This window comes from Thunnus maccoyii, chromosome 16 (assembly GCF_910596095.1).
Source record: "Thunnus maccoyii chromosome 16, fThuMac1.1, whole genome shotgun sequence".
Taxonomy (NCBI): domain Eukaryota; kingdom Metazoa; phylum Chordata; class Actinopteri; order Scombriformes; family Scombridae; genus Thunnus; species Thunnus maccoyii.
In genome coordinates, this window is record NC_056548.1 from 3850421 (window position 1) to 3921752 (window position 71332).

General features: G+C 39.5%; 7 protein-coding genes across 9 annotated transcripts; all 7 read right to left on the reverse strand.

Moving 5' to 3' along the window:
* Positions 1-2728: 2728 nt before the first annotated feature.
* On the reverse strand, positions 2729-6139 carry LOC121881236 (E3 ubiquitin-protein ligase TRIM21-like). The gene is made up of 3 exons (XM_042388930.1): positions 6110-6139; positions 5963-6014; positions 2729-5737 (listed from the first exon to the last, which is right to left on the reverse strand). Exon 3 carries the CDS (start codon positions 5726-5728, stop codon positions 4100-4102), a length of 1629 nt encoding a protein of 542 aa, XP_042244864.1. The 5' UTR covers positions 5729-5737; positions 5963-6014; positions 6110-6139; the 3' UTR covers positions 2729-4099.
* Positions 6140-12216: 6077 nt separating this feature from the next.
* On the reverse strand, positions 12217-13851 carry LOC121881048 (nuclear factor 7, brain-like). The gene is made up of 2 exons (XM_042388695.1): positions 13109-13851; positions 12217-12928 (listed from the first exon to the last, which is right to left on the reverse strand). The coding sequence occupies exons 1-2, from the start codon at positions 13849-13851 to the stop codon at positions 12217-12219; spliced, it is 1455 nt and encodes a 484-aa protein (XP_042244629.1).
* Positions 13852-19084: 5233 nt separating this feature from the next.
* Positions 19085-20716, reverse strand: LOC121881049 (zinc-binding protein A33-like). The gene is made up of 2 exons (XM_042388696.1): positions 19974-20716; positions 19085-19793 (listed from the first exon to the last, which is right to left on the reverse strand). Exons 1-2 carry the CDS (start codon positions 20714-20716, stop codon positions 19085-19087), a joined length of 1452 nt encoding a protein of 483 aa, XP_042244630.1.
* A 4168-nt stretch (positions 20717-24884) lies between these two features.
* On the reverse strand, positions 24885-26965 carry LOC121881050 (E3 ubiquitin-protein ligase TRIM21-like). Its single transcript, XM_042388697.1, has 3 exons — positions 26901-26965; positions 26754-26805; positions 24885-26525 (listed from the first exon to the last, which is right to left on the reverse strand). Exon 3 carries the CDS (start codon positions 26514-26516, stop codon positions 24885-24887), a length of 1632 nt encoding a protein of 543 aa, XP_042244631.1. The 5' UTR covers positions 26517-26525; positions 26754-26805; positions 26901-26965.
* Positions 26966-29822: 2857 nt separating this feature from the next.
* On the reverse strand, positions 29823-34872 carry LOC121881237 (E3 ubiquitin-protein ligase TRIM21-like). 3 transcript variants are annotated; one of them, XR_006091725.1, is made up of 3 exons: positions 34147-34872; positions 31158-33918; positions 29823-30929 (listed from the first exon to the last, which is right to left on the reverse strand). XR_006091725.1 is itself a non-coding variant. In XM_042388932.1 (2 exons), the coding sequence occupies exon 2, from the start codon at positions 33907-33909 to the stop codon at positions 32296-32298; it is 1614 nt and encodes a 537-aa protein (XP_042244866.1). In that variant the 5' UTR covers positions 33910-33911; positions 34147-34872; the 3' UTR covers positions 31008-32295. The 3 variants fall into 3 exon arrangements, 2 of the variants coding, with proteins under 2 accessions (XP_042244866.1, XP_042244865.1); XM_042388932.1 differs by lacking the exon at positions 29823-30929 and having other exon boundaries at positions 31008-33911; XM_042388931.1 differs by lacking the exon at positions 29823-30929 and having other exon boundaries at positions 31008-33918.
* Positions 34873-35651: 779 nt separating this feature from the next.
* LOC121881234 (E3 ubiquitin-protein ligase TRIM21-like) lies at positions 35652-38696 on the reverse strand. The gene is made up of 2 exons (XM_042388928.1): positions 38385-38696; positions 35652-38182 (listed from the first exon to the last, which is right to left on the reverse strand). The coding sequence occupies exon 2, from the start codon at positions 38178-38180 to the stop codon at positions 36546-36548; it is 1635 nt and encodes a 544-aa protein (XP_042244862.1). The 5' UTR covers positions 38181-38182; positions 38385-38696; the 3' UTR covers positions 35652-36545.
* A 1109-nt stretch (positions 38697-39805) lies between these two features.
* Positions 39806-44016, reverse strand: LOC121881235 (E3 ubiquitin-protein ligase TRIM21-like). The gene is made up of 2 exons (XM_042388929.1): positions 43999-44016; positions 39806-43804 (listed from the first exon to the last, which is right to left on the reverse strand). Exon 2 carries the CDS (start codon positions 43800-43802, stop codon positions 42171-42173), a length of 1632 nt encoding a protein of 543 aa, XP_042244863.1. The 5' UTR covers positions 43803-43804; positions 43999-44016; the 3' UTR covers positions 39806-42170.
* Between the last annotated feature and the right edge of the window lie 27316 nt (positions 44017-71332).

The following is a 71332-nucleotide window of genomic DNA, read 5'->3' on the forward strand; positions in this document are numbered from 1 at the left end:
TAACATTTCTTTTCTTATAATTTGTACCAAATTGCACCACCCTTTCTGTAAAATGTCCTAAACATTTACCACTACATACATGCAATTTACTCAGAAAATTTGCAGGAAATTAGCATAGAATTACCTGTAAAAAAGCGTTATCCTGCATGTTTCCTTTAACTTTTGCAATTCGTTTACTGTTGTACAAATGAAAACTTTTCCCAAACTGCCCAAACCCACAAGAAAGACAGAAAGACAAGGCTTTGACATGCTGTATTTTCTTGACTTCAGTTTTGACTGATGTGTTTCCTTGATGACCATTTTTCAAAAAACATTTTCAAAACTGAAACTTTATAGTTGTGTCAGAATAAAAACACATTCCCATTTTCACCCCACAATTTGAGAATAATAAAGCAATTCATGGCCTTCCTTATTTGTTCCAAATCAAGCAACAATAAACTGTATCAATTCTGTTTGAATAAAATCCTAACAATACTTTTGTAAGTGATGTCAGATTAAAAATAACCCGTCTAACTCCCGTGCAGCTACAGATTGTTAAACTTTATTTAAAATTCTAAGATATGAGAGATAAGAGATGTGAGCCTGCAGCAGCACAGAGACAAGTAAGTTCAGATAAATAAGAGACAAATGAATGAATAAAAATTATAAAAGTAAAATATGGAAATGAGAATAAAAAATAAAAACTATACAGGAGGTAAAATTCTAGTGTCCAACAATACCAAATATATCAGGCTGAATTTGGAGGAAAATTTTGTATAAAATTATGTTCAAGAAATCTACAATAACTTAATTTGATGGAATATTGCAGCTAAAAAAACATGAAGTTTTGGGGCTTGAATGTTTCACTCAGTGTAAATATCATATAAGATAATATGTTTGATACTGTCTATTTAAAAGAAAGGACACCTACAGTACAGAAAAAAATGGAAAACGGAGTTAAAATCACATATTAATCAAACTTTAAACTGTTTGAGTGTAAAAACAGATCTGTGCAGGAGAAAGAGAGCGAAACCACTTCCTGGATTAGGAAAGGTGAAATACGAAACGACAGATCACTGAATCGACCTGCTCATCCTGACATGAAATCTCTGATGCGCACTCGGCCTCAATATCATGAAACACTTTCTGACAGCTGTAAAACTGCACCAGAGCCCCGTCTCTCAAGCCGTCATGTGAGTCTGATCTTCATCCTCTCCTCATCTGATTCCAGGAAACGTCTTCTCCCCCCCTTCTTCAGCTCCTGACTCGCTTCAAAGACTCCCGTCATCTCTCTTATTTCCTGTCTTGTCACAGAAGCGCTCCTTCAGCCTAATGTTTAAGGCAGGTATTGGTAATGCATTAGCAGACAGCAGACAGGGTGGCAGACACTTGAATGATCTAATTACCAGTCAAATTGGATTAGTCTGACTCAGAAGGGGAGAAGAGATGAGTGAAGAAGACTCCGTCAGGGCCCCTCGACATCCTCTTGAGAGTCTTTGGGGGGGGATATTCAAGATTAACCGACCGCTGCCTGTGTTTTCTCAGAGAAATGAGGCGAGTGAAGAAGGGGAAAGTGCAGCTTAAGCAGTGTTATCGCTCCATCAGGGAAACACTTACTCTTACTGTATTTGTGAGATGATATAGTTTGTGAATCGTTGTGAATATATAAATCTTCCCTAAAGAAAGAGAAGATATATAAAATCATAAAAATAAATTATGCTAAGTAGTGGGGGTTGTAGCCAAAACTGGATTATCATCAGGACAAAGTGGGCAACAGTCCCAGACACTCGGAGGCCTCAGAGACCAAAGATTGTCTGTGTTGTAATCACTTTGTGTTCATTTGAATAGTTTGCACCACTAAATTAATTATTATTAGTAAGTTTTCTGTTAACACAGTGAGAAAATCTTCAGTGGCAACATATTCCATGTTTTTTCCCTGCCAAAATCTTGCATTACAATATGTTCTGATAGTAACAACAGCATAAACTTTGTTATGGTTGTGTTCAGGCACTGGCGGCACTTTGTTACACACTCAAGAATGTGTGTTTTTCTTCTGGTTCCTTCAGTTGGATGTTTGAGCTTCACTTTGCAGAATGATGTATGTGCAGAGTTTGTTTTTATATTCATCTGCTGAAAGTAGAAAGTTTCTCTGTGTTCACCAAAAGTCTGAGTTTAAGGTGTGTTCCTATGAGCATGATTTGTGACATCACAACTAGTTTGGAGCTGAAACTTTCCTTCAACAGGATTTTGATAAAGTTCAACATACAGTGGAAAAGCCAGGTCAACCGGGAAAAGGTGTTGAATCAAATGATGGCACTCGCTGAAGGAAATCTGGAGAGCTTGGCCTGGCTGAGAACGATAGAGATGGAAATCCTCAAGAGTCGCAAACAAAACAGAAAGTTCAGGGGGATCGTCTCAGGTGTGAGTGGTCAATAAAGGAGGAGAGCTGGCAGAGAACAGAGGAGCTGCAGACACAGATGGAGGAAAAGTGGCTCGATGAGGAAGAGAAGAGGCTCAATAAGGCGAGCAAGATGGAGGAGCTGATGACACTACTGGTCCAGGAAAACATTAAGCTTCAAACACTTTACGCCTCCTCTGCTGATAATTTTGATTTGAATATTAACTAGTTGGATTCTAACAACTTGTTTCAGGGAAAATACTGAAGTATATACAGTTTCTCTTTTAAGGAACTTGCCTTAAAAACAGACAGAAAAGGCAAAAAGGAAAAACAAAGAAAAAGAGAAAGGAAGGAGACAGAAAAGAGGCTAAAGAAGGAGAGGAAAGGAGAGAGAGAGAGAGAGATATGAGAAGAAGGAGTAACATTTTTCCTCCCTAATCCCTCTCACCCCTTCTGCCTCTCACAATATGAAGTGATTCTACAGTGAAGGACTTTAATGTAGCTAACTTTCATAAAGCAGGGAAACACCGCCCTCCAGTGGTTAAACTTTAGTACTGCATCAAAGTGTTTACACAGACTTAGGAGTAGTTTCACTTTTCAATTAGAGGACATATGCTCACAGAAGTGTGTATTTGTATATTAGAGACATATTTAATTCAATTTTCAATTCAATTTTATTCCATTCATTACCACTTAGTACACATGAACATGAACGATGCAAATATGTGTATTTGTACTTCAAAAAAACACCCAAAAACTAACAGCATAGCGACGCCTCCATCATGGCAACACAATCTTCTAAATTTTGTTATTTAAATGATTAATAATATTTTACAAAATGTTTATTTTGCATTAAAATATATGGATTGTGTAAAAGGCAGTTATGATGATTGGATGATGGCGGCAATGATTTGTATACACCTTGTGTCAAATAAACTGCAGCTACAAGAACATGCAAATAATTATAGGAAAACAGTATTGCATATCTTTTTTCTGAGTAAAAAAACAAACAGATGTTGGTTTGTAGTGCTTATAAAAAATCAGCAGTCTAACAAAACCTTCACAAATTGAATCACACAAATGATACATCATAAAAAAAAAAAAGTCACAAAATAAAAAAGTATAAGATATAAAGCACAATCACACAATCACAGGACAGTTTTAACATTAATATATGATACGTCAGAAAGAATAAGATAAATAGTGAGGCAGAGTGAAAAGTTTCACTCACTTCAGTTTAAAAAAGGATGAAACTTCAAGGAGCAGAACCAGAAATATCATCCTGTTTATTCAATTATGTTGTATGCTGCGGTCTGTAATTTTAAATGTTACCAAAAATACCAAAGCAAGGCCTTTTACTATTGGACTCCAGCACTTACTGTATGATGTGAGAAATGCAAACTATAAAATAAAATGTTCTTCAGTAATTCTACCAAAATATGTCCATCCATCCATTTTTAAAACCCACTTACTGCTATACAGTTTGTTTTTAATTTCCCATCTACACATGCAAGAACATTTCCACATGATGATTTTTATTTACATTACTTTGTGATGTTTCTCACATTTGAGGACAAGCATAACACTCATTAGAAGAGGGCAACATCTACAACAACTAGAATCTGTAGACAACAAGTACAAACTGTACATTACCACTAAACATGGAGATTTCTCACCTTAAAAAACTAAATCTTTTTCAAGGAAATTAAATGGTTTCTCTACTCAGTGTGGTGGACGGGAGATGATCAGAGGGGTGGAGTTTTTACCATACTGATTAGAACAGGGACAGAAGAATGGGAGGAGTTTCTCATTGAAGGAGCAGCCGGTATAGGAGTAGATAAGAGCTGAAACATCGACATCATAAAAGGAGACCAGACCCTCCTCATAATCCACAAACACCCCAACCTTCTCAAGCTTTGACTTCAGAGAGAGACGAACTGGAGTCTCAGCAAGAGCAAAGTACAGATTTTCATTCCCCAAATGTAGAGTCCAGTAACCAATCTCACAGCCAACTATGATTGGCTCCTTCCTGTTGATTGACTCTCTGGCAACTCCTAAAATCAAATCAGACTTTCCTTTAACCTGAACCTCAAAGTACATTTTTCCAGAGGAAACAGTTTGCTTCCCTAAGACACAGGCACCAATAGAAAATCTCTCTGGGTTGTCTGGGAGATTCTTCTTTGCAACAACATGATGGACTTGTTTCCCATCGTCAGACAGGATGAGATTGGGATTTGCTGTATCAGGATCAAGTGTCACATCCACTGCATACTGCTGGACCCACATCAGCAAACCGTATGTGAACATTTTCTTCAGTTTCTTCACCAGTTGAGCCACAACTGTCTTCACAGTCCCATCATATGATGGCAGACAGACTTTGACATCTGTCCAGTCTTTGGTGGGTGGAGCAGCGTTCAGGGACGGGAAGCTTTGGAGGAGGTTGAAGTGGTCTTCAGAGTGTGTGAGCTTCTCCAGCTCAGAACTCCTCTTCTTCAGCTCAGAGATTTCCTGCTCCAGCTCTTTGATGAATCCTTCAGCCTGTTTCTCTGTCCTTTTCTGCTTCTCTTCAATCATTGTGATGACTCTGGCCTGGTATTTCTCAACTGACTCCTTCAGTTTGGTAAAGGCCTGAACATCTTCTGCTATCTCTTTGTCTGCATTTTCCTTGCTGAGCTTGATGGATTGTTTGATCTCTTGAATCTTCAGTCGTCTCTTCTGGATCATCTGCTGAATCTCAGCCTCTGTCTTCTCCAGCTCGGCCTTCTTTTCTTCATATTCCTCTTTTAGAGGAACAACTTCATGTGCTTTGTGGTCTAAAATAGTGCAGAGCATACAGACACATGTCTGATCATCCTTGCAGAACAACTCCAGCAGTTTATCGTGGTTCACACACATTCTTCCCTCCAGGTTCTCCACAGGATCAATCAGCTCATGTCTTTTCAGTCCTGATGCTGTCAGATGAGGCTCCAGGTGAATCTCACAGTAGGACACCAGACACACCAGACAGGACTTCACAGCCTTCAGTTTGGTTCCAGTGCAGATGTCACAGGGTACTTCTCCTGGTTTGGCAGCTTGTTGCTCTGATCTGCTGCTGCTGGCTCTCTGTTGAGCTGACTGTCTGAACCGATCAACCATCTCAGAGATGAAAATGTTGACCTGCAGCTCAGGTTTTGTGTAGAAAAGCGTTTTACAGACGGGACACTGGCATTGGACAGCAATATTCCAGTGTTCACAGATGCAGTTTTTGCAGAAGTTGTGTCCACATGGTGCACTGACTGGATCAGTGAACACATCCAGACAGATGGGGCACAGAAACTGATCTTCAGACAGCAGACTAGTGGCAGCAGCCATATCTACACACTAAGAACAAAAAGTCAAAGTAATTACAGATTTTTCAATTGTTTTAAATATCAAACAATGATTACTGAATAATTAGGTCATTTTGTATAACTACATTGCACTTAAGTGAAATTTTTATTTGACAGCTGTCAGTATTAAATGAAAAGAGAAGCATTTCTTGCTTGATTAGAGCTCAAGTATGTGTTAATGCTGGTTGTTTAAATAGACATTATCTGCTGTACTCACCAGTGTTTCTGCTGTAGATGAGAAAGACCTGATGAACTTAGTTTAAATTTGTCTGTGGAGAGAAACACAGAGTTCTCTCAACTGCAGTTCTCCTGTTGCTTTGACAGACTTTAAGTTTCATTTCAGGAATGTGACGTTGAAGTTCACCTGTTTTTCCACTATTGCTCCGCCTCTCACTGCAGCTCTGTTAGTGATGTATTGTTTCCTCCTTCAGGGTGATTATTGTGGGATATTTTTGGCACAGGATTCATTTCATGGGGAGGTGCATGTGGGCATCCTCTAGTGACAGGAGGCTTGATCATTTCTTTCATATATTCTTTGCTACAGCAGCCATTAGAATATATATTTACAAAAAGACAACCACTGAGCTCAGTTATTTTTAACTGAGCTCAGTGGTTGTCTTTTAAAATAAAAATAGTAAGACCATTTTCACAGTTTTCACATTGTTCAAATAAGGAATTTTCAAGTAGTATATTGCATCTAAAAAAAAGTCAAGTGAAGAGAGAGCATTGGTTGAAAACTCCCTCTGCTCTAAAAATCTAAAGATGTGGAATACACACTGCTTCTTACTAAGAAGTTCTTATCACCCTTCTTGTTTCATACAGTCTAGTGTTTCCAACAGACACAAGGGACCAAAAGCAGCCAAAAGTCTGTTTAGTGATAAAGTGCTGCAGAAAAATAAAGTCAAAACTAAAATTTGTAGCTCTGTACTGCAGTTTTTCCTTTATTAGGGCCCAAGCACCTAGCGGTTCGCTCACACTCTCCATTCAAATATATGAGTATTTTTCTGTGTCCAGCTGCAGTTACTTATTGTCTCTACACATCTGACAGCAGTGTTCAATGCTTACTTTTTTGTCAAGGAGTACATGTGTTCCTAAATGTAAAAAATTAGGAGCACACAGAAATTTTGGAGCACACTGAAAAATGTTCAAGTAAATGTTTATTAAAGACAACAATTTATCATATACATATTTAAATGCTTTGTGTGTGTGTGTGTATGTAAATCAAAATTTATGTTCTCTTTAGGGATGCTTGATTATGGCAAAAAGCATAATCACAATTATTTTTGCTCAATATTGACATCACAGTTTTTTAACATGATTACTTTTTGACTATCATTTTTGGCAATTGCTGATATATGCACATATTATTTCCCACTTTGCTGAGAAAACTATTACACATGCAAGCATAGATTGTACTAAGTATGATCAAAAAAGACAATGACATATGATGGAAGAACTCAGGAAGACTAGCGTTCCGGAGCTAGGCATTAAAACTTTAATGAACCTGTCAAGTGGGTGGAGTAGCAGTTTTGGGTGTTTTTTGAGTTTATTAGACAGACAGGATTGATGTGTATGATTTAACATTTGGTCTACAGTCCAAAGCCGGAGGGTGGCGGTAATGTGCCTAATATGCTATAATTTAGCTATCGTTGAAGTGTGTGGCCGTGGCGTGGCGTTGAGTGTTTTGAGTGGCAAAACAGTGGACAAAGGAAGTGATGTTTATCTCCTTCTTGCACTGTCTGAAAACAGCCCAGGTCCGAAGACATCTACATGCCCATGATAGAAGCCCTTCAACTGCGCGGTGGCCTGACATGTGCAAGGTCGCGAAGGCCCGTTCAACGCTGCTTGCAGCTTTAATTACCCTACTGTATTTCGTGTATTTGTTTCTTTCTTCTTCTTCTTCTTCTTCTTTCTTTATTATTACGCCACTTCAACCCTTAATTTGACCCCCTAAACATGCTCAAAAACTCACCAAATTTGGCACACACATCAGGTCTGGTGAAAAATTTGATAAAATGTAAAAATTATCCCCCAAAATGCCAAAATGCGCCACCTATGTATCTAATATGGCTGCCACAGCCCGTAGGAATGTCGTAGAGAGATTGAACCAAAACTCAATTATTCGTGTCATCAAGACCTACAAATAATACGCTGACACCCCTGACCTAAATCCAACAGGAAGTCCGCAATATGCCCATCAAAGTACGACTTTGCGCCAATTTTGGACCCCCAAGAAACACTATCTCCTCCTAGGGCGTTGATGGTATTGGCTTCAAACTTGAATACATGACTTATGACACTGTGCTGAACAAAAGTTGTTAAAAACTTTGTAATAACTTGAACGGTTTAGATATTGTAAGCCCTGAAAGTTGTAGTGCCACATCACACCTTACAATGTAAACCAATGGGGAGGCAATCTCTAGGCATGGACTTTGTGTCAAACAAATGGTTCTGATGTCTAAACTATAAGTCTGACCACTTTGAAACCTGTATCAATGGATTCGCCTCAAAATTTCCTACAAAAATGTGATTTTTAATGTAGGATTTGGCCAAAGTCATGGGATTTATGAGGATATTTCACAAGAAGACTATTAAAATCCTTCTCTCCAACTGAGAGAGAGAAGGAGGGAAGAAAGGCGGGGAATGGGTAAAGTCAGACCTGTCAGCCCAGGTCTGACAACATCTACATGCTTGTGACAGAAGCCCTTGGACTATGCCACGCCTCGAACAGTAAAGGATAGAAAACACATGTAAATTCAAGATTTGTAGGTCAAACTCTCGTGACTCATTTAAAGTTCAAATGACGTTTGTATCTAAAACTATGTGGAAGCAGTAAATGTTCAAAAAAGTGTGGGTTGGCTCACGCTCTGCATTCAAATATGTGAGTATTTTTCTGTGTCCAGCTGCAGTTACTTATTGTCTCCATACACCTGACAGTACACATTTCAATCAAACTTTGACCAGGTCATGTGGGTTAAAAGTCTTTACTTTTCTAAAAATAAACTTGATGAAAATTAGGAAATTAATTTTTAAAATTTTAATTTTTTACACACAAACTCATCAAGAGTTGTGTTTACTACTTGAAATTCAAGTGAATGGACCCAAAACTTGCGTAATTTTGATGCCACAGGTGTGAGCAAGACAGACATGTCTCACCCTGCAGAAAATTCTCATCCTCACACCGTTGAGATTTGATGCTTTGCCTGGACAGAGGAAGTTGCTATAACTTTATTGTACATGCTCCAGTCTGCACCAAACTTTGCATGTTTGATAAGAGTCCTGGCCTGAACACGTCTACATGACAATATTCCATCAATGATGCAAACTGGCTGAATAGCGCCCCCTACGAAATTTCAGCGAAGCAGCCCCAGCAGCAGGCAAAACATTGGACAAAGGAAGTGATGTTTATCTCCTTGCATTGTCTGAAAACAGCCCGGGTCCGAAGACATCTACATGCCCGTGACAGAAGACCTTCGATTGCGTTGTGGCCCAACGTGCATGGAGACGCGAGGGCATGTTCATCGCTGCTTGCAGCTTTAATTTGACTCTATAATCACTATGAGGTCACATTTAAAAGGAAAACACAAGGTAAGTTACATACCTGGTGTTTGCAAAAAAAAAAGTATGCAAAGAGAGTATTAATAGAGGCAGTGATAAAGAGGTTTGCATATGAACGGTGGGAAAATCTGTGGAGAGGCAACAGTAGTTTAACTGTGTTACAGTGTCATATTGGACACATGTGGTTCCATCGGATTGTAATAGTTAAAGAATCTCTGATTTCATCCAAAAAATATTGATGTAGGAAACGTATGTACTAACTTTATCTTTTATTGTTTAATGTTGTTACACTGCACAACATAAACTAAACTAATGTAAAGTAATTTTTTAAAACATATCCAAAATACAATAAAATACTTTTCACAGACTATACATTTAAAATCAACAAACTAAATAAACCTTCACAATATGAATAACACAAACTATACCTCAAATCCAGGGAGAGATGATTATCTTACCCCTGACCTTTGACCCCAGACCACAGTTCAGCAATCTAGAGACAACCAAACTGAGTTGTTTGTTCTTTGATTATGAACTTTATCAGGACCTCACTGGTTTAAAAATAAAAGTAATAATATGAAAAAGTGTAACATAAGATGTAAATCACAATCACAGAGCTGTTTTAACATTAATATATAATATATCAGAAAAAATAGATAAATAGTGAGGCAGAGTAAAGAGAAAAGTTTTGCTCACTTCAGTTGGACTTAATTTAGTCAGATAACATTCAGTCCCATTAAAAGAGTATTCCGCCAATTTAGCGTTGCACTCCCATAACATTTTTTAAAGGATCTAAATTAGTTCAACAGAAGCAGAGATATTGTATTATTTAGTTTATGCTATTATGCTGTAGTCTTTAATCTAAAGTGTTATCAAAAACACTCAAACTAGGCCCTGTAACTGTTGGACTATAACAGCCATTTTCTAAACCCACACATGCAAAACCTTTTCTGTTTACATTGTTGTGATGTTTGAGTTTTGAACACAGGTATTACACTTATTAGAACAGATTAAACAATATTACATAAAATCAAACTATCAAATTATTCATGGTGAAATTACTGTGTTGCAGTGGTAAGTAGAAATGGGATATATAATAAAGAGGGCAAACATCTACAACTACTAGAATCTGAAGAAAACAAGTACAAACTGTACATTACCACTAACCATGGAGATTTCCTACATTAAGTAACAGTGAAATCAAATCAAGGAAATCAAATGGTTTCTCTACACAGTGTGGTGGACAGGGGAGATGATCAGAGGGGTGGAGTTTTTACCGTCCTGATTATGACCAGGACAGAAGAATGGAAGGAGTTTCTCATTGAAGATGCAGCCGGTATAGGAGTAGATAAGAGCTGAAGCATCAACATCATAAAAGGAGACCAAACCCTCATCATAATCTACAAACACACCAACCTTCTCAAGCTTTGACTTCAGAGAGAGACAGACTGGAGTATCAGCAAGAGCAAAGTACCAATTTTCATTCCTCAAGCATACAGTCCAGTAACCATTCTTACAGCTAATTGCAGATAGCCCCTTCCTGTTGATTGACTCTCTGGAAACTCGTGAAACCCAATCAGGCTTTCCTTTAACCTGAACCTCAAAGTAAAATCTTCCAGACGAAACAATCTGCTTCCCTAAGACAAAGGGACAATTAGAAAATCTCTCTGGGTTGTCTGGGAGATTCTTCTTTGCATCAACATGATGGACTTGTTTCACAACACAAGGTAAGTTACATATCTGGTGTTTGCAAAAAAAAAAGGTATTCAAAGAGAGTATTGATAGAGGCAGTGATGAAGAGGTTTGCATATGAAGGGGAAATCTGTGGAGGGGCAACAGTAGTTTAACTATGTTACAGTGTCATATTGGACACATGTGGTTCCATCAGACTGCAGCAGTTAGAGTCTCTAATGTCATCCAAAAATATCAATGTAGGAAACGTTTGTACTCGCTTTATGTTTTATTGTTTATTGTTTTTACACTGAACAACATAAACTAAACTAATGTAAAGTAATTTTCTTAAAACATATCCAAAATACAATAAAATGCCTTTACATGGTGTATATTTTAAAATCAACAAACTAAATAAACCTTAACAATATGAGTCACACAAATGATACCTCATTTCTAGGGAGAGATGATTATCTTACCCCTGACCTTTGACCCCAGACCACAGTTCAGCAATCTAGAAACAACCAAACTGAGTTGTTTGTTTTTCAGTTATGAAATTTATCAGGACCTCACTGGTTTAAAAATAAAAGTAATAATATGAAAAAGTATAACATAAGATGTAAATCACAATCACAGAGCTGTTTTAACATTAATATATCATATATCAGAAAAAATAGGTAAATAGTGAGGCAGAGTAAAGAGAAAAGTTTTGCTCAATTCAGTTGGACTTAATTTAGTCAGATAACATTCAGTCCCATTAAAAGAGTATTCCACCAATTTAACTTTGCACTCCAATAATATTTTTTAAAGGATCTAAATTAGTTCAGCAGAAGCAGAGATATTGTCTTATTTAGTTTATGCTATCATGCTGTAGTCTGTAATCTAAAGTGTTATCAAAAACACCCAAACTAGGCCCTGTAACTATTGGACTATAACAGCCATTTTCTAAACCCACACATGCAAAACCTTTTCTGTTTACATTGTTGTGATGTTTGACATTTGAAGACAGGTATTAAACTTATTAGAACAGAATAAACAACATTACATAAAATCAAACAAATTATTCATGGTGGAATTACTGTGTTGCGGTAGTAAGTAGAAATGGGATATATAATAAAGAGTGCAAACATCTACAACAACTAGAATCTGAAGAAAACAATAACACACTGTACATTACCACTAAACATGAAGATTTCTCAAAATAAAAAAGTGAGTCTTTTTCAAGGAAATCAAATGGTTTCTCTACTCAGTGTGGTGGACAGAGGAGATGATCAGAGGGGTGGAGTTGTTACCGCCCTGATTAAGATAGGGACAGAAGAATGGGAGGAGTTTCTCATTGAAGGAGCAGCCGGTATAGGAGTAGATAAGAGCTGAAGCATCTACATCATAAAAGGAGACCAGACCCTCATCATAATCTACAAACACACCAACCTTCTGAGGCTTTGACTTCAGAGAGAGACGAACTGGAGTATCAGCAAAAGCAAAGTACAGATTTTCATTCCTTAAACTCACAGTCCAGAAACCATTCTCACAGCTGATTCTGAATAGCCTCTTTCTGTTGATCGATTCTCTGGCAACTCCTAAATCCCAACGCATCTTCTCTTTGACCTGAACCTCAAAGTAAAATCTTCCAAAAGAAAGAGTTTGCTTCCCGAAGACACAGAGACCAATAGAAAATCTCTCTGGGTTGTCTGGGAGATTCTTCTCTGCATCATCATGATGGACTTGTTTACCATCATCAGACAGGATGAGTTTGGGATGTGCTGTATCAGGATCAAGCGTCACATCCACTGCATACTGCTGGACCCACATCAGCTCACCGTATGTGAACATTTTCTTCAGTCTCTCCACCATTTGATCCACAACTGTCTTCACAGTCCCATCATATGACGGCAGACAGACTTTGACATCTGTCCAGTCTTTGGTGGGTGGAGCAGCCTTCAGGGACGGGAAGCTTTGGAGGAGGTGGAGGTGGTCTTCAGAGTGTGAAAGCTTCTCCAGCTCAGAACTCCTCTTCTTCAGCTCAGAGATTTCCTGCTCCAGCTCTTTGATGAATCCTTCAGCCTGTTTCTCTGTCCTTTTCTGCTTCTCTTCAATCACTGTGATGACTCTGGCCTGGTATTTCTCAACTGACTCCTTCAGTTTGGTAAAGGCCTGAACATCTTCTGCTATCTCTTTGTCTGCATTTTCCTTGCTGAGCTTGACGGATTGTTTGATCTCTTGAATCTTCAGTCGTCTCTTCTGGATCATCTGCTGAATCTCAGCCTCTGTCTTCACCAGCTCGGCCTTCTTTTCTTCATATTCCTCTTTTAGAGGAACAACTTCATGTGCTTTGTGGTATAAAATAGTGCAGACCATACAGACACATGTCTGATCATCCTTGCAGAACAACTCCAGCAGTTTATTGTGGTTCACACACATTCTTCCTTCCAGGTTCTCTACAGGATCAATCAGCTGATGTCTTTTCAGTCCTGACGCTGTCAGATGAGGCTCCAGGTGAGTCTCACAGTAGGACACCAGACACACCAGACAGGACTTCACAGCCTTCAGTTTGGTTCCAGTGCAGACGTCACAGGGAACTTCTCCTGGTTTGGCAGCTTGTTGCTCTGATCTGCCGCTGCTGGCTCTCTGTTGAGCTGACTGTCTGAACCGATCAACCATCTCAGAGATGAAAACGTTGACCTGCAGCTCAGGTTTTGTGTAGAAAAGCTTTTTACAGATGGGACACTGGCATTGGACAGCAATATTCCAGTGTTCACAGATGCAGTTTTTGCAGAAGTTGTGTCCACATGGTGTGCTGACTGGATCAGTGAACACATCCAGACAGATGGAGCACAGAAACTGATCTTCAGACAGCAGACTAGTGGCAGCAGCCATATCTACACACCAAGGACAAAATGTCAAAGTAATTACAGATTTTTCAATTGTTTTAAATATCAAACAATAATTACTGAATAATTATGTCATTTTGTATAACTACATTGCACTTAAGTGAAAGTTTTATTTGACAGCTGTCAGTATTAAATGAAAAGAGAAGCATTTCCTGCTTGATTAGAGCTCAAGTATGTGTTAATGCTGGTTGTTTAAATAATAGATATTATCTGCTGTACTCACCAGTGTTTCTGCTGTAGATGAGGAAGACCTGATGAACTTAGTTTAAATTGTCTGTGGAGAGAAACACAGAGTTGTCTCAACTGCAGTTCTCCTGTTGCTTTGACAGACTTTAAGTTTCATTTTAGGAATGTGACGTTTAAGTTCACCTGTTTTTCCACTATTGCGCCGCCTCTCACTGCAGCTCTGTTAGTGACGTATTGTTTCCTCCTTCAGGGTGATTATTGTGGGATATTTTTGGCACAGGATTCATTTCATAGGGAGGTGCATGTGGGCACCCTCTAGTGACAGGAGGCTTGATAATTTCTTTCATATATTCTTTGCTACAGCAGCCATTAGAATATATATTTACAAAAAGACAACCACTGAGCTCAGTTAAATATAACTGAGCTCAAATAACAATAGTAAGACCATTTTCACAGTTTTCATATTGTTCAAATAAGGAATTTTCAAGTAGTATATTGCATCTAAAAAAAGTCAAGTGAAGAGAAAGCATTCTCCCTCTGCTCTAAAAATCTAAAGATGTGGAATACACACTGCTTCTTACTAAGAAGTTCTTATCACCCTTTAGTTTAGTGATAAAGTGCTGCAGAAAAATAAAATCAAAACTAAAATTTGTAGCTCTGTACTGCAGTTTTTCCTTTATTAGGGCCCAAGGACCTAGCGGTTCGCTCACACTCTCCATTCAAATATATGAGTATATCTCTGTGTCCAGCTGCAGTTACTTATTGTTTCTACACATCTGACAGCAGTGTTCAATGCTTACTCATTTGTCAAGGAGTACATGTGTTCCTAAATGTAAAAAATTAGGAGCACACAGAAATTTTGGAGCACACTGAAAAATGTTCAAGCAAATGTTTATTAAAGACAACAATTTATCATATACATATTTAAATGCTTTGTGTGTGTGTGTATGTAACTCAAAATTTATATTCTCTTTAGGGGTGCTTGATTATGGCAATAATCACAATTATTTTTGCTCAATATTGACATCACGGTTTTTTAACACGATTACTTTTTGACTTTCATTTTTGGCGATTGCTGATATATGCACATATTTTTTTACCACTTTGCTGAGAAAACTATTACACATGCAAGCATAGATTGTACTAAGTATGATCAAAAAAGACAACATATGATGGAAGAACTCAGGAAGACTAGAGTTCTGGAGCTAGGCATTAAAACTTTAATGAACCTGTCAAGTGGGTGGAGTAGCAGTTTTGGGTGTTTTTTGAGTTTATTAGACAGACAGGATTGATGTGTATGATTTAATATTTGGTCTACAGACCAAAGTTGGAGGGTGGCGGTAATGTTCCTAATATGCTATAATTTAGTTATCGTTGAAGCGTGTGGCCGTGGCGTGGCATTGAGTGTTTTGAGTGGCAAAACAGTGGACAAAGGAAGTGATGTTTATCTCCTTTTTGCACTGTTTGAAAACAGCCCGGGTCTGAAGACATCTACATGCCCATGATAGAAGCCCTTCGACTGCGCGGCGGCCCGACGTGTGCAAGGGTGCGAAGGCCCGTTCAACGCTGCTTGCAGCTTTAATAAGGGCCTGAGCCCCAAAGGGGCGAAGACCCTATTGTATTTCGTGTGTTTGTTTCTTTCTTCTTCTTCTTCCTCTTCTTCTCATTCTTTCTTTATTATTACGGCACTTCAACCCTTAATTTGACCCCCTAAACATGCTCAAAAAGTCACCAAATTTGGCACACACATCAGGTCTGGGGAAATATTTGATAAAATGTAAAAAGTATCCTCCAAAATGCCAAAATGTGCTCTATAGCGCCACCTATGTATCTAATATGGCTGCCACGGCCCGTAGGAATGTCGTAGAGAGATCGAACCAAAACTCAATTATTCGTCTAATCAAGACCTACAAATTATATGCTGACACCCCTGACCTAAATCCAACAGGAAGTCTGCAATATGCCCATCAAAGTACGACTTTGCGGCAATTTTGGACCCCCAAGAAACGCTATTTCTTCCTAGGGCGTTGATGGTATCGGCTTCAAACTTTAATACATGACTTATGATACTGTGCTGAACAAAAGTTGTTAAAAACTTTGTAATAACTTGAACGGTTTAGATATTGTAAGCCCTGAAAGTTGTAGTGCCACATCACACCTTACAATGTAAACCAATGGGGAGGCAATCTCTAGGCATGGACTTTGTGTCAAACAAATGGTTCTGATGTCTAAACTACAAGTCTGACCACTTTGAAACCTGTATCAATGGATTCGTGACAAAATTTCCTACAAAAAAATGTGATTTTTAATGTAGGATTTGGCCAAAGTCATGGGATTTATGAGGATATTTCACAAGAAGACTATTAAAATCCGTCTCTCCAACTGAGAGAGAGAAGGAGGGAAGAAAGGCGGGGGGATGGGTAAAGTCAGACCTGTCAGTCCAGGTCTGACAACATCTACATGCTTGTGACAGAAGCCCTTGGACTATGCCACGCCTCGAACAGTAAAGGATAGAAAACACATGTAAATTCAAGATTTGTAGGTCAAACTCTCGTGACTCATTTAAAGTTCAAATGACGTTTGTATCTAAAACTATGTGGAAGCAGTAAATGTTCAAAAAAGTGTTGGTTGGCTCATACTCTCCATTCAAATATGTGAGTATTTTTCTGTGTCCAGCTGCAGTTACTTATTGTCTCTACACACCTGACAGTACACATGTCAATCAAACTTTGACCAGGTCATGGGGGTTAAAATTCTTTATTTTTCTAAAAATAAACTTGATGAAAATTAGGAAATTAATTTGTTTTACACACAAACTCATCAAGAGTTGTGTTTACTACTTGAAATTAAAATGAAAGGGCCCAAAACTTGTGTCATTTTGATGCCACAGGTGTGAGCAAGACAGACATGTCTCACCCTGCAGAAAATTCTCATCTTCACACCATTGAGATTTGGTGCTTTGCCATGACAGAGGAAGTTGCTATAACTTTGTTGTACATGCTCCAGTCTGCACCAAACTTTGCATGTTTGATAAGAGTCCCGGCCTGAACACGTCTACATGACAATATTCCATCAGTGATGCAAACTGGCTGAATAGCGCCCCCTACGAAATTTCAGTGAAGCAGCCCCAGCAGCAGGCAAAACAGTGGACAAAGGAAGTGATGTTAATCTCCTTCTTGCATTGTCTGAAAACAGCCCAGGTCTGAAGACATCTACATGCCTGTGACAGAAGACCTTCGATTGCATTGTGGCCCGACGTGCATGGAGACGCGAGGGCCTGTTCATCACTGCTTGCAGCTTTAATTTGACTCTATAATCACTATGAGGTCACATTTAAAAGGGAAACACAAGGTAAGTTACGTACCTGGTGTTTGCAAAAAAAAAAAGTATGCAAAGAGAGTATTGATAGAGGCAGTGATGAAGAGGTTTGCATATGAAGGGGAAATCTGTGGAGGAGCAACAGTAGTTTAACTGTGTTACTGTGTCATATTGGACACATGTGGTTCCATCAGACTGTAATAGTTAAAGAGTCTCTAATTTCATCCAAAAATATCAATGTAGGAAACGTATGTACTCACTTTATGTTTTATTGTTTAATGTTTTTACACTGAACAACATAAACTAAACTAATGTAAAGTAATTTTTTTAAAACATATTCCAAACACAATAAAATGCCTTTACATACTGTACATTTAAAATCAGTAAACCTTCACAATATGAATCACACAAATGATACCTCATATCCAGGGAGAGATGATTATATTACCCCTGACCTTTGACCCCAGACCACAGTTCAGCAATCTACAGACAACCAAACTTAGTTGTTTGTTCTTTGATTATGAACTTTATCTGGACCTCACTGGTTTAATATAATATATCCAAAAAAAAAAAATAGATACATAGTGAGGCAGAGTAAAGAGAAAAGTTTTGCTTGCTTCAGACTTAATTTAGTCAGATAACATTCAGTCCCATTAAAAGAGTATTCCACCAATTTAGATTTGCACTCCAATAACATTTTGGATCTAAATTAGTTGAGCAGAAGCAGACATATTGTCTTATTTAGTTTATGCTATTATGCTGTAGTCTGTAATCTAACGTGTTATCAAAAACACCCAAACTAGGCCCTGTAACTATTGGACTATAACAGCCATTTTCTAAACCCACACATGCAAAACCTGTAACTATTGGACTATGACAAAATCAGCAAACTAAATAAACCTTCACAATATGAATCATACAAACGATACCATATATCCAGGGAGAGATGATTATATTACCCCTGACCTTTGACCCCAGACCACAGTTCAGCAATCGAGAGACAACCAAACTGAGTTGTTTTTCAGTTATGAACTTTATCTGGACCTCACTGGTTTAAAAATAAAGGTAATAATATGAAAAAGTATAACATAAGATGTAAATCACAATCACAGAGCTGTTTTAACATTAATATACATATATATATATATATATATATATATATATATATATATATAAGTTTTGCTCACTTCAGTTGGACTTAATTTAGTCAGATAACATTCAGTCCCATTAAAAGAGTATTCCACCAATTTAACTTTGCACTCCAATAATATTTTTTAGAGGATCTAAATTAGTTGAGCAGAAGCAGAGATACTGTCTTATTTAGTTTATGCTATTATGCTGTAGTCTGTAATCTAAAGTGTTATCAAAAACACCCAAACTAGGCCCTGTAAATATTGGACTATAAACAGCCATTTTCTAAACCCACACATGCAAAACCTTTTCTATTTACATTGTTGTGATGTTTGACATTTGAAGACAGGTATTACACTTATTAGAACAGATTAAACAACATTACATAAAATCAAACAAATTATTCATGGTGAAATTACTGTGTTGCAGTAGTAAGTAGGAATGGGATATATAATAAAGAGGGCAAACATCCACAACAACTAGAATCTGGAGACAACAAGTAGACACTGTACATTACCACTAACCATGGAGATTTCTCACATTTAAAAATAGTGAATCCTTTTCAAGGAAATAAAATGGTTTCTCTACTCAGTGTGCTGGACAGGGGAGATGATCAGAGGGGTGGAGTTTTTACCGCCCTGATTAGAACAGGGACAGAAGAATGGGAGGAGTTTCTCATTGAAGGAGCAGCCAGTATAGGAGTAGATAAGAGCTGAAGCATCGACATCATAAAAGGAGACCAGACCCTCCTCATAATCTACAAACACCCCAACTTTCTGAGGCTTTGACTTCAGAGAGAGACGAACTGGACTCTCAGCAAAAGCAAAGTACTTTTCATTCCTTAAACTCACAGTCCAGTAACCATTCTTACAGCTGATCCTGAATAGCCCCTTCCTGTTGATTGACTCTCTGGCAACCCCTAAATCCCAACGCATCTTCTCTTTAACCTGAACCTCAAAGTAAAATCTTCCAGAAGAAATAATCTGCTTCCCTAAGACACAGAGACCAATAGAAAATCTCTCTGGGTTGTCTGGGAGATTCTTCTCTGCATCATCATGATGGACTTGTTTCCCATCATCAGACAAGATGAGATTGGGATTTGCTGTATCAGGATCAAGTGTCACATCCACTGCATACTGCTTTACCCACATCAGCTCACCGTATGTGAACATTTTCTTCAGTCTCTCCACCAGTTGAGCCACAACTGTCTTCACAGTCCCATCATGTGACGGCAGACAGACTTTGACATCTGTCCAGTCTTTGGATGGTGGAGCAGTGTTCAGGGACGGGAAGCTTTGGAGGAGGTTGAAGTGGTCTTCAGAGTGTGAGAGCTTCTCCAGCTCAGAACTCCTCTTCTTCAGCTCAGAGATTTCCTGCTCCAGCTCTTTGATGAATCCTTCAGCCTGTTTCTCTGTCCTTTTCTGCTTCTCTTCAATCACTGTGATGACTCTGGCCTGGTATTTCTCAACTGACTCCTTCAGTTTGGTAAAGGCCTGAACATCTTCTGCTATCTCTTTATCTGCATTTTCCTTGCTGAGTTTGACGGATTGTTTGATCTCTTGAATCTTCAGTCGTCTCTTCTGGATCATCTGCTGAATCTCAGTCTCTGTCTTCTCCAGCTTGGACTTCTTTTCTAAATATTCCTTTTTCAGAGGAACAACTTCATGTGCTTTGTGGTCTAAAATAGTGCAGAGCATACAGACACATTTCTGATCATCCTTACAGAACAACTCCAGAGCTTTATCGTGCTTTGTACATATCCTGCCTTCCAGGTTCTCCACAGGATCAATCAGCTCATGTCTTTTCAATCCTGAAGCTGTCAGATGAGGCTCCAGGTGAGTCTCACAATAGGACACAAGACACACCAGACAGGACTTCACAGCCTTCAGTTTGGTTCCAGTGCAGACGTCACAGGGAACTTCTCCTGATTTAGCAGCTTGTTGCTCTGATCTGCTGCTGCTGGCTCTCTGTTGAGCTGACTGTCTGAACCGATCAACCATCTCAGAGATGAAAATGTTGACCTGCAGCTCAGGTTTTGTGTAGAAAAGCGTTTTACAGATGGGACACTGGCATTGGACAGCAATATTCCAGTGTTCACTGATGCAGTTTTTGCAGAAGTTGTGTCCACATGGTGTACTGACTGGATCAGTGAACACATCCAGACAGATGGAGCACAGAAACTGATCTTCAGACAGCAGACTAGTGGCAGCAGACATATCTACACACTAAGAACAAAAAGTAAAAGAGAAGCATTTCCTGCTTGATTAGAGCTCAAGTATGTGTTAATGCTGGTTGTTTAAATAGTAGATATTATCTGCTGTACTCACCAGTGTTTCTTCTGTAGATGAGAAAGACCTGATGAACTTAGTTTAAATTTGTCTGTGGAGAGAAACACAGAGTTGTCTCAACTGCAGTTCTTCTGTTGCTTTGACAGACTTTAAGTTTCATTTCAGGAATATGAGGTCTAAGTTCACCTGTTTTTCCACTATTGCTCCGCCTCTCACTGCAGCTCTGTTAGTGATGTATTGTTTCCTCCTTCCGGTTAATTATTGTGGCATATTTTTGGCACAGGATTCATTTCACGGGGAGGTGCATGTGGGCATCCTCTAGTGACAGGAGGCTTTATAATTTCTTTCATATATTCTTTGCTACAGCAGCCATTAGAATATATATTTACAAAAAGACAACCACTGAGCTCAGTTAAAAATAACTGAGCTCAAATAACAATAGTAAGACCATTTTCACAGTTTTCACATTGTTCAAATAAGGAATTTTCAAGTAGTATATTGCATCTAAAGAAAGTCAAGTGAAGAGAAAGCATTGGTTGAAAACTCCCTCTGCTCTAAAAATCTAAAGATGTGGAATACACACTGCTTCTTACTAATAACTCCTGATCATTCTTTTTGTTACACACAGTCTAGTGTTTCCAACAGACACAAGGGACCAAAAGCAGACAAAAGTCTGTATTTATGTTGCTAATCTGCCACAACTGAAGGTTTTTATTTCTTTATTTGTAGATTCTAAAGACCTAAGACAGAGATGTTGGTACATCTCGTCAGCGTTTTTGATGAGATTGTATGCAGGTTGATAATGAAAGTAATTATTTGTTTCAGCCATACAGCTGTGTCTGTAAACAACCTGCACCCAGAATGACTGATTGCACCTGTTCCAAACCCTCAATCCTTCATAAAGCATCATATTCTTATCTTTCCTTGTAATGTTTTCTATCTGCAGCCTTCTGTGTTGAATACGTTTTTCTACATTGATTTGATGCACTTCTGCCAACTGTGTTCTTAGACTATAAATGCAGCCATCAGAACAAAGACCTTTTGCAGAGACTGGAACATTTAATTGGCATTAAAGGAACTGCATTAAGCTGGTTTAAGTCCTATTTATCAGACCGATTTCAGTTTGTACATGTTAATGATGAATCCTCCGTGAAGGCAAAAGTTAGACATGGAGTTCCACAAGGTTCTGTACTTGGATCAATTCTATTCACCTTATATATGCTTCCTTTAGGTAATGTTATTAGGAAACACTCCATAAATTTTCATTGTTACGCAGATGACACCCAATTATATTTATCAATGAAGCCAGATGAACCCAATCAGTTAAACAAACTCCAAGCATGCCTTAACGACATAAAGACCTGGATGACCTGCAATTTTCTACTACTAAATTCAGATAAAACTGAAGTTATTGTGCTTGGCCCTAAACACCTTAGAAACACATTATCTAATGATATAGCTACTCTGGATGGCATTACCCTGGCCTCCAGCACCACCGTAAGGAATCTGGGAGTTATCTTTGATCAGGATATGTCCTTTAACTCCCACATAAATCAAATTTCAAGGACTGCCTTCTTTCACTTACGTAATATCACAAAAATCAGGCACATCCTGTCCCTAAAAGATGCAGAAAAACTAGTTCACGCATTTTTTACTTCTAGGCTGGATTATTGCAATTCCTTATTATCAGGCTGCCCTAGCAAGTCTCTAAAGACTCTCCAGCTGGTCCAGAATGCAGCTGCACGTGTTCTGACTAAAACTAGAAAAAGAGACCACATTTCTCCCATTTTAGCTCCACTACATTGGCTTCCTGTAAAATCTAGAATAGAATTTAAAATCCTTCTCCTAACTTACAAAGCCCTTAATAGTCAGGCACCATCATATCTTGAAGAGCTCATAATACCGTATTATCCCACTAGAACACTGCGCTCCCAGTATGCAGGCTTACTGGTGGTTCCTACAGTCTTTAAAAGTAGAATGGGAGGCAGAGCCTTCAGCTATCAGGCTCCTCTTCTATGGAACCATCTACCAGATTCAGTCCGGGGTGCAGACACCCTCTCTATGTTTAAGAGTAGGCTTAAAACTTTCCTTTTTGATAAAGCTTATAGTTAGGGCCGACCAGGCTCGCCTTGGATCAGCCCTTAGTTATGCTGCTATAGGCCTAGACTGCTGGGGGACTTCCCATGATGCACTGAGCTCCTCTCTCCTCCTCCTCCTCTCCATCTGTATGCATTCATGTAACATCAATGCATGTCACTAACTTTGCTCCTTCCCCGGAGTTTTTTGTGCTTTCTCATCTCACAGGATAACCTGGGTCCCGGGCTGAGCCTTCGCGGTCCTTCACAGTCCTGATGGCATCCTTCCCTGTCTATTGATGCTTGTGCTTGTTGTTGTTGTTGTTGTGATTGTTGCTCTCCTGTCCCCCCTCCCCCTTTCCCTCTCTCTTTCTCTCTCTCAACCCAACCGGTCAAAGCAGATGGCCGCCCACCAAGAGCCGGGGTCTGCTTGAGGTTTCTACCCGTTAAAGGGGAGTTTTTCCTTACCGCTGTCGCCAAGTGCTTGCTCATGGGGGAATTGTTGGGTCTCTGTAAATTAAAGAGTACGGTCTTGACCTGCTCTATGTGAAAAGTGCCTTGAGATGACTTCTGTTGTGATATGGCGCTATATAAATAAAAATTGATTGATTGATTGAACTCACAAAAATATCGCATAGAGAGAAAAGTCAGCAAAACATTTTAAAAAGTGCAAACACTGAAGTCAGACTTTAAATGAGTCTTGTTCACTATATTCTAAATTTTGTTCCTAATGAAGAGAAACCTGTTTCTGATGTGTCTCCTCACTCACTGTGGGAGGCTTTAACAAGGTACAAATATTTTGACTCTGTAATCACTATGAAGTCACATTTAAAAGGGAATCACAAGGTAAGTTACATATCTGGTGTTTGCAAAAAAAAGTATGCAAAGAGAGTATTGATAGAGGCAGTGATGAAGAGGTTTGCATATGAAGGGGAAATCTGTGGAGGAGCAACAGTAGTTTAACTATGTTACAGTGTCATATTGGACACATGTGGTTCCATCAGACTGCAGCAGTTAAAGAGTCTCTAATGTCATCCAAAAATATCAATGTAGGAAACGTATGTACTCGCTTTATGTTTTATTGTTTAATGTTTTTATACTGAACAACAAACTAAACTAATGGAAAGTAATTTCCTAAAACATATCCAAGATACAATAAAATACTTTTTACAGACTATACATTTAAAATCAGTAAACCTTCACAATATGAATAACACAAACGATACCTCATATCCAGGGAGAGATGATTATATTACCCCTTACCTTTGACCCCAGACCACAGTTCAGCAATCTAGAGACAACCAAACTGAGTTGTTTGTTTTTCAGTTATGAACTTTATCAGGACCTCACTGGTTTAAAAATAAAAGTAATAATATGAAAAAGTATAACATAAGATGTAAATCACAATCACAGAGCTGTTTTAACATTAATATATCATATATCAGAAAAAATAGATAAATAGTGAGGCAGAGTAAAGAGAAAAGATTTGCTCACTTCAGTTGGACTTAATTTAGTCAGATAACATTCAGACCCATTATAAGAGTATTCCACCAATTTAACTTTTCACTCCAGTAATATTTTTTAAAGGATCTAAATTAGTTCAGCAGAAGCAGAGATATTGTCTTATTTAGTTTATGCTATTATGCTGTAGTCTGTAATCTAAAGTGTTATCAAAAACACCCAAACTAGGCCCTGTAACTATTGGACTATAAACAGCCATTTTCTAAACCAACACATACAAAACCTTTTCTATTTACATTGTTGTGATGTTTGACATTTGAAGACAGGTATTAAACTTATTAGAACAGATTAAACAACATTACATAAAATCAATTCAATTAATGATCATCAAATTATTGTGTTGCATCAGTAAGTAGAAATGGGATATATAATGAAGAAGGCAAACATCTACAACAACTAGAATCTGAAGAAAAAAGGACACACTGTACATTACCACTAACCATGGAGATTTCTCACATTTAAAAATAGTGAATCCTTTTCAAGGAAATCAAATGGTTTCTCTACTCAGTGTGGTGGACAGGGGAGATGATCAGAGGGGTGGAGTTGTTACCGCCCTGATTAAGACCAGGACAGAAGAATGGGAGGAGTTTCTCATTGAAGGAGCAGCCGGTATACGAGTAGATAAGAGCTGAAGCATTGACATCATAAAAGGAGACCAGACCCTCATCATAATCCACAAACACCCCAACCTTCTGAGGCTTTGACTTCAGAGAGAGACGAACTGGAGTCTCAGCAAAAGCAAAGTACTTTTCAATCCTTAAACTCACAGTCCAGTAACCATTCTTACAGCTGATCCTGAATAGCCCCTTCCTGTTGATCGATTCTCTGGCAACTCCTAGATCCCAGCGCATCTTCTCTTTAACTTGAACCTCAAAGTAAATTTTTCCAGAAGAAACAATCTGCTTCCCTAAGACACAGAGACCCCTAGAAAATCTCTCTGGTTTGTCTGGGAGATTCTTCTCTGCATCATCATGATGGACTTGTTTCCCATCATCAGACAGGATGAGTTTGGGATGTGCTGTATCAGGATCAAGTGTCACATCCACTGCATACTGCTTTACCCACATCAGCTCACCGTATGTGAACATTTTCTTCAGTCTCTTCACCAGTTGAGCCACAACTGTCTTCACAGTCCCATCATATGACGGCAGACAGACTTTGACATCTGTCCAGTCTTTGGTGGGTGGAGCAGCGTTCAGGGACAGGAAGCTTTGGAGGAGGTTGAAGTGGTCTTCAGAGTGTGAGAGCTTCTCCAGCTCAGAACTTCTCTTCTTCAGCTCAGAGATTTCCTGCTCCAGCTCTTTGATGAATCCTTCAGCCTGTTTCTCTGTCCTTTTCTGCTTCTCTTCAATCATTGTGATGACTCTGGCCTGGTATTTCTCAACTGACTCCTTCAGTTTGGTAAAGGCCTGAACATCTTCTGCTATCTCTTTGTCTGCATTTTCCTTGCTGAGCTTGACGGATTGTTTGATCTCTTGAATCTTCAGTCGTCTCTTCTGGATCATCTGTTGAATCTCAGTCTCTGTCTTCTCCAGCTCGGCCTTCTTTTCTTCATATTCCTCTTTCAGAGGAACAACTTCATGTGCTTTATGGTCTAAAATAGTGCAGAGCATACAGACACATGTCTGATCATCCTTGCAGAACAACTCCAGCAGTTTATCATGCTTCATACACATTCTTCCTTCCAGGTTCTCCACAGGATCAATCAGTGCATGTCTTTTCAATCCTGACGCTGTCAGATGAGGCTCCAGGTGAATCTCACAATAGCACACAAGACACACCAGACAGGACTTCACAGCCTGCAGTTTGGTTCCAGTACAGACGTCACAGGGAACTTCTCCTGGTTTGGCAGCTTGTTGCTCTGATCTGCTGCTGCTGGCTCTCTGTTGAGCTGACTGTCTGAACCGATCAACCATCTCAGAGATGAAAATGTTGACCTGCAGCTCAGGTTTTGTGTAGAAAAGCGTTTTACAGACGGGACACTGGCATTGGACAGCAATATTCCAGTGTTCAGTGATGCAGTTTTTGCAGAAGTTGTGTCCACATGGTGCACTGACTGGATCAGTGAACACATCCAGACAGATGGGGCACAGAAACTGATCTTCAGACAGCAGACTAGTGGCAGCAGCCATATCTACACACTAAGAACAAAAAGTCAAAGTAATTACAGATTTTTCAATTGTTTTAAATATCAAACAATGATTACTGAATAATTAGGTAATTTTGTATGACTACATTGCACTTAAGTGAAAGTTTTATTTGACAGCTGTCAGTATTAAATGAAAAGAGAAGCATTACCTGCTTGATTAGAGCTCAAGTATGTGTTAATGCTGGTTGTTTAAATAATAGATATTATCTGCTGTACTCACCAGTGTTTCTGCTGTAGATGAGAAAGACCTGATGAACTTAGTTTAAATTTGTCTGTGGAGAGAAACACAGAGTTGTCTCAACTGCAGTTCTCCTGTTGCTTTGACAGACTTTAAGTTTCATTTCAGGAATGTGACGTTGAAGTTCACCTGTTTTTCCACTATTGCTCCGCCTCTCACTGCAGCTCTGTTAGTGACGTATTGTTTCCTCCTTCAGGGTGATTACTGTGGGATATTTTTGGCACAGGATTCATTTCATAGGGAGGTGCATGTGGGCATCCTCTAGTGACAGGAGGCTTGATCATTTCTTTCATATATTCTTTGCTACAGCAGCCATTAGAATATATATTTACAAAAAGACAACCACTGAGCTCAGTTAAAAATAACTGAGCTCAAATAAAAATAGTAAGACCATTTTCACAGTTTTCACATTGTTCAAATAAGGAATTTTCAAGTAGTATATTGCATCTAAAAAAAGTCAAGTGAAGAGAGAGCATTGGTTGAAATCTCCCTCTGCTCTAAAAATCTAAAGATGTGGAATACACACTGCTTCTTACTAAGAAGTTCTTATCACCCTTTTTGTTTCATACAGTCTAGTGTTTCCAACAGACACAAGGGACCAAAAGCAGCCAAAAGTCTGTTTAGTGATAAAGTGCTGCAGAAAAATAAAGTCAAAACTAAAATTTGTAGCTCTGTACTGCAGTTTTTCCTTTATTAGGGCCCAAGCACCTAGCGGTTCGCTCACACTCTACATTCAAATATATGAGTATTTTTCTGTGTCCAGCTGCAGTTACTTATTGTTTCTACACATCTGACAGCAGTGTTCAATGCTTCCTTTTTTGTCAAGGAGTACATGTGTTCCTAAATGTAAAAAATTAGGAGCACACAGAAATTTTGGAGCACACTGAAAAATGTTCAAGTAAATGTTTATTAAAGACAACAATTTATCATATACATATTTAAATGCTTTGTGTGTGTGTGTATGTAAATCAAAATTTATGTTCTCTTTAGGGATGCTTGATTATGGCAAAAAGCATAATCACAATTATTTTTGCTCAATATTGACATCACAGTTTTTTAACATGATTACTTTTTGACTATCATTTTTTGCAATTGCTGATATATGCACATATTATTTCCCACTTTGCTGAGAAAACTATTACACATGCAAGCATAGATTGTACTAAGTATGATCAAAAAAGACAATGACATATGATGGAAGAACTCAGGAAGACTAGCGTTCCGGAGCTAGGCATTAAAACTTTAATGAACTGTCAAGTGGGTGGAGTAGCAGTTTTGGTTGTTTTTTTAGTTTATTAGACAGACAGGATTGATGTGTATGATTTAATATTTGGTCTACAGTCCAAAGCCGGAGGGTGGCGGTAATGTGCCTAATATGCTATAATTTCGCTATCGTTGAAGCGTGTGGCCGTGGCGTGGCGTTGAGTGTTTTGAGTGGCAAAACAGTGGACAAAGGAAGTGATGTTTATCTCCTTCTTGCACTGTCTGAAAACAGCCCGGGTCTGAAGACATCTACATGCCCATGATAGAAGCCCTTCAACTGCGCGGTGGCCCGACATGTGCAAGGTCGCGAAGGCCCGTTCAACGCTGCTTGCAGCTTTAATTACCCTATTGTATTTCGTGTGTTTGTTTCTTTCTTCTTCTTCTGCTTCTTCTTTCTTTATTATTACGCCACTTCAACCCTTAATTTGACCCCCTAAACATGCTCAAAAACTCACCAAATTTGGCACACACATCAGGTCTGGTAAAAAATTTGATAAAATGTAAAAATTATCCCCCAAAATGCCAAAATTGTGCTCTATAGCGCCACCTATGTATCTAATATGGCTGCCACAGCCCGTAGGAATGTCGTAGAGAGATTGAACCAAAACTCAATTATTCGTCTCATCAAGACCTACAAATAATACACTGACACCCCTGACCTAAATCCAACAGGAAGTCCGCAATATGCCCATCAAAGTATGACTTTGCGCCAATTTTGGACCCCCAAGAAACACTATCTCCTCCTAGGGCGTTGATGGTATCAGCTTCAAACTTAAATACATGACTTATGACACTGTGCTGAACAAAAGTTGTTAAAAACTTTGTAATAACTTGAACGGTTTAGATATTGTAAGCCCTGAAAGTTGTAGTGCCACATCACACCTTACAATGTAAACCAATGGGGAGGCAATCTCTAGGCATGGACTTTGTGTCAAACAAATGGTTCTGATGTCTAAACTATAAGTCTGACCACTTTGAAACCTGTATCAATGGATTCGCCACAAAATTTCCTAAAAAAAATGTGATTTTTAATGTAGGATTTGGCCAAAGTCATGGGATTTATGAGGATATTTCACAAGAAGACTATTAAAATCCTTCTCTCCAACTGAGAGAGAGAAGGAGGGAAGAAAGGCGGGGGACGGGTAAAGTCAGACCTGTCAGCCCAGGTCTGACAACATCTACATGCTTGTGACAGAAGCCCTTGGACTATGCCACGCCTCGAACAGTAAAGGATAGAAAACACATGTAAATTCAAGATTTGTAGGTCAAACTCTCGTGACTCATTTAAAGTTCAAATGACGTTTGTATCTAAAACTATGTGGAAGCAGTAAATGTTCAAAAAAGTGTGGGTTGGCTCACACTCTCCATTTAAATATGTGAGTATTTTTCTGTGTCCAGCTGCAGTTACTTATTGTCTCTACACACCTGACAGTACACATTTCAATCAAACTTTGACCAGGTCATGTGGGTTAAAAGTCTTTACTTTTCTAAAAATAAACTTGATGAAAATTAGGAAATTAATTTTTAAAATTTTAATTTTTTACACACAAACTCATCAAGAGTTGTGTTTACTACTTGAAATTCAAGTGAACGGGCCCAAAACTTGCGTAATTTTGATGCCACAGATGTGAGCAAGACAGACATGTCTCACCCTGCAGAAAATTCTCATCCTCACACCGTTGAGATTTGATGCTTTGCCTGGACAGAGTAAGTTGCTATAACTTTATTGTACATGCTCCAGTCTGCACCAAACTTTGCATGTTTGATAAGAGTCACTGAAGGATCAAGTGTCACATCCGCTGCATACTGCTGGACCCACATCAGCTCAGCCTCTGGACACACTTTCTTCAGTGTTTCCTTCAGCTGAACCACAGCTGTCCTCACAATCCCATCATATGACGGCTGACAGACTCCGATTTCTGTCCAGTCTTTGGTGGGTGGAGCAGCGTTCAGGGACGGGAAGCTTTGGAGGAGGTGGAGGTGGTCTTCAGAGCGTGAGAGCTTCTCCAGATCAGAACTCCTCTTCTTCAGCTCAGAGATTTCCTGCTCCAGCTCTTTGATGAATCCTTCAGCCTGTTTCTCTGTCCTTTTCTGCTTCTCTTCAATCATTGTGATGACTCTGGCCTGGTATTTCTCAACTAACTCCTTCAGTTTGGTGAAGACATGAACATCTTCTGCTATCTCTTTGTCTGCATTTTCCTTGTTGAGCTTGATGGATTGTTTGATCTCTTGAATTTTCAGTCGTCTCTTCTGGATCATCTGCTGAATCTCAGCCTCTGTCTTCACCAGCTCGGCCTTCTTTTCTTCATATTCTTGTTTCAGCGGAACAACATTATGTGTCTTATGGTCTAAAATAGTGCAGAGCATACAGACACATGCCCGATCATCCTTGCAGAACAACTCCAGAGCTTTATCGTGCTTAATACACATCCTGCCTTCCATGTTCTCTACAGGATCAATCAGCTCATGTCTTTTCAGTCCTGATGCTGTCAGATGAGGCTCCAGGTGAGTCTCACAGTAGGACACCAGACACACCAGACAGGACTTCACAGCCTTCTGTTTGGTTCCAGTGCAGACGTCACAGGGAACTTCTCCTGGTTTAGCAGCTTGTTGCTCTGATCTGCTGCTGCTGGCTCTCTGTTGAGCTGACTGTCTGAACCGATCAACCATCTCAGAGATGAAAACATTGACCTGCAGCTCAGGTTTTGTGTAGAAAAGCGTTTTGCAGATGGGACACTGGCATTGGACAGCAGTATTCCAGTGTTCACAGATGCAGTTTTTGCAGAAGTTGTGTCCACATGGTGTACTGACTGGATCAGTGAACACATCCAGGCAGATGGAGCACAGAAACTGATCTTGAGACAGCAGACTAGTGGAAGCAGCCATATCTACACACTAAGAACAAAAAGTCAAAGTAATTACAGATTTTTCAATTGTTTTAAATATCAAACAATGATTACTGAATAATTAGGTAATTTTGTTTAACTACATTGCACTTAAGTGAAAGTTTTATTTGACAGCTGTCAGTATTAAATGAAAAGAGAAGCATTTCCTGCTTGATTAGAGCTCAAGTATGTGTTAATGCTGGTTGTTTACATAGTAGATATTATCTGCTGTACTCACCAGTGTTTCTGCTGTAGATGAGAAAGACCTGATGAACTTAGTCTAAATTTGTCTGTAGAGAGAAACACAGAGTTGTCTCAACTGCAGTTCTTCTGTTGCTTCGACAGACTTTAAGTTTCATTTCAGGAAAGTGACGTTGAAGTTCACCTGTTTTTCCACTATTGCTCCGCCTCTCACTGCAGCTCTGTTAATGATGTATTGTTTCCTCCTTCCGGTTAATTATTGTGGCATATTTATATTTTTCCTAAAACATATCCAAAATACAATAAAATGCCTTTACATACTGTACATTTAAAATCACCAAACTAAATAAACCTTCACAATATGAATAACACAAACGATACCTCATATCCAGGGAGAGATGATTATATTACCCCTGACCTTTGACCCCAGACCACAGTTCAGCAATCTAGAGACAACCAAACTGAGTTGTTTGTTTTTCAGTTATGAAATTTATCTGGACCTCACTGGTTTAAAAATAAAAGTAATAATATGAAAAAGTATAACATAAGATGTAAATCACAATCACAGAGCTGTTTTAACATTAATATATCATATATCAGAAAAAATAGATAAATAGTGAGGCAGAGTAAAGAGAAAAGTTTTGCTCACTTCAGTTGGACTTAATTTAGTCAGATAACATTCAGTCCCATTAAAAGAGTATTCCACCAATTTAACTTTGCACTCCAATAATATTTTTTAAAGGATCTAAATTAGTTGAGCAGAAGCAGAGATACTGTCTTATTTAGTTTATGCTATTATGCTGTAGTCTGTAATCTAAAGTGTTTTCAAAAACACCCAAACTAGGCCCTGTAAATATTGGACTATAAACAGCCATTTTCTAAACCCACACATGCAAAACCTTTTCTATTTACATTGTTGTGATGTTTGACATTTGAAGACAGGTATTAACCTTATTAGAACAGATTAAACAACATTACATAAAATCAAACAAATTATTCATGGTGAAATTACTGTCTTGCAGTAGTAAGTACAAATGGGATATATAATAAAGAGGGCAAACATCCACAACAACTAGAATCTGGAGACAACAAGTAGACACTGTACATTACCACTAAACATGAAGATTTCTCAAAATAAAAAAGTGAGTCTTTTTCAAGGAAATCAAATGGTTTCTCTACTCAGTGTGGTGGACAGGGGAGATGATCAAAGGGGTGGAGTTTTTACCGCCCTGATTAGAACAGGGACAGAAGAATGGGAGGAGATTCTCATTGAAGGAGCAGCCGGTATAGGAGTAGATAAGAGCTGAAGCATTGACATCATAAAAGGAGACCAGACCCTCCTCATAATCCACAAACACCCCAACCTTCTGAGGCTTTGACTTCAGAGAGAGACGAACTGGAGTATCAGCAAGAGCAAAGCACCAATTTTCATTCTTCAAGCATACAGTCCAGTAACCATTCTTACAGCTAATTGCAGATAGCCCCTTCCTGTTGATTGACTCTCTGGAAACTCCTGAAACCCAATCAGGCTTTCCTTTAACCTGAACCTCAAAGTACATTTTTCCAGAAGAAACAGTTTGCTTCCCTAAGACACAGAGACCAATAGAAAATCTTTCTGGGTTGTCTGGGAGATTCTTCTTTGCATCAACATGATGGACTTGTTTCCCATCATCAGACAGGATGAGTTTTGGATTTGCTGTATCAGGATCAAGTGTCACATCCACTGCATACTGCTGGACCCACATCAGCTCACTGTATGCGAACATTTTCTTCAGTCTCTCCACCAGTTGAGCCACAACTGTCTTCACAGTCCCATCATATGACAGCGGACGGACTCTGACTTCTGTCCAGTCTTTGGATGGTGGAGCAGCGCTCAGGGACGGGAGGCTTTGGAGGAGGTTGAAGTGGTCTTCAGAGTGTGTGAGCTTCTCCAGCTCAGAGATTTCCTGCTCAAGCTCTTTGATGAATCCTTCAGCCTGTTTCTCTGTCCTTTTCTGCTTCTCTTCAATCATTGTGATGACTCTGGCCTGGTATTTCTCAACTGACTCCTTCAGTTTGGTAAAGGCCTGAACATCTTCTGCTATCTCTTTGTCTGCATTTTCCTTGCTGAGCTTGATGGTTTGTTTGATCTCTTGAATCTTCAGTCGTCTCTTCTGGATCATCTGCTGAATCTCAGTCTCTGTCTTCCCCAGCTCGGCCTTCTTTTCTCCATATTCCTCTTTTAGAGGAACAACTTCATGTGCTTTGTGGTCTAAAATAGTGCAGACCATACAGACAGATGTCTGATCATCCTTGCAGAACAACTCCAGCAGTTTATTGTGCTTCACACACATTCTTCCCTCCAGGTTCTCCACAGGATCAATCAGCTGATGTATTTTCAGTCCTGATGCTGTCAGATGAGGCTCCAGGTGAGTCTCACAGTAGGACACCAGACACACCAGACAGGACTTCACAGCCTTCAGTTTGGTTCCAGTGCAGACGTCACAGGTAACTTCTCCTGGTTTGGCAGCTTGTTGCTCTGATCTGCCACTGCTGGCTCTCTGTTGAGCTGACTGTCTGAACCGATCAACCATCTCAGAGATGAAAATGTTGACCTGCAGCTCAGGTTTTGTGTAGAAAAGCGTTTTACAGATGGGACACTGGCATTGGACAGCAATATTCCAGTGTTCACTGATGCAGTTTTTGCAGAAGTTGTGTCCACATGGTGTACTGACTGGATCAGTGAACACATCCAGGCAGATGGAGCACAGAAACTGATCTTCGGACAGCAGACTAGTGGCAGCAGCCATATCTACACACCAAGGACAAAAAGTCAAAGTAATTACAGATTTTTCAATTGTTTTAAATATCAAACAATGATTACTGAATAATTATGTCATTTTGTATAACTACATTGCACTTAAGTGAAAGTTTTATTTGACAGCTGTCAGTATTAAATGAAAAGAGAAGCATTTCTTGCTTGATTAGAGCTCAAGTATGTGTTAATGCTGGTTGTTTAAATAATAGATATTATCTGCTGTACTCACCAGTGTTTCTGCTGTAGATGAGAAAGACCTGATGAACTTAGTTTAAATTGTCTGTGGAGAGAAACACAGAGTTGTCTCAACTGCAGTTCTCCTGTTGCTTTGACAGACTTTAAGTTTCATTTCAGAAATGTGACGTTGAAGTTCACCCGTTTTTCCACTATTGCTCCGCCTCTCACTGCAGCTCCGTTAGTGATGTATTGTTTCCTCCTTCAGGGTGATTATTGTGGGATATTTATGGCACAGGATTCATTTCATGGGGAGGTGCATGTGGGCATCCTCTAGTGACAGGAGGCTTGATCATTTCTTTCATATATTCTTTGCTACAGCAGCCATTAGAATATATATTTACAAAAAGACAACCACTGAGCTCAGTTAAAAAATAACTGAGCTCAAATAACAATAGTAAGACCATTTTCACAGTTTTCACATTGTTCAAATAAGGAATTTTCAAGTAGTATATTGCATCTAAAGAAAGTCAAGTGAAGAGAAAGCATTGGTTGAAAACTCCCTCTGCTCTAAAAATCTAAAGATGTGGAATACACACTGCTTCTTACTAATAACTCCTGATCATCCTTTTTGTTACACACAGTCTAGTGTTTCCAACAGACACGAGGGACCAAAAGCAGACAAAAGTCTGTATTTATGTTGCTAATCTGCCACAACTGAAGGTTTTTATTTCTTTATTTGTAGATTCTAAAGACCTAAAGCAGAGATGTTGGTACATCTCGTCAGCGTTTTTGATGAGATTGTATGCAGGTTGATAATGAAAGTAATTATTTGTTTCAGCCCTACAGGAGTGTCTGTGAACAACCTGCACCCAGAATGACTGATTGCACCTGTTCCAAACCCTCAATCCTTCATAAAGCATCATATTCTTATCTTTCCTTGTAATGTTTTCTATCTGCAGCCTTCTGTGTTGAATTAGTTTTTCTACATTGATTTGATGCACTTCTGCCAACTGTGTTCTTAGACTATAAATGCAGCCATCAGAACTCACAAAAATATCACATAGAGAGAAAAGTCAGCAAAACATTTTTAAAAAATGCAAACACTGAAGTCAGACTTTAAATGAGTCTTGTTCACTATATTCTAAATTTTGTTCCTAATGAAGAGAAACCTGTTTCTGATGTGTCTCCTTACTCACTGTGGGAGGCTTTAACAAGGTACAAATATTTTGACTCTGTAATCACTATGAAGTCACATTTAAAAGGGAAACACAATGTAAGTTACATATCTGGTGTTTGCAAAAAAAAAGGTATTCAAAGAGAGTATTGATAGAGGCAGTGATGAAGAGGTTTGCATATGAAGGGGAAATCTGTGGAGGAGCAACAGCAGTTTAACTGTGTCACAGTGTCATATTGGACACATGTGGTTCCATCAGACTGCAGCAGTTAAAGAGTCTCTAATGTCATCCAAAAATATCAATGTAGGAAACGTATGTACTCGCTTTATGTTTTATTGTTTAATGTTTTTACACTGAACAACAAACTAAACTAATGGAAAGTAATTTCCTAAAACATATCCAAAATACAATAAAATACTTTTTACAGACTATACATTTAAAATTAGTAAACGTTCACAATATGAATCACACAAACGATACCTCATATCCAGGGAGAGATGATTATATTACCCCTGACCTTTGACCCCAGACCACAGTTCAGGAAGCGAGAGACAACCAAACTGAGTTGTTTGTTTTTCAGTTATGAACTTTATCAGGACCTCACTGGTTTAAAAATAAAAGTAATAATATGAAAAAGTATAACATAAGATGTAAATCACAATCACAGAGCTGTTTTAACATTAATATATGATATATCAGAAAAAATAGATACATAGTGAGGCAGAGTAAAGAGAAAAGTTTTGCTCACTTCAGTTGGACTTAATTTAGTCAGATAACATTCAGTCCCATTAAAAGAGTATTCCACCAATTTAACTTTGCACTCCAATAATATTTTTTAAAGGATCTAAATTAGTTCAGCAGAAGCAGAGATATTGTCTTATTTAGTTTATGCTATTATACTGTAGTCTGTAATCTAAAGAGTTATCAAAAACACTCAAACTAGGCCCTGTAAATATTGGACTATAAACAGCCATTTTCTAAACCCACACATGCAAAACCTTTTCTGTTTACATTGTTGCGATGTTTGACATTTGAAGACAGGTATTACACTTATTAGAACGGATTAAACAACATTACATAAAATCAAACAAATTATTCATGGTGAAATTACTGTCTTGCAGTAGTAAGTACAAATGGGATATATAATAAAGAAGGCAAACATCCACAACAACTAGAATCGGAAGAAAACAAGAACACACTGTACATTACCACTAACCATGGAGATTTCTCACATTAAAAAACAGTAAAATCAAATCAAGGAAATCAAATGGTTTCTCTACTCAGTGTGGTGGACAGAGGAGATGATCAGAGGGGCTGAGTTGTTACCACCCTGATTAAGATAGGGACAGAAGAATGGGAGGAGTTTCTCATTGAAGGAGCAGCTGGTATAGGAGTAGATAAGAGCTGAAGCATCAACATCATAAAAGGAGACCAGACCCTCATCATAATCTACAAACACCCCAATCTTCTCAAGCTTTGACTTCAGAGAGAGACAAACTGGAGTATCAGCAAGAGCAAAGTACAGATTTTCATTCCTCAAACGTAGAGCCCAGTAACCATTCTTACAGCTAATTGTGATTCTCCCCTTCCTGTTGATTGATTCTCTGGCAACTCCTAAAATCCAATCAGACTTTCCTTTAACCTGAACTTCGAAGTAAATTTTTCCAGAAGAAACAGTTTGCTTCCCTAAGACACAGAGACCAATAGAAAATCTCTCTGGGTTGTCTGGGAGATTCTTCTCTGCATCAACGTGATGGACTTGTTTCCCATCATCAGACAGGATGAGTTTTGGATTTGCTGTATCAGGATCAAGTGTCACATCCACTGAATACTGCTGGACCCACATCAGCTCACCGTATGCGAACATTTTCTTCAGTTTCTCCACCAGTTGATCCACAACTGTCTTAATAGTCCCATCATATGACGGCAGACAGACTTTGACTTCTGTCCAGTCTTTGGTGGATGGAGCAGCGTTCAGGGACGGGAAGCTTTGGAGGATGTGGAGGTGGTCTTCAGAGTGTGAGAGCTTCTCCAGCTCAGAACTCCTCTTCTTCAGCTCAGAGATTTCCTGCTCCAGCTCTTTGATGAATCCTTCAGCCTGTTTCTCTGTCCTTTTCTGCTTCTCTTCAATCATTGTGATGACTCTGGCCTGGTATTTCTCAACTGACTCCTTCAGTTTGGTAAAGGCCTGAACATCTTCTGCTATCTCTTTGTCTGCATTTTCCTTGCTGAGCTTGACAGATTTTTTGATCTCTTGAATCTTCAGTCGTCTCTTCTGGATCATCTGCTGAATCTCAGCCTCAGTCTTCCCCAGCTCGGCCTTCTTTTCTCCATATTCCTCTTTCAGAGGAACAACATTATGTATCTTATGGTCTAAAATAGTGCAGAGCATACAGACACATGTCTGATCATCCTTGCAGAACAACTCCAGAGCTTTATCGTGCTTCATACACATCCTGCCTTCCAGGTTCTCCACAGGATTGATCAGCTGATGTCTTTTCAGACCTGATGCTGTCAGATGAGGCTCCAGGTGAATCTCACAGTAGGACACCAGACACACCAGACAGGACTTCACAGCCTTTAGTTTGGTTCCAGTGCAGATGTCACAGGGAACTTCTCCTGGTTTGGCAGCTTGTTGCTCTGATCTGCTGCTGCTGGCTCTCTGTTGAGCTGACTGTCTGAACTGAGCAACCATCTCAGAGATGAAAACGTTGACCTGCAGCTCAGGTTTTGTGTAGAAAAGCTTTTTACAGATGGGACATTGGCATTGGACAGCAATATTCCAGTGTTCACTGATGCAGTTTTTGCAGAAGTTGTGTCCACATGGTATGGCGACTGGATCAGCGAACACATCCAGACAGATGGAGCACAATAACTGATCTTTAGACAGCAGACTAGTGGCAGCAGACATATCTACACACCAAGGACAAAAGTAAAAGTAGTTACAGAATTGTTGATACTTTTAAATATCAAGGAATGATTGCTGAAATATTAAGAGGTCTTTTTGTATTATACACGTGACACATCGTGCTTGAAAAGAGATACGAAAAGAGAGGCATTTCCTGGTTGGATAGAGCCCAAGTATGTGCTAATGCTGGTTGTCTATTGTACTCACCAGTGTTTCTGCTGTGTTGCTGAGAAAAATTGAATGAACTTAGTTTATTTTTTCTCTAAAGAGAAACAGAGAGAGTTGTCTGAGTTTTGCTCCTAACGTTTTGACAAACTTTCAGTTTCATTTCAGGAGTGTGACGTTGAAGCTCATATCTTTAACTCTTGCTCTGCCTGTTGCTGCAGCTCTGTTGGTGACTTTTTTACCTCTTTCAGGGTGATTATTGTGAAATATTTTTAGAACAAGATACATTTCATAGGGAGCAAAGTACATAACCTGTATATGGACACCCTCTGGTTATTGGAGACTTAATACTTGTTTTCACGTCTTTGCCTTTGTATTTGTCTTTGTTCTGCAGTGGGAGGCTACAGTATAGCAGCCATTAGAACATACATTCACAAAAAGGCAACTACTGAGTTCAGTTTCAATATAGAGTTTTAAGCCTGTTTATATCACCTGTTTTTTTCCCACTGTACAACAAAAAATAGAAAAAAAACCGTAGGAAACAGTTTCGGATTGGATTGCATTGGATTTAATTAACCTCTTAACTTGATATATCCTCGTCACCGCACCTGAGCAGCTCAGGGGTCCACTCAGCTGCCACTTAACAAGAGCTATAAATGAGCGACTGTACATACTTGGCCAGCTCTTTGCATGCAAATTACATGAACCACCGATTCACTCACTCAGTCACACTCAGCTGGTCAGCTCTTAATGAGCACCAGCGAGGGAAAATCACTATCACACACACCTTTGTTGAAAATAGCACACACACGAAGGATCTGTCTGTCGATTATCTATATTTTTTCTTATTGTCAACAGATCTCATGTGCAGAGATAAACCAACAATGAAGTATTATTAAAGAAAGAAAGAAAAATACCCTTCACAATATGAATCACACAAACAATACCTCATATCCATGGACAGATGATTATCTTTCCCCAGAGCAGTTTTTACATTAATATATCAGAAAAAGATTGCTACATAATGAGGCAAAGAGTGAAGAGTAAAGTTTGTTGTCATGTAGTGCAGCGCAGATGGGCCCAAATGCAGGACACTGCAGGCTCAGTGAGGCTGAAGAAACTTCTTTGATAAGGACATGAGCAGACCAAAAACAAAGCTAACAGCTCAAAGCAAAAACTGATCACAGTCGCGCTTCGCAAACTTGGACAATACATAACAATACCTAACAGACTAAACCGAGGATCCAACAAAGACTGAATAGAAATCCAGGGCTAAAATACAAACTGAACTAATGAGGAAATGGGGAACAGATGACTGGACAGGGGAACAGGCAAGCAGCTGATGGTTGAGGGAGACACTGGGAGCAGGGAAGGGCTGACGAGGCTGATAAGGGACAGGTGTGTAGAAAACAGAGCAGGGCAGGGCTAAAGAGCTTCATGCAGGGCAGGTGTGGAGGGGAAAAAACAGGCTTGGGAGGAGTGCAGGAATACACAAAGCAAACAGAACACAAACCTCTTGATACAAACCAGTCTATATTAACCTGTCCAGGAAGATACATGAATATAAACTCAAGTACACAACACTATGAGCTAATCAGAAATACAAGACAGTCCTTTAAAGGTACAACACAAATAATATGAACAAGCAAAATCAAATGACCAAAAGGACTGGGAAACAGAAGTGTAACATAGTACAGATAGTACAGTTACAAAGTGCTTTACAGTGATATTGGGACACAAAGAAAATAGGACACAAAAACCATGAAAGACATATTCAAGAACACATACAGACATCTCACACATACGAACACAGCAAGCATACAGTCATCACCCAGAGCACACACTTGAATTTATGAAATGTTATGAGAAAGCCATTCTAAAAAAAAGGAGGCTTTTAGGTGTTTTTTGAAACAGTCAACAGATTCAGCTGATCTGATGGAAGTGAGGAGATTGTTCCAAAGTCTGGGTGCCAGGGCAACAAAAGCACAGTCGCCTTGGTTTTTTAGTTTGGCACGTGGTACGGCCAACAGGTTTTGGTTGGAAGACCTAAGTGACCGCATGGTAGTATATGGGCTTAGTAGCTTGGATATATATGCAGGAGCTAAACCGTGTAAGGCCTTATAAGTGATTAAGAGAATCTTGAAATCAATCCTGAACTTCACTGGCAGCCAATGCAGTGAGGCTAAAACAGGAGTGATGTGGAATCCGTGGCCAGTCCTAGTTAATAGCCTTGCTGCTGCATTTCGTGCAAGCTGAAGACGTGACAGGTCAGCTTGGCTAAGGCAAGTGAAAAGGGAGTTACAGTAATCGAGACGGGAAAAAATGATGGCATGAATGATATGCTCTAGGTCAGAGGCTGACAGTAATGGTCTGATTTTTGCAATGTTCCGAAGTTGAAAAAAGCAGGATTTAACCATTTTATTGACATGGTGTTCAAATTTCAATTTAGGGTCAAATATAACACCAAGATTCCTGGCGTTAGTTTTGACATAGGGGGCAAGTGGGCCAATATGCTGAATGATGCCTTTAGCAGTATTTTCGGGGCCAAAAATAAGAAGCTCAGCTTTGTCAGAATTTAACTGATGAAAGTTGACAGACATCCAGTCCTTTATCGCAGCTAAACAGCTGTGGAGAGTGTTTAGGTTGCTAAAATCATTTGGTTTTACAGAAAAATATAGCTGAGTGTCATCTGCATAGCAATGATAGGATATACAACCAAAGTGATTATCTGGCCCAAGAGCAGCACATACAAAGAGAAAAGAATTGGACCAAGTATTGACCCCTGGGGCACCCCATATAGCAGCGGAGTGGATGAGGACACATAGTTACCCATAGAGACAGAAAAACTTTTATTTGACAAATATGACATAAAACATTCTAGAGCTTTCCCTGAGATACCAACACATGTATTTAGTCAAAGGCAGCGCTCAAGTCAAGTAAGACCAAGATGGAGAGTTCCCCCGTATCAGCCTGCATGAGGATGTCATTCATGACTCTGAACAGAGCAGTCTCAGTACTATGGTTTTGACGAAAACCAGATTGAAATTTATCAAAGATAATATTTCTTTCCACAACTTGGAGAAACTGCTCAGCAACAAGTTTTTCCAGTATTTTGGAAATGAAAGGCAATTTTGAGATGGGTCTGAAATTGTTTAAAACAGCTGGATCAAGGCCAGGTTTTTTTTTAGAAGTGGCTGGACACTTCAAAAACATAGGAGACCAAGAGATCAAAAACAGAGAGTCCAAAAACCATGAGTCCATGACATTTTTCTCACTAAAGAGAAATGTTTTGCTCATTTCAGTTGGACTTAATTTAGTCAGATAACTTTCAGTCCCATTAAAAGAGTATTCCACCCACCGATTTAGATTTGCATTCCCATAACATTTTTTAAAGGATCAAAATAAGTGCAGCATAACCAGGGATAATGTCTTATTTAGTCTATGCAATTATTCTGTAGTTTGTAATCTTAAGTGTTACCAAAAACTCTTGAGCTAGGCCCTGTAACTATTGGACTATAACAGCCATTTTCTAAACCCACACATGCAAAACCTTTTCTATTTACATTGTTGTGATGTTTGACATTTGAAGACAGGTATTACACTTATTAGAACAGAATAAACAACATTACATAAAATCAAACAAATTATTCATGGTGAAATTACTGTGTTGCGGTAGTAAGTAGAAATGGGATATATAATAAAGAGGGCAAACATCTACAACAACTAGAATCTGCAGAAAACAAGAACACACTGTACATTACCACTAACCATGGAGATTTCCTACATTAAGTAACAGTGAAATCAAATCAAGGAAATCAAATGGTTTTTCTACTCAGTGTGGTGGACAGGGGAGATGATCAGAGGGGTGGAGTTTTTACCGCCCTGATTAAGACAGGGACAGAAGAATGGGAGGAGTTTCTCATTGAAAGAGCAGCCGGTATAGGAGTAGATAAGAGCTGAAGCATCAACATCATAAAAGGAGACTAGACCCTCCTCATAATCTACAAACACCCCAACCTTCTCAAGCTTTGACTTCCGAGGGAGATGGACTGGACTGTCAGCAAAAACAAAATGCTCTTCATTCCTAAAATCTACAGTCCAGTAACCATTCTCACAGCTAATTGTGATTCTCCCCTTCCTGTTGATTGACTCTCTGGCAACTCCTAAAACCCAATCAGACTTTCCTTTAACCTGAACCTCAAAGTAAATTCTTCCAGAAGAAACAATCTGCTTCCCTAAGACACAGGCACCAATAGAAAATCTCTCTGGGTTGTCTGGGAGATTCTTCTTTGCATCAACATGATGGGCTTGTTTCCCATCATCAGACAGGATGAGTTTTGGATTTGCTGTATCAGGATCAAGTGTCACATCCACTGCATATTGCTGGACCCACATCAGCTCAGCCTTTGTGAACATTTTCTTCAGTCTCTCCACCAGTTGGGCCAACGCTTTCTTAATAGTCCCATCATATGATGGTGGATAGACTCTTATTTCTGTCCAGTCTTTGGTGGATGGAGCAGCGTTCAGGGACGGGAAGCTTTGGAGGAGGTTGAAGTGGTCTTCAGAGTGTGAGAGCTTCTCCAGCTCAGAACTCCTCTTCTTCAGCTCAGAGATTTCCTGCTCCAGCTCTTTGATGAATCCTTCAGCCTGTTTCTCTGTCCTTTTCTGCTTCTCTTTAGTAACTGTGATGACTCTGGCCTGGTATTTCTCAACTGACTCCTTCAGTTTGGTAAAGGCCTGAACATCTTCTGCTATCTCTTTGTCTGCATTTTCCTTGCTGAGCTTGACGGATTGTTTGATCTCTTGAATTTTCAGTCGTCTCTTCTGGATCATCTGCTGAATCTCAGCCTCTGTCTTCACCAGCTCGGCCTTCTTTTCTCCATATTCCTCTTTCAGAGGAACAACATTATGTGTCTTATGGTCTAAAATAGTGCAGAGCATACAGACACATGTCTGATCATCCTTGCAGAACAACTCCAGAGCTTTATTGTGCTTCATACACATCCTGCCTTCCAGGTTCTCTACAGGATTGATCAGCTCATGTCTTTTCAGACCTGATGCTGTCAGATGAGGCTCCAGGTGATTCTCACAGTAGGACACCAGACACACCAAACAGGACTTCACAGCCTTCAGTTTGGTTCCAGTGCAGACATCACAGGGAACTTCTCCTGGTTTGGCAGCTTGTTGCTCTGATCTGCTGCTGCTGGCTCTCTGTTGAGCTGACTGTCTGAACCGATCAACCATCTCAGAGATGAAAATGTTGACCTGCAGTTCAGGTTTTGTGTAGAAAAGCTTTTTACAGATGGGACACTGGCATTGGACAGCAATATTCCAGTGTTCACTGATGCAGTTTTTGCAGAAGTTGTGTCCACATGGTGTACTGACTGGATCAGTGAACACATCCAGACAGATGGGGCACAAAAACTGATCTTCAGACAGCAGACTAGTGGCAGCAGACATATCTACACACCAAGGACAAAAGTAAAAGTAGTTACAGAATTGTTGACAATTTTAAATATCAAGCAATGACTACTGAAATATTAGGAGGTCATTTTGTATTATACACATGACACATCGTACTTGTATGATAAGAGAGGCATTTCTTGGTTGGATAGAGCCCAAGTATGTGTTAATGCTGGTTGTCTATTGTACTCACCAGTGTTTCTGCTGTGTTGCTGAGAAAAACTGAATAAACTATTATTTTTTCTCTAAAGAGAAACAGAGAGAGTTGTCTGAGTTTTGCTTTTAACGCTTTGACAAACTTTCAGTTTCATTTCAGGAGTGTGACTTTGAAGCTCATATGTCTTTCACTGTTGCTCCGCCTGTTGCTGCAGCTCTGTTGGTGACTTATTGCGATATATTTTTAGAACAAGATACATTTCATAGGGAGCAAAGTACATAACCTGTATATGGACACCCTCTGGTTATTGGAGACTTAATACTTGTTTTCACGTCTTTGTCTATGTATTTGTCTTTGTTCTGCAGTGGGAGGCTACAGTATAGCAGCCATTAGAACATACATTCACAAAAAGGCAACTACTGAGTTCAGTTTCAATATAGAGTTTTAAGCCTGTTTATATCACCTGTTTTTTTTCCCACTGTACAACAAAAAATAGAAAAAACTGTAGGAAACAGTTTCGGATTGGATTGCATTGGATTTAATTAACCTCTTAACTTGATATATCCTCGTCACTGCACCTGAGCAGCTCTGGGGTCCACTCAGCTGCCACTTAACAAGAGCTATAAATGAGCTACTGTACATACTTGGCCAGCTCTTTCTATGCAAATTACATGAACCACCGACTCACTCACTCAGTCACACTCAGCTGGTCAGCTCTTAATGAGCACCAGCGAGGGAAAATCACTATCACGCACACCTTTGTTGAAAATAGCACACACATGAAGGATATGTCTGTCGAGTTTCTGTATTTTTTTCTTATTGTCAACAGATCTCATGTGCAGAGACAAACCAATAATGAATTGAGTATTATTAGCATTAGGAGCTGTTAAACTTATGTGCCCAAACTCTTCAGACTGAAGGAACATATCATCCAGAAAGAAAGAAAGAAAGAAAAATATAGAAAATCGACAGACATATATAGCCTTTAAAGCAGAAGCAACACAAAAACGATCATGCAGAGCCGCATTAATAATGTATGGGGAGGAAAATGCTCTCTCTCCCAGTAGAGAAAGGGTTATTAGTGTTTTTAAATAATTGGCCTGAGGACGTGCTTGAGTGGTCCTGTTACACTGTATATATATATGCTGAGAGAGGAGGAGGAGGAAGAGGAGGAGGTAAGGAAAGGGGAGATGCAAAGTTAGAGGAGGGAGTAAGGTTGAAGAAGTGCAAAGAGGAAGAGGCTGAAAGTAAGAGCGAGGGATAAAGAGAAGAAAAAAGCAAGAGAAAGACAGAGAAATGGTGAGAGAATACAGGAAGAGATGCGAAAGAGGGGAGGAAGAGGTAGAAGAGAGTGAGAGAGAAAAAAGTGGTGGATGAAAGAGGTAAAGTGAAGGACGAGAAAGAAAGAATGAGAGAAAAAGAGAAAAACTTAGGGAGAAAGAAACATCTCTTTTTATGAGTCTACTCTTTTTTTGTTACCTGTTCATGCAAAATAATTCATAATTTAAGTTTATCTTTAAATTGATTGGTTTAAAAGTGAGAGCGAGGCAAAGACCAACATCTAAAGAAAGGGAAACACCTGATTATTGTACATCAACAGAGAATGCAGTGTCGTCTGTTCACCACCGGATGGTGCTGTCTGACCATCTCTGTTCTTTTACTGTGGGGTCGTTCAGGTCAATTGTCTCCCTGCGTCTCCTCATATTTATTCACACATGAAGGAGCACAGAGGACTCAGCGTTCATAAATAATGAATCAGATTTCAGTTCTGTTGATATCATGCAGTGCAATTTGTTGTGTTGGTTATTTAAGGACATGATTTTAATACAAGATTCCAGTGCTGCATGTTTACCAGTTGTAGTTTTGAACGCAGATGCTGATGATGCTGCAGGTTCCAAATCCATTCTGTGATTATTACAAACTGCTATGCAGTGTTTTTCTTATAAACCTTTAAATGCAATAATCTGTTACTCCAATTGGATTTGCTGGATTATATTTCATTGTCTCAGCGGCACTTTAAACAACATGCCCGCACCAACAAAGCCCCTTTTATGGTTTTACACAGGACTGTTTTTAGTCTGAATGCAGCTGAGGAGTTCCTGTATGTTGCTTAACAACAAGAAAAAGCAGCTTGGTATCCCTGGCTTTACTGGAGGTGCTAGCCAGGTGCTAGCGCTGGCTGATGACACACTTGGCCTAGAAGCAAGATTGCATGACATCAAACACTGGACATTCTTCTAGATCGACGCTGTGCTGCCTTAAATGTTTGCTCAAATTTGCAAATTTGCAACTTGACTTACAGCTAATTAGCTTCCCACATGCATTGCACTTTGCCTTGTCATTTTATTTAATAAAGTGAAGTCATACTTTTGAGCATTTACCAAGGTTCATCTTTCACTACTGATGTGATGTTAGCCAGACATGCTCATATCTAAACAAATCTAGACGCTGTTGTGTTGATGCATGACGTAGACAGGTCTTGGCAGATATGTAGCCTTTGTTTGCAATAATAAAGGGTTATCATGTTTAGGAACTGATAAGCATGACAAAAATTTTGGATTTGGTTCTAATTTGGAGCTGGTTTTTGGTTCCCAACCCTACTAGTATTATATCTGGCTTGTTTAATACAAAACAAAAACTGGAATGTAAAAACAACAGATTGTGGTTATACACTTGGTTATGTGCCAGACTATTTCTTAGCTGTGAGTTTTAAAGGTGCTGGTGGGTGGATTTTGTTAGCTGTGTCTCCCTGTTTCCAGACCTTATGCTAAACTAAGCTAACCGGCTGTTTAATCCAGCTATCATAAAAACATGACAGCAGTATTGGTCTTCTCATCTAACTCTCAGCAATAAAGCAAATGAGCATATTTTCCAACTAAGTTCCAACTAACTATGTTAAACTAGTCCTTTATGAAAATATTGAAACTAATCATAACCTGCCTGGTAAATTTATATAAAGCTTATAAAGTATCCAGAAGCATCACGGATCAAATCAAAGTCATCTCTCATCACTCAATTATTGAATGTAAAATGAGGCCCAAATTACCCTGTATCATGAATAAATAATAATAATAATAATCTGTATTATCTGATACTACATTAAATATGTAAACCCTCAAACCGCATGATATCCATCCAGTGGTTGGACAGGATATAATGGATTGATTTGATAAAAGCTCCATGGCTCCAATTGACTCCAATTTCCCCTGAATGGCTCAAAGTCTTCACCTACATTTTTTTTATTTTATTTTGTTTCCTTACTCTGATATATGAAAATATCATGTACCTCGGGAAGTGAGCTGTTTATCACCGCTTGCTAATTATGAGACCTCTGTGTTATCATTAAGAAAAACAAACATGTAAATACTGTGATATCACAGTTTCTTGGCCTCCTGGAATCTATGTTTCCATAGTAACACAACATAATGTGTTAATAATGTGAACAGCGCTGAAAATTTAATTAAAGCCCCACATTATCATTGAATATCAGTATAGAATTGACTCTTGGCCCATCAGGGGGCACTAGTCAGAAACATCCTGCCTTCATAATGATGAAATAAGTGACTCTTTTCTCCATTGTTGTCGTCTCAAAGAGCAGAGATTGATTCCTGCTGTATTCTCCGGGATACAAAAAAACCCTTTAATGTAGCCTTTCATACTCCGTCCTCCTCCTCCTCCTCCTCCTCGTCTCTCCATCTTCAACATAACACCTCACTCTCATGTTCCAGATTAACTCAATTACACAAAATAATCTGCTCCTCTCTGACTCCTCATATGTAGGCTGCTGAGGCCATTATAAGAAAAAAAAAAACAACAGTCCTGATACTGGAAGTCCAGTTTAAATGTGTTGATGAAGTTCAATTAAAGAAATAATTGATCATTTTGAGATCGCTTTCTTTCTGAGAGTTAGATGAGAAGATTGAAAACACGCTCATGTCTGTTCATTAGGACATGGTTAACCTAGCTTAGCATAAAGACTAGAAACAGGAGGAAACAGCTAGCTTGGCTCTGTCCAAAGTTTAAAAAAATACGCCTGTCAGCCCATTGACAGATCACTAGTTAACATCTTTTTTGCGTAATCCATACACAAATTAAAATGTAAATGCATCAAATTATGGTTTGAAGAAGGGGAGTTTATCTGCCAAGTAATTCTGAGCAGCGTCTCCATCTGTAACTGTTATTTGCTACTTCAGAGGTAGTAAAATATTACAGTAGTGGTACACAACTACCACGGCTTGAGGCTGAAGTACCTGAAGGTGAAAAAACCTCAACTTCTCTCTAGAAGTACAATCATGTTTTTCATCAAGTCATTATGGTCTCAATAAATAAATGCAGGCCCTCTAATAAGTGTGCTGGTGGTCATTTTGGAAATTGTTGCTCCGTTAATACGATTTGAAGACTTACAGAAGCTTTAATGTCTGCCTTGTGGGCGTTGATTGACAGCTGTGATTGACAGTTGGCTCACCTGCTGCCCTCCCCGGCTCCGGGACTCACACTGAGACGCACTATCGTCGCATTGTTTCGTTAAGTTTAATGTTACTTCATTATGATACCGGCACTGTTAGCACAATTTAGCTAAAGTAGCTAATGTTAGCCAAAGTGCGCCACTCAGTGTTCCCAGTAAGCTAGGGTCCCAGTTAGCTTGGGTTCGAGGTAGTGTGAAAGGCAACACCGCTCATTCCTTATTGGGAAGGTCCCGGCTCCAAAAGGAAAATATTGCGCCGACCATAAGCTGCAACTCTTGGCTTCAAACTGGCTCCAATGCAAACCAAAGGGTGATGTAACACTCATCTTTATATACAGTCCATCGGTGACACCTTATTGTAAAACGGTAAAATAACACTGTTATGTATGGGCATTTCTTAAGCCTTTATTACAGAAACAGTAGAGAGTAGACAGGAAAAGAGACCAGGAGGTGACATGCAACTGCTGGAATCAAACCGCTGACTTTGCAGTTATGTGGCTTGCATCCTAATCAGTGGGCCACCGGGGCGCAACAAAGGTTTTCACTTTTTAACTGCTTTTGCCAAAAACATGAGCAGGAGATCCTGCAAAACCTGTCGTACACATGTTGAAAATATGGTAATTGAAATAAATAACAAACAACAATGACAAGGCGTCTTGTCTTTTAGCTTGTAGGACTTGTTGGCTGTTGGACAAATGAACACATTTTGCAAACTGTTTGTCTCAGGGAGAAACTTTAATCTACATCTTCAAACAGATGCTGGTGTGTCAGTCATACAGGGCTCAGAGGGCTGTTTTAAATGATGCAGATTGCAGCGAGACTGTTAAATATACGCTTTATTCTTTATGTGTTTTTATGTAGATGTGTGCATGTGTTACGTATTATATATTCATGTATGCATATTTCTGTTCAGGTTTGTGGGATTTTACATGCACAAAAATTTGCAGGTCGAAAGAAATCTTTTAAAACTGAACTAAATTTGGTTGAAATGTTTTTTTGGATGTCTAGGTAGCTTTTGTTTCAACCTTTCATTTACTTTTTCAATATGTAGTGACTTCTTATTTAAATGTAGGCACTGAAAACCTGTTGAAATAACAGTTAACCCTGCACGCAAAAAATGTTTACTTTTCAAGGAAATTTATCACAGGTATAACCAAGACACCTTTTGTTGTGCAAATCACAAAATCAATGCTTTTTGGGGACTTACTTACAGAGAGATGAAGGACAGATTAATAAACCAACAGTGTCTAATAACCACCAGCCTTCAGAACAGCTTCAGTGCAGTTCATAGGAGGGATAAACAAAATTTAGAGATATTCCCTAAATTTGGTGTTTTGCTGATGGTGACGGAGAGCGCTGTAAAGGTAATTAAAGACCAAAGGGATGGCTTATCATTTTAATGTGCAGAGTTGTGCAAGGATGATCATTTGCTTTGTTAATGTGTGCATGTCCTTGTGAGAAGGAATGTGTTTTAGGGAGGCACACTCCTCTCTTCCCGTTCTTGTTTAGGCTCAGATAAGGTAACATCCTGGGTCTGGGACTAAACAGGACAGGTTAAAAGGTCAAAAGCCACAGACAGGTTAGGGCTCTTGTGTCTCCTGTGTCCTTGGGAGATGTGGTTCTTATCCAGCATACATGGGCATGTAAATGTATACCCCTTGGCTGTTTGCCATTGGTTGTAATCCACAAGTTTGTATGATTTGACCAATCACAGATTTAGATGCAAAAATGAGTGTTGTGTGGCTCTACAGCTGTCAGTGATGATGCAAAATGACAACGATTAATGAGTGTGCAAAATCTAGATTTGTTGCTCACTATTGAGTGACCAGAGTGTTTATTATATGAGAAGTAGTGAATAAGTGAACAAGGGAGTGATTTCAGCCACAGACTGCTTGTGAGGCTACTGTGATTGGAGAGCTAACCGCCACTAGCTAGCCGATGATATGCTTGCGCTCGCTAGCCAAAGTAACACAACAAGTTAAGCAGCTTGATACCAGTTAGTTAAAGTTAACAAGCTAGCTTGTTTAGCTAGTTTGGTCTCTATTCAATAAGTTAACACAGTTTAAGTCAAGAGACGTATTTGTGCTGTCATTGTGTGTCACAGTTGACTGCAGGCCATGTTGTATCTCTGGGATTAGCCTTGATAAAATAGTACAGCACAACTATAACATGGTTTCCTTCATTTTGGGCTCTAAAAGTCTTGTTCGCTGTAAGATCAGTACTATGAACTGATTGTTTGTAATTGGTCAATGGTGCAAATTCGATGGTGGTAATTCAATTGAAATAATTTCAGTCTTAAATGTTGCTTTTATATAATGCAGGTCTAACCAGTCCCTGACAACATCGGCCCCAAAGTCTCTCATATGTGTTCAGCTGGGTTCAGATCTCAGTCTTCTTGGTATTTTATTCATATCAGACCACATGATAAGACCACATAATTTGTCTGTATTTACCCCTCTGTTTTTCTCTTATAATCACACACAGTTGAAACTATCTGGCCAAAGTATAACGGTTGTCAGTTTCTATTATGCTGTGAAAAAGGGACACAGTTCTCTGAAATACATTTGCACAACAAAGTTGTTTTGTAGAATTCATAATTCATAAGAAACCTGAAGTTTTTTTTGCTTTCTGTTCAAGATCTTCTACTAGACTCGAAAATGAAAATACCAAACTAATCATCAGTCCATCCATAGTTTAAATACATCATTGGGGGAAAGTTTTTATACAATCACCATGTGTTCTTTAAAGTCCTCATTAGAGAGCAGAATGTCCTCTCTTATGTCGTAGGTATAATAAAACACGTGAGTAATGACTGCACACAGGACCATGTGACTAATGAGTAACCCCTGCTTCCTCCTCCTCCTCCTCCTGCTCTCCAATGCTGCCGGAGAACGCTGTGAAGTGGCAGATGAAATATTAATCTTCCTGAATATATGATGGAGGGCAGCGGTTGGGGGGGAATAGAGAGAGAGAGAGGAAGAGGAGAGAGATTGGCATGTGAATAGAGAGATATTAAACCAAGACGTCACGAGAAAGGTAGAGGTAAAGGAGAGGAGTAGAAAGAGAGGCTTCTTACATCCTCCACTGTCAAAATCTCTGCCTTACTCATTTTTATGTGTTATTGACTACTAAAAGTCTTATTTTCTTAAAATAAGTAACAAAACCTGCCAATTAGAGAAAATGTAGAATTGTTTTCAACACAAATTAACTTTGCCTTACCTGTTTTGCTCCATTTGTAGGCAGGTTTTATTCACTGAATCATACTGTGGGGTTTTAAGTTCTACTGCTGTATACACAACAAATTTAGCAGTGTCCATAACGGTATTGAAATTTTATCCTAACAAGAACCACTCGTACCGACAGATTTGTTCTTCAGTGACTCGTACCAATTATTTAAATCCCAAACTGCAGATCAACAGAAGATAACCTGTCAATCATTCGTCAGGGCCAAACTCATTCATGCTGCAGTTTGGGGGGCAAGAAATATTCAAAGGTGAATTCTTTTACATTTACTTTCCTTGAAAAAAAAAAAACATTAATAATGATAATAATGCATTTTATTAATGGGCGCCTTAAAAGACACAGTTAAAAACAAGCAGCAATGTATCAAGACATCATAAAATCAAACAAAGCAGCGATATATACAAAAATAAGTTAATACATTAGATAAACATAAAATCATCATCAGTGCATAACTCAACGTGGATGTAACCATTAGAGTCAAGATCAGATCGATTATGCCAGTTTGAAAAGGTGCGTTTTGAGACAGGAATTGAAGGTGGAGAGAGAGTCAATATTGCAAATGTCTTGTGGGCGAGAGTTCCAGAGGCAGCGGGCAGATCGGCTCAAGCAGGCGGATGGTGTAGCGAGTTGGACGGCGGGAGAGAATCTGAGAGTACCGGAGGGTGTGTAGATATGAAGGAGTTGGGAAAGATACGAAGGTGCGAGGTTATGAAGGGCCTTAAAGGTGAGAGGCAGAATCTTGAAATCGATACGGTATTTAACAGGGAGCCGGTGATATGATCTACGGAGGAGTTCTGGTAATGATATGGGCAATTCTGGACCAATTTAAGTTTCTGAAGACACTTGAGAGGAAGACCAAAGAGGATAGAACTGCAATAGTCAATACGGTATGTAATCAGGGTTTGAATGAGAATGGCGGTGCTGTTGGGTGTAAGCGATGGGCAAGACGATTAATATTGCGTAGGTGGAAGTATGCAGACCGAGTGTTGATGTTTATCAAAAGATAATATGCTGTCCAAGATGGCACCCAGACTCTTAACCTGAGGGAAAGGATTAACTATGTAATTTTCAATAGTCAGAGAAAAACTATCAGGTTTAACCAAAGAAGTTTTACAAGGAGAACATCGTTTTATCACTGTAAAGTTTGAGAAAGTTAAAAAAAAAAGAAAAGAAAAGTGATTCTGATAAAGCAGCTTGTGGCTCATATTGTCCCCTTGTGTCGAACAGGCAGGGTGGGGTTCAGTCAGGGAGCAAAGGGAGACAAAGAGAGACAAGAACAGCACCTGAACCCCATTAATCGTCTCCTGCAGTGTAGATTTCTGCAGCAGGAGCAGCAGAGTGGAAAGAGAGGACACAGTGAGGAAGTGTTTGAATCCAATGCTTGACAGGACAGAGAAAGCGTTACAGGGATCAGGGTTCACACAGGAACACAGAAGCGACTCTCTGTGTCAACTGCGGTCTCTAAAAATATGCTGCGATGTAAAGATGTTCTGTCAAATTTGATGATTGATCGTCTTCATACCAGACGAAAGCTGATTTTTTTGTGTGACATAGAAGCTATTTTAAAGGGGACACATCATGCACATTTCCTTCTCTACATTTTTATTCTGGGGTTCTGCTGGAATATCTTAATAATAAGGATTTACAGTTTAAACAACTCTATATTTATCTTATACTGGCCCATTATGCAGCCCCTCAGTTCAGCCTCTGTCTGAAACAGGCCGTTTAGCTCCTGTCTCTTTAAAGCCCGCCTCCCGATGAACCCACTCTGTTCTGATTCGTCAGTTCCAAACAATAGTAGTAGAATTTCACTACATTTTCTTGTTCCTTTTCTAGAAATTTCTCAAATATATTCGTACATGTTTGAGCCTGAATCGGATCTGAAATATGCGAGTCAACAACGTGATCGACCCCTGGAACAACCTTAGCAACAAAGACTATGAAACAGACGGCTGTTCGTGGGCATGTGCAAACAATCTGACAAAGGGATAACAATGCAAACGAAGCGTTCAGAGCAAGTAGGCCTGTACCCGGTTGCATAAACTACCTTGAGTTTCAACCTTAAGTTTGTCCCTTATGCAAAATATTTCCCTAATATTTAATATCAAGGTGCCCTTAATATTTAATATAAATATTTCCCTAAGCTCAGGGGTTCATTTAGGAGTGTTGCATAAAGCCTCTTAGGATGTCTCCTTGCCTAAGTGTTTAGGCTAAGGTTTTCACGGTAGTTACTGTCATAATATAACACATGTGCACTTCAGTTACCATGGTTACAGCATTATTGTCAGTGTTAGCTAGCTTCTCCAAAATGGACAACAAAGAGAGTACAAAAAGAAAAAGAAAGCCGAACTGGACAGAAGTTGAGAATGTTGTTCTCCTCGAAGAACTTGTAAAGCGCAAGCACATAATCCAAAGTGAATTTAACACAACAATAACAAATACGTACAAGCAGATGTGGCAAGAAGTAACAGACAAAATCAAGAGGAATCTTGCTGTGAAACAAACTGTAGATGAAGTAATGAAAAAATATGAAAATATTACTGTGACAGCAGGAAAGGAGATAACCAAACAACCACAGGAGTAGACAAGAACTGCTGAGTTTCCGTAAAATGATACAGCTAACTAGTTAATTAGCTAGTTAATATATGAGACAGAGTTATGTTAACATTTGGCTAGCTAGCTAAAGTTGCCAGTGACACATTACAGTGTTGACAATAATTAAAACAGTTGTTAATGCTGGTGTTGCAGGAGGAGGGTCACCACTGAAAGACCCGTCTGAATCCTCCAGACTGGTTCAGGACATTTTGGGAAAAGATCCTCCCTCCCTTGTTGGCATTAGTGGAGTTCCTCAAAGTGGCTTTGGAAACAACAGGAAGGCCTAATATGTAGGCTACATTAACAGTTGAAGGCATAGCGTAGGTAGGCTATCGTTAATAGTTTACCTTAGCTGTTATAATAGCATGTTTTGATTAACGTTATAACAAAATATGGCAAGTCAAGATAAGGTTCCACAATACTGAAACATGGTGGGATTCACCACACGGTAATATATGCTGAATTTAGTTTCTAAAGTAGCTTATCTAACAGATTTCATTTCCTCATGCATAATAATGTCTATTCAATGTTAAATTCATAGGTTATTAGCAGAATGACTTATTTCTTTATCTGAGTTGTGTGTACATGGTTAGCATGGAGAGGGTCTCCCTTGCACAGGGTTGGGAAAATCAGCTACCGCACTATTCAGCGTGCATGGCTGAGCCTGTCATTATGCAGCTTGTGTCACATAGATTAGTAGCCACAGGCCTAAAAACAACTCTTTATCCCCTCCCTGTAATATATGTCTGCTAGGGATGAGTTTTCTGCTCTTCAGCCACTGAAGATAAAGAAACTCATGGACAAATATAACTAATCTATTTAGTTCCAACTGGCCCAAATTTTAACCATTAGAAACACTATAGGCTGTAGCCATTAAATCAGTAGTCATATGCTTTATCGATTTGTGTTTGTGTGTGTGTGTGTGTGAGAGAGAGAGAGAGATATGGAGGCAAGAAGTAAGGAACAGAACTTGAAATTTCCAAATTAGAAATGGAAAAGAATAATCTGAATTTAAAACACACACTACTGCAACACAAACATGTCACCTTGGTCTACTGTAATAATTATTTTTGTCTATAGGTCTACATCTATTGTTTGTTTATTTAGCTTGTTTCTCTATTTATTTAGACCTGTTCTGTTAACCTTCTCCTCGTCCCTCAAATCAAATAAACAAAGTAAAATGCAATAATCAAGTCATATGTTCATTTATCGGGTATGAAGTCATTTTGTCGGGTGCAAGTATAACCTGAGCCCTCGATTCACAAGTCTGGTCTGGTCTATGCTTGTCACGGACAGCGTTGCCATCATGTGGCGCGTCCTCGTCCACTCCGTCCTGCAAGACACCCGAGTCCTTTGACAAGTTGAAGAGTACAACACAGGCAACGGCGACTCTGTCAGTCCTCTCAGGTTCCAAGCGTAGCTCTGTGTGGAGGCAGTGAAATCTCCTTTTAAGCTGGTCGATCACTCTCCCCATAATTACCCTCGTTTTGGTAACGGCTGTGTTGTATCGTTCCTGAAAGCCTAGAAAGTTGCAGGCATGAACAAATAAGGCCACGTGACAAGCTAATAATAATAATTAATAATAATAAACAGTGGCATATTGTGCAGTTACTGGACTTGAGTTATATTAGAACTACCAAACTTTAAATTAAAAAGATATTTGCCCAATTCTCTCGATTTTTACATTTGCCCAGCTTGTTAATATCTGTAGTAGTGCACACATAGCAGGTCAGGTGCACTCACATTTGGATGACAGTTCATTTAGGCCAATGCAGGCAAAATGCACAAAAAATTAAAGAAAATAAAACGTTTTATTTATTTAGGCTGTGCTCAACCCTGGGTGAGACAAACTGTAGCCAATGTTGTGCTTTCTCTGTGCTGGGTTTGCAGGATTTCTGAAAGGCGTCATTAACCATGACTGGCAGAGATATCCGCCATCTCCCAGCAGCATACCCCAGTGTCTTCTTGCCTCAAAACTTCTACTGATGATACTCTCAGACAGAATTCGGGAGTCGTGGGCGCTTCCAGGCCACTCAGCAACAACATTTGTGATCTTGCATCTGGATTGCATATTAATTGCACGTTGATGGATTTATAGTTTTTTTCTTTTCACAAACTGATCTTCATGTCTATGAGGAGCTTGTATGTGCACATGTGTTCCATCAATGACACCGCAAATGTTAGGAAACCCAGCTGTAGCAAAGACACGCTCTATGAAGACAGTAGACTTGTGCATCTTAAAGACATCTCCCACAACCGACTGGAAAGTCCCACACACCAAAAAAATCTCAAGGCAATCAACATTTTGCAGGACTGCTGGCAAAGCATGGTTCCTCCTAGTTTGGTGTTCATGGTCCGGTTCAAGTTCTGTAGAGATTTTGAAGATATACTGATAGTCAAATCTATACTCAAGTTGCACAAGTTTTCTTCTTCTTCAATCACCATAAATTCAACCCTTGTCTTATGCTATGACTGGTATGGATCCCTTAAAATTTTCTGAGGAAAATGGTTACTAAGGAACTTCTGGCAACACATAAGGGAATAGTTAAGTAGCTCAGGGCAAACGCTTAGAGAGGTTTTCCTTACAACATCCTAAGGAAATCCTGATGGCGATTTTATGCGACTCATTTTTTTAATTTTTATTTTTAAGACAGCCTTACATAAAAATTTAAGGGGAACCTTAGTGGTTTTATGCAACCAGGCATGTTTAACACAGACATCTGACATTATAACAGTATATAAATAACAGAAAATCACAAAAAGAATGACATCTCCCCTTTAAAGCTTCACTAGTCAATATTTTACATATGTTGGCAGAGTAAAACATTGACTAAACATGACTTCAGAAACTGTATCTGTTTAGTTTTGGGGTGTTTTTTTTGTAGCTGTTATCATGTGATGTGATGTTGTTGCTCATTAGAGTCATTCATACACAAACATCTACATCTGGGATCTGCCCAGTACAGCCAAAGCCGTGTACTGTTGACCACTAAGCAGATGCAGCGCAGCAGTGGGGGGTTAAGCACCTTGCTCAAGGGCACCTTGATGGTAGTTAATGAAGGGGGGAAGAGATAAACACTTCAGTGTCCATTTCTGGAACCGCTGAAGAGAGTCTGCATCTATCAAATGCCAAACAGACGAGATAAAATCCTATTTCTCAAACTTGAATTTGTTTGGAAAAGAATGAAAGTTGCTGATTTAAAAATCATCTACGCTGTTCTACTCAAAGTAGCTGTTATATCAAAAGAACAACCATTATCAGTCTGACTTTGCTCTGCAGTTTAACTGAAATGAAGCGGTGCAGGACAGTTATAACAGGCTGTGCCAAAAAACATATTCAGACAGACGCGGAGGGACGAGGCAGAAAATAAATTTGTATTGGGATCAGCTTTTGCCACATCACATCGTCTTACATCATCTTCTTGCGCTGCACTGCTTCGGCCAATCAAATACATGCAAACACCAGTTCCTTGTAGCGTGTAGCTTGCAGCAATATTGTGCTAGTTTTGCTGTTTAAGCTGCAAAACCGAAGTCCGATAGCCTTCAAACTGGACTCCTTGGTTCATATTTAATATTCTAACCTGGGCCCCGTAGACCCTTAAATGTTGCAGAACTTTTTCAGTCATATTAAAACTAAAAAGTCACTAAAATTGAGCAAAATTGAGTATGAGGTGCTGGGGGATGATCCCCCCTCCCACTCCATGTACATACAACCACAGCTATCACACAATAGACACAAATGACCCAACAGTAACATACACTTACAGAAACCCCAGTCGATGCAGCGCTATACTAAAGTAATTAATCTTTATTTCTTTCCTCTAACATACAGTAATGCTACTGCTGTAATTGACGATGTACTTTTGTCAGTACTCTTAGTTGTGTGTCTGTTTAATTTGTGTTTAATGTCCCTTTTTGTGTTATTGCACAAACAAAAATTAAAAGAGGGGAGACGGACAGGAACCTCATACTTCAGTCACAGAGTATGACATGTTGTACAGCCAAACCAACCACCATGAACTCTGTGTTTCAGCTTCGTTTTTCAGTCGTCTGTCTCACACACACATATGACAGAACAGATACGCTTCTATTTTAATCAACTACAGCTGTCTTCATGGGCTGCGTATTGCCACGTTTCACTCGCGTGTAACCATGACCCCAAAGTGTTTGAGGCTGCAAGTCCATTTTACACACATATGTACAGTGACTGTGTATCGGGCTCTGAGTGCTTCCAAAACGTGGGTGACCTACCTGGAGGCCACCTGTGTAGACATGGTTGGAGGACTGAAACTCTTAAACGTGCCGCTCACATTAGACTTCCTGTGTAGACCTGGTGTGAGAGGTCCTGCAGTGGTGTTACAACAGCCTTTCATACATGGAGAAGACAATAATATGTAAATCTACTGTATGTTTGTCATCATCAGCACATGAACAAACAACGCATGCTGTTATTTTTCTGGTGAAGACCGTCTTAACAAAATGAGCTTGCAGGATTGGTTGGGTGCAATGACCACTGGATACCAGTGTGATGGATTCAGGATTGACCCAAAGTATGTGTGTGTGGGAGGGAGAAAATGAGACAGGCTTGGTTCACGCTGTATGTTGCACTATGGATGAAGTATTATTGTGACTGAAACAGTCCCAGGTTTGAGCAAAACCCTACACCTGCTCCTGCTCAATCAATAAAAACAATAAATGTTAAAAATGTAAATCATGCTATGATGCAGGTGCTGTTCCCAGTGGGTTCCCTCATTCCCCCTCACCCCCCTACCGCGGACTCCCACGCGCCTTGCCTTCTGGGTCACTGCTACAAGGCGGGTCACCAGAAATTGATTTGCTCCGTATCCCTGACACATTAATCACCCATTCATCATTTCACGTGGGGAAAGCTGACGTCTGGTGAAAATCAATTCATCAAATAAAAAAAAGGGGTTTTTTTCCTGACCATTTGTTCTGATACACACACTTCTCAGTTTGTAGTTGAGTACTGTCGTCTGGCTGCATGTGAGGCCTTTTTAAAGCTATTGTTGGGCTATAAGCTCACTTACACATCAACCATCGAGCTGTCAGAGACCATCAAGGAGGGGTTGGTGGTGGATGAAGGCTGGCGTGGTGTGGCTGGAAGGCGGATGGTGTTTTGACAGATGTTGCTACTGCTGAAGTTCTTAAAATGACAGCATTCATCTAAACATGATGATGCTTAACTGTCAGGGGGTTTTATGTGGTAATTTAGTGATGACAATGGCTGCGGTTACATGCACACTTCTTTTTCATTCTGATTGAAGTCATTCCGATTGAAGATTTCAGGTTGACTGTTTACATGTGATGTGATCTAATACGTTCTAGTCTTGTGAAAAGTGACGAATACATCTGGTCGACATGTCAGTTGTTCCTACCAGTCATGGGGGGTGGGACGGTCTCAGTTTAGGAGCGGCTGATATTGTCACTACAATGACAATTGCTGGTCCACCTTAAGTCAGTCCACCTTAAGTGAACTGGTCAGGTTAGGCTAACCCATCGTCGCTAACTTCCAGGCTAACTCCCTTCACTTTAATCAGCAGGTGTGCAAGCAGGACACAGGAACTTGGCTTGGGTCTTGAGGAGGAGTTGTAGCATTTATTCACTGACACACTTCGTACTCTGTCACACACACTCGCTCTCTCTCTCTAACTCTACCGTCACCTACTGTTACCCCCATGTGGGGCAAACATGCGCAGCAAGAATATATTTATTCCAACCAGAGAGAAACGATCGGATTAATGACATGGTTATTAGGCGCTAATATTTTCCTATTGAATGGATTATCAATGATTTACACCACAACTCTCATGGATTTTTATTCCGATTGGGCTATTATTCTGACTATTAGTGGAATATTAGGATCCATGTAAACATAGCCAATGTGAATGTCTTGTATTTTGTATTACAATATATGTTTTTTATGTACATTTACATAACTCACACTCATGCAGAGTGACTTTAACTGACAGTTAAGATTTGTTACAGCTGTTATAAAGTCATAATAATGTAAAGAACTATGAGTAAAAGTAATGGCTGGACACAGGCCTCTCCTAACACAACATCAAAGAGGTGTTGAGTGTTCCTGAAGCTATTCAACTGTCCAGTAAGCATTTCTGTAGAAGCGTACTGGCACCTTAAACCTAACAACACGGTGGACGCACAGCCTGATACCTGAGCACCTCGTCATGGCTTCTGTATGGTACGAGAACATTGCGCTTTGGGGACTAGAAAAAAATGACGCCAGTAAACCTAAATCACACAGCAATTGCATTTCAGCCAAAACGTATCATAACAAAATGAAGTTAAACTGTAGTGTGGACTGATGGGCACACAACTGCAATTTCTTTGTGTTTTTTCATTGGTATGAAGTCCACCCACCTGGCCATACCTCTTTGTACCAATAATGTAATACATGTGCCAATGGGCGTCAGTCAAATTGACCACCAATAAAAGTTCACAAATCCACAATTTATGGACTTTTCTAAGCTGTGAGTAGCTCATCTATTTCCTTAATGAATTATAATGTTTTTAGTGTGTAAAATAACATTTTGAGAATATTTAATTTGGTCGCTTTTCCAGCATGAACACACGTCATACTTTAAATTCTGAATAGCATCAGTATATAGCGTGAAATTGGGACTCGCAGTTTCTGTCCAATAAATAAGTTAATGTAAATTTTGTGATTAATTCATATACTGCCTAATATTTGTCTTTTGACTGTGTTTATTGGAAACATTCCCACAAACGTATAAGTATTACCTCATCAGCTGTCCATTCAGATTTGAGACAAACAATGAAGTTCTTATCAAAGCTGTGTGTTTTTCTACCCCGGCTGATTGAATTAGGGGGGTTGGAGGGGTGAGGCCGGCGGCGGCTGCCAGCGTGGGGGAGGCTAAACAGGGCGAGCACAAAAGAATTCCTGGTGCCATTCCACTGATGCCGATGTGGTCATTCCGATGAACTGGAAGGAGCGAATGGAGGCATCTGGGCTCTGAGAGGAGACAAAAGGGCAGACTGTCGACCCACCAGGGGTTCATCTGAGCCCTGGACACGCTCATTACCCCTAAAGGTTTTTAAAAATGGGATGGGAGAAGGGAAACAGAGAGGAAGAGGAGGGAGAAAGTAGACAGAGGATGGAATAATGAGGTTTTCGTGGTGGTGGTGGTGGTAGGGGGGGACAGATTGGGCAAAGTCAATGAATATAAGGCTGTGCTAATCAATATATTTTATAGTGACAGTAGATCAAACAGCTGTGTGATGTGAAAGGAGTCGCTTACTGTGACTAATCCACCAAGAATTATCCCCAACTCTGCAGCTCATCTGAGACTCTTGTAGCTCATAGTTTTGTAGTTTTCAGCAAACAACCTTCGATAAACCCTGATGTGCACCACTAAACAGCAGACAGACAAAGTTTGCAACTTGCTGATGATGACAGTCAGTTGGTGGAGACCAAACCAGAGCTAAAAGGAGAATGAATATTGGACTTACATTCATCGGGTGGACAGAAACACCACTCCAAATAAATGCTAATGTTCCAAAATAGACAACTGTTTGCTAACATTAACGTTAGCCAAATGATGAAAACAGAACAGATTTGCCAAGTCAAACCTCAGTTGTTCAGGCCAATTAAGAACTGGAGTTAGCTCTGTTATGTAATGGTGAAGAAGTTCAATAAGATAAAATAAATATATAAAAGACATTGCCTTTTTAATTTGGTAATTGTTCCATTATGATTTGGGAAAAGCTAGATTATCCTGACAGCTAGAGGAGTGTTTTAGCTTTAGAAAACAATAGATGGTTAGCGTTAGCTGTCAAAATCAGGGAAGTTAACAAGCTAACTAGCAAATTTAGATGCTAATTTGTTTTTTAGTATTACAAGTAAGAGTGTGAGTGGCAGGGCCTGTGCATGCTACTGTATGCTAACTAAACATGGTTTGGGAATGCACTGCATTTTCCCCCCCTGAAGCTACAGTATATTACATTATTCACTTGTCAACAACTTGCATCATTTTCCTTTAACGATGAGGATCCTGCATAATGATTCTGTATGGAATTGGGACACATAGCTATTAGGTAACAAGAGTACCAGGCTTCATAAGGTCAGCTTACATCACAGTTTTCATTAGTCTTATTTTGAAACCATGGTTTAACTCATCTATGTTCATTACTTCTTCTACCTTATGAGCAGCTCTGCGTGCCCCAGAGAGAAATGTTTTGTATAAACTGAGTGTGTGATGCAAGAAAAGCTGAAGAGACGATGGAGACGGCAAAAAATTCATGGAGCTTGAGAAAAGTAGTGAGAGAATCATGTGAGGAGTGAGAAAAAGAGCGATTATTCCAGATGGGAGAACCAAAACAGAACCAAACAGCTGAGACACCCCGGTTCTCTAACAGCCTGTTGAAACACAAACTTTATAAAACACACATTCTGATAAACATCCAGACACTCACATGACAGCCAACACTGGAGGGGGGTGCGAGACACAACAGCTGTCCTTTTTGAGAGGAACTACAATGGAAGAGCTCTGCATGGGGGTGGGGGGGTGGGGGAGACAGCACCTGCCTCTGCCCCCCCCCCCCCCCCCCCCCCCCCCCCCCCCCACCCTCGATCCTCACCCGTCGCCACAAGATACAACTGAGAGATGAAGGCGAGAGGGGAGGAGGGTGAAGGCATGCGTGCCTCCAGTCGAGAGTCGTCTATTCACCCCATTCAGCTGCCTCATCTGCATACTGTTTGACTTGCTGCTTCTAATTTGGGCGCCTTCCCCTTTGAAGGCAGATGTATATAAACAATGTCTCTTTTCATCTCAACGAGGATTAGAAGATGACGGATTCTAGGTCATTAACCCCCAGAGGACTTGACGGCTAACAAAGGCAAACCTGCCGCGGGTTCGAAACATGGCCGCATAATCACCCACAGCGGATGAGGCTTGTTGTCCAAAGTGTAGAAAAATGCAAGGCGGCTTGCTACCGGGATAATGAATGCTGGGTGCGTGCAAGGTTTGACCAAGCAGCAACTACCACGGCTTGAGGCTGAAGTCCCTTAAAGTGCTAGCGACAGCCGCTAGATGCTCTCGATTAAAAAGCCTCAACTTCTCTCTAGAAATACGTTTTTTTCAAAGAGTCATTATGGTTTTAATTGATAAATTCAGACCCTCTAAGTGTGCTGGTGGTCATTTTGGAAATTATTGCTCCATTAATAAGATTTTGAAGACTTATAGTAGCTTTGATGTCTGCCGTGTGGGTGTTGATTGACAGCTGTGATTGACAGCTGTGATTGACTCTATCCGGCTCCGGCACTGAGTCGGACTATTGTCACAATGTTTCTGTAAGTTTTATGTTACTTAATTACAATACGTGCCCTATCAGCACCGCTCGTTGTCCCCAGTAAGCTAGCGTTAGCATGGGTCCGAGGTAGCGGGATGTGTTTCTAGAGCATGAAAGGCAACACTTCCTTATTGGGAAGGTTCTGGCTCCAAATTGCAAAGATGGCACAGACCATAAGCTGCAACTATGGTCTTCAAACCAGCTTTAATGCAATTCAACAGGTGATGTCATCCCTCACTACGTCCATTTTTATATACAGTGGGTTTCACCAATTATGTGTTTCAGTAGGCCGATACCAGGGAGGTTGCTTTTTGGGGTTTGGGGCTTTCAAATTCTGCCTCTGAATTTAAGGACGGCACCATCACAGCTGAGGTCTGTTAGTGGCTGTTAAAAAAACTCACCTGTTTAGTCGTGTATGCTTTTAAGATTAAAATTGAAAATCTGTTACACATTGAAAAGACACATTGGAAAATTAGACTAAACACCATTTAATGATTAATTAGCAGTGTAAAAGTGTAAAACCACATTTATGGCGGGAAATCTGGGTTTTCCCTGGTACAGAGCGATAGACTCCCAGGAAGTAGTAACTTTTTTAATCATGGGAAGACCTTTAACCCTACAGTATTCATAATAATACTTTACAGGATGTAGAAAACTAATTTATGCAATAAACACAATATAAAATATTTATGATTCGTAACCCCAGTATGTACAGTAAATGTTATTTTTTCAGTGGTTGTTTGCCTTGTGGTAATCCCACAAGATGAAAAATCATCATTCACCAATGAGTACATTACCACACTAATATATACACACACACACATACACACTTCATATCTATCTCACACTATTACTTGCACTATAACCTTGCATATTCCCTCGCAGCGATGCTCTGCATATTTATAGGCAACACATGTGCGTGGGTATTTCTGATGTAGTATTTATGAGTACTCTTTTGTGTGAGATGAGTACCTCTTCACACGTGTGTGTGTGTGAGGACAGAAGGAATGATCTTTGTATAACTGAAATGTTTAATTGCATAACATTATACATGTTGATATGAGAAGGAATCCACCTGAAGTTGTTTGTTTCATGTTTAAAGTAACAATTCAAGACATTTTTATCACAATAAGCCTCCGATTTTACACATCAGAGTCTGTTCACAGGTCCTGAGAAGAACAACTGTATATGTGAGTTGTATAAAGCTTTTTGTGGCCTTAAATTGCCTTAAGTGATGTCACTTGAGTCAACGTCAGTTGTGGCTGAAGACCATAAGTTTGAAAATGAAAAAAATCTGCATTTGGAATCGTGTTTCTGTACTCCTGATGAATGTAAGTCTAATATTCACTCTCTTTTAGCTCTGTTTTTGTTCTCCACCAACTCCTGAGGGGAATATCTGGCTCTTAAGCTGCTAAATGCTCCACTATGTTCACCAGCTAGTCTACAGCTAACTGTGTTTGCTGTTTGGTGCTGAGCAGGTAGTGTACAGTGGCTTTTTAAAGCTTTATCTCTGCAAACAGCTGCCTGCTGCGGCCCAACACGACACTATGAGAGCGCTGAGAGTGAACCAAAACAGTTAAGTTTCAGCCAGACAGATAAACAATGAGCTGAAACTCGTTATAAAGTTGATAATTCTCTGTAGGTTCATCATTATGAGCCACAGCCAACACATTAAACACATTTCATACATTATTATGAAAGATATTGATTATAGATAATTTAAAGTTTTGCTTTTTGATATTTTTCATAATACTTGTGATTGTTTTTCAAGAAGTGTGTCTGTCAGTGTGTATAATGATTGTTTTGTCTTAATGAACTGTCTTATTTTGATCTTGTGTATAGGATATAATCAGTTTTCAGGTTTCACTTGCAAAAGAAAGCTTGATCTCAATGAGATGTCCTGAATATCTAAAGCTAACTATTGAAATCAAGCAGTCTGCTAAGAGTATATCCAGCCAAGACATAAAGAACGACTGATGTGTTCAGTTTAATCAGATGTGACAAAAAGTTAAACTCATTCAACAGGCAAGTTGGAATTTAAGAGTTTAAATTTATTCTGACGCCTCTGTGTGACTGATCGAACTGTATAAAAGCATCATGGTGACAAAAGAGTGTGTGTGCACGCTCAATTAAGCAACTGGCAAATGAGGTCTAAAAATAAATGAGTCAAACTCATCGCTGTGAAATCAAAACAAAGGAGTTTAACCTTTGACAAGAGTTCTGTTGGGATCTATTGACCCAAACCAGAAGCAGAGAGAACACAAAGCCATCACAGCATTATGTGGCGGTCGGCTTATGTGTGTGTGTGTGTGCAAAAGTGTGTGTTTGCAGGATGTGTGCAAGGGCCAGGGGGTAACACACACACACACAGACACACATGTTCACCAGACATCTGCAGCATAAACTCTTCATTGTGAGGTAATCTTGTGTGTGTGCGCGCGTGCACGAGGACACGTGCATGCATGAGAGGGAGTGTGGGCATTTTCAACAAACTGTGTGTGTGTGTGTGTGTGTGTGTGTGTGTGTGTGTGTGTGTGTGTGTGTGTGTGTGTGCCTCAGGGAGCGTCTCCTGAATTTATGACCCACTGTGAGAAGCAAAACAGTGCACTTAGACCCTGTTACCACACACACACACACACACACACACACACACACACGAGTATCCCCGTTGAGACAGATCCACCCAACACGCCTAAATATGTCCGAATCTTCAGTTGCCATGGAGGCGGATCAAATGTCAGACGCCTACACTGAGCGCGTGTGCTGACAAGCCAGATCTGGAGCTGAATGCTGATTGGCTGAGCCTGAGGGGGCTGCTTGTCATAACTTTTAAGAATCAATCAGTCAAACTTTATTTGTGCAGCCGCTTTTGTACAAAAGGTCTGCTCTGTGATCTCTTCTGCAACAAAAAAAAAAAAAAATCTAAAATGCTAAGACAGAAACGATCCCTTTTCATCAGGCGTTAAAAGCACAAAGCGGATAAAAGGAAGCTTTAAAGTCAGAGAACACACCTGCTCCTCTCATGAAACACACTGACCAGGGGAATCCCACTGAATTGATTTCAGAAGTTAAATCCACTGCAGACAGAGAAAAGAGTGAACATGTTACGGTTTCTGTGCTTTGATACAACTCAGACATGCATCGTAAAGGTTAGCAAAGCTAAGAGCCCTTTAACACACAAACACAGAGCTTAAAGCAGTGCTGACTAGAAAACCCATAGAAAAACGTGCAAGAGGATGCAAATCTTGACAGTAATATTCCATTAATCCAGGGCTACAGACTACAAAACATTTATATATTTCCACACGTGTAACATAAAAACGTCATCTACATGATTAAATGTGGTTTGGCTCACATAGGAAAAACAACACGCTGTCTCAAGACCCATATTTCAGAACATAGAAGTAGCGAACGTACTAATGATCAAAAGAATCCTGTAGCACTTTACTTAAACCTAAGGGTTTAAATTTAGGTTTTGATCTAAAACCTTTTTTCTAAGTGGTTATAGTTGATGGAACTTTTGATGAATCTTTTCTAAGTATGATTGGTAGACCCCATTTTACTTTCAAAGATACCTTATACCAATATTATTGTCTCTCCAATAGGTTTATATTTGTTGATGCTTCATTTGATTGTGTTGCCTTTTCTGTTGTAGGTTTCAACACTAGTTAAAGCTACTTATTAGCATGAACTCGCCTGCATTCTCAAAAAATCTTTGGGCAAGTAATATATTATTGTTTTCTATTTTTCTATGTATTTTTCTATATAATGGTTGTTATGGTAACTATTGACTCTCAATCATGCAGATCACAATCACCTGAGTGCTGAATACGTTTGTGCCTATATATTGTTTGTCTTGCTCTGTGATGGTGATTTGACACCAATGCCTGACGAAGATCTCTGGTAGATCGAAACGTTGCTCGGTTAAATTTGCTGGGAGCTACTAGAACAGTGTGCGGATCTCTTTTTTCAGATTGTCACTATTAACAGCTGGTGTTAATCTGCATCTGGATATCTTATATTATATATATCAATAAGATGTCAACTGTGAGCCATGACTGTCTGTACTATTCTACTGTATTTTATGGCAATGGTGGGCTGACTTACAGACCAACATCCTACAGATGTGATGTTAGCAAGGCTAAAAAAGCTCCTGTCAGTCTTTGTCACTGCTAACTCCAGTGTTGACCTGAAGAAGACATAGACAGCCATGTGTCCTTTCTGATTCCCACTGACTTTTCCCAACAGGATCCAGCCGATGTTTTGTTTTTGTATTTATTGTGACCAGAAATGACTCATGACTTTGCAGTTTTTTCAGAAAAACTGTGGTTCATATGGATTTGTTGAATTTGCATTCATTTTTACAATAACAGGTTTGTAAATTCACTGCATCCTCAGATCCCACCATGCTCCAAACAGATCCACATCTTGAGCCGTCATAAACACATGATCAGACATATTGACCCATCCTTGGTGTGAAGCCTGTAAAAATGTTCATGTTACTGTAAGACTTTTAAAAGTAATATAATAGTGCCCTATAAATAACATTAATGACTTAACCACATTTCTGCCCTCGCTGAAACCTTCCAGAGCTTTTTTAACTAGTCTCCTCACAAACTAAATGTTGTCTAATTTGTAGTTGTGTGGGTTGTCAGCATGACTGCTACATTACTGAGTAAATATTGCACAATACATTGCTGTGATAAGCTCCCAAAGGCCTCCATGATAAGCAAATCTCCTGTTCCCAAAGGCACCAAAACTATGAGGTACTTACCCAATTCCTAGGAGGCGTCCCACCAGCCTGAAGGAGACAGCTGGGAGGTGATGAATAAAAAATACACTGGTGGGAGTTTAAAAAAAAAAAAAAAACAGTTTGGAGCCAATTTACATTTTAAGCATTTGGCTGACGCTGTTATCCATCTTGGGTAGGTAAGGGATTCAGAGTGTTGCTCCAGGGCCTATTCGCAGGTAAAGAGAGCTGCTGAGGGACACAAATGAGCTGTTTAGAAAGATCAAACCCATCACTTTTTTTAGTCAGAGGATCATCTTTCCACCTTTCCATCTGAAATTTTCCTTCCTTTTTACGCTATGCGTCCAATCTGAGCTGCTACTGATTGAAAAGATCAAAAGTTCAAGAGCAAAATGTGTATTAGCTTTAAAAAGATTGTTGATTCTGCCAGTATATTATTCTTTCTCCGACAGTTTTGTTTGCAAAGATCACAAAGAAATACTGGAAATACTCAAGTAATGATCAGTACCTCAAAATGTCACTTAATTACAGCACTTAGATGAATGTTCCTTTCCACTACTGCCAACTGAAGTGTTATCTCGGCTGTTATATCAGTAACTTTTTTGTATTATCTTAATAAAAACATAAAACTGTAGAAATCCATTTGACTTTACTGCAAAGGTCAAAATTGAAACAAAACAAACATGATGATGAAACGTTCAGTAATAAGAAACGTGTTTCACCCTGTGGTTACCGAAATTTCCCACTTGCTAACTCCCTGTCCAACCAGTGATATCAAGTTTCAGTGTTAAAAGGTCAGTGTTAAAGTCCAACTGGAATTAAAATGCCTTTTTTGTCTAATATAGCAAAGCACTCTGTATTAAACTCTGTAAATCATTTGTCCTGTGTTCTCCAAAAGGGAGAAATTTATATTTTAATATTCCCATTTGTGCCGCCTAGTTTTACCTTATATCCATGAAATACTGTTCCATCATCCACCCATCAGTCCTTATTTCCATACAGCAAATCAAATCATTTCATAAAGCGATAACGTGGCGCTCTATCGTAGGCAGAGCAGACGGTCACACTGAGCCTGATAGCATCCTGCTACACAACACAAGAGCCACAGACTCTGAACAGCCACCTACATTAGCTTTCCTGCTAAAGTCTCCTCCTTATCTGACTTGAGACATGAAAACACATCTTGTCCTGCACCTTCGCTTGTTGAACGAGCCACCAAAGCCACATTCACGAGGAGAAGTGCACCGCTAACGTCAGTTAGCAGGCTCAGTAGCTAATTAGCTTCTCAGCTGCAGCACATTAAACATGTAAACATATCTGCAAATGTCACTTCAGACCTGCTAAATGCTGGTTTGGTTGTTGCTCTTCAAAATCTAGCAATCAAGCTAGCAACACGCTGTCTGTCCATGACTTGCAGCTATAGCAGTTTGCTGTACGGTGCAACACCGACATGCCCCTCCAGTTGGAGCATTTCTGATATTCTGAAGACCTTTTTCTCAATTCTAACAATACAAAACTATTACCAATACAGTTAAAACATGCTGACATTAAATGTACTTTCAGTTGGACTTTAAAATATAATGTATTACATTTTTTTGATTAAATAATTTAAGACATGTTTAAGCCTCCTTAGTCTGCAGAATGATGTATGCAGATGGTGATATTGACTCTATTGTGAAATGCAAAAAGTTTTCAAATGCAAAAGTTATCACCCCGTATCACATATTTCTCCAAACTTTCCAGACCTGCGTGTGAACCCGGCGAGGATAAAGCAGCGATGTGATGTGCCTGTCTTGTTTCCTCAGCAGCCTCTTTATGTGTCAGCTTGATTTTCTTCATTGTGATGTTCAGATAAGAAAAGCGTGGGAGGCGAACGCTGTCTCTGAATTGTCACAGTTCCTACCCATTCATTGCACACAGTAGCCATTTGGCTGACGCATTTACCCAGATCGCCTTATGCTGAATGAAAGAATAGAATAAGCTCTTATTCACTAGATCATCAACAGTATAAGCAGCCACTAATGAATTGTGCAAAGGTCAGAGTTACTGAACAGTGACGACACATGTTCCTGTGGAAGGCAGAAAAGCATTGGGTAGTGAAAGCTAAAGAGAAATGTTAGAAATAGCAGAATTTTTGGGCCTATTGATGTTTATTGCTTCAGTTGTGTCCTTGTTGGTGGTTTAAGTTGTGTCGGTGCATACTCATCCAGCTTTTGGCTGCCTGACTTTAACACCAGCTTCTGCCATCTCTATGCTGCATGTTAAGACTAGAAAAGACAAGATGGTGAAAAGATTTAGGCCTACCTGGGAGACTTGTAACAACACTTGGTATCATGATCATGTGGACAAGGTTGTTTTTATTTAAAAGTCTAAAACAGATGCCAAAAGTGGGTTAAGCTGTGCAGAGGACCTCACAGATCATCTCATCACTACCATCACTAAAGACACTTCCTGTACATCCGTTCAGCAGTAATATTTAAAGACACATATCCTTTTTAAGTAACCCACATCAGCTAACCAACATTAATAGCTAATAGCCTACCTAGTAGTAGTAGTAGTAGTAGTAGTAGTAGTAGTAGTAGTAGTAGCCTTAAAGCTGATTGATGGCAGGTCCCTCGACAGAAATTACGCAACATTTTCAATATATACTTCTTTGACCTAGCTTAACTAATTAAACAATTAACATTATTTAAAGTTACCTACCAAAATATCAATAAGGAAGTTCAATGAAACTAACTAACTAATCTCCATGGCGATATTAGTAAGACTACCCAATCACATTGTGTGACAAAATATGACTGTGTCCGCAACATAACAAAATTCTTCAGGTGTGCGTCGTGAAAGGAAAATGTCAAGCAACACTTTTTTCTGTCAAAAATATATAATTTCTGTCAAGCAACACTTATCCAAAGTGTTTAAATGTTAACATGCATGCTTCTGTATTAACTGTAGATGTGCTGAAATGCTTT

Bases quoted from the DNA above. Each gene is read 5' to 3' on its own strand.
- LOC121881236 (XM_042388930.1), bottom strand. From the start codon at position 5,728: ATGGCTGCTGCCACTAGTCTGCTGTCTGAAGATCAGTTTCTGTGCCCC.
- LOC121881048 (XM_042388695.1), bottom strand. From the start codon at position 13,851: ATGGCTGCTGCCACTAGTCTGCTGTCTGAAGATCAGTTTCTGTGCTCC. The intron at 12,929-13,108 runs GTCAGTTGAGAA...CCTCCTCCAAAG, and splicing joins GCCTTTACCAAACTGAAGGA to CTTCCCGTCCCTGAAGGCTG.
- LOC121881049 (XM_042388696.1), bottom strand. From the start codon at position 20,716: ATGTCTGCTGCCACTAGTCTGCTGTCTGAAGATCAGTTTCTGTGCTCC. The intron at 19,794-19,973 runs GTCAGTTGAGAA...CCTCCTCCAAAG, and splicing joins GCCTTTACCAAACTGAAGGA to CTTCCCGTCCCTGAACACTG.
- LOC121881050 (XM_042388697.1), bottom strand. From the start codon at position 26,516: ATGGCTGCTGCCACTAGTCTGCTGTCTGAAGATCAGTTTCTGTGCCCC.
- LOC121881237 (XM_042388932.1), bottom strand. From the start codon at position 33,909: ATGGCTGCTGCCACTAGTCTGCTGTCCGAAGATCAGTTTCTGTGCTCC.
- LOC121881234 (XM_042388928.1), bottom strand. From the start codon at position 38,180: ATGTCTGCTGCCACTAGTCTGCTGTCTAAAGATCAGTTATTGTGCTCC.
- LOC121881235 (XM_042388929.1), bottom strand. From the start codon at position 43,802: ATGTCTGCTGCCACTAGTCTGCTGTCTGAAGATCAGTTTTTGTGCCCC.